Source organism: Geotrypetes seraphini, chromosome 1, assembly GCF_902459505.1.
Source record: "Geotrypetes seraphini chromosome 1, aGeoSer1.1, whole genome shotgun sequence".
Taxonomy (NCBI): Eukaryota; Metazoa; Chordata; class Amphibia; order Gymnophiona; family Dermophiidae; genus Geotrypetes; species Geotrypetes seraphini.
In genome coordinates, this window is record NC_047084.1 from 338,324,927 (window position 1) to 338,397,015 (window position 72,089).

At 41.7% G+C, this 72,089-nt stretch overlaps 2 protein-coding genes across 2 annotated transcripts; one reads left to right on the plus strand and one right to left on the minus strand.

The window, feature by feature from the left end:
• Positions 1 to 11,141: 11,141 nt before the first annotated feature.
• LOC117357776 (cytochrome c) lies at positions 11,142 to 11,631 on the minus strand. Its single transcript, XM_033938912.1, has one exon. It carries the CDS (start codon positions 11,613 to 11,615, stop codon positions 11,298 to 11,300), a length of 318 nt encoding a protein of 105 aa, XP_033794803.1. The 5' UTR covers positions 11,616 to 11,631; the 3' UTR covers positions 11,142 to 11,297.
• Positions 11,632 to 17,432: 5,801 nt separating this feature from the next.
• Positions 17,433 to 42,256, plus strand: AMBN (ameloblastin). Its single transcript, XM_033960290.1, has 7 exons — positions 17,433 to 17,483; positions 19,341 to 19,457; positions 22,729 to 22,956; positions 30,077 to 30,259; positions 30,374 to 30,418; positions 37,272 to 37,316; positions 41,693 to 42,256. The coding sequence occupies exons 1-7, from the start codon at positions 17,433 to 17,435 to the stop codon at positions 42,254 to 42,256; spliced, it is 1,233 nt and encodes a 410-aa protein (XP_033816181.1).
• The last annotated feature ends 29,833 nt before the right edge of the window (positions 42,257 to 72,089 follow it).

The following is a 72,089-nucleotide window of genomic DNA, read 5'->3' on the forward strand; positions in this document are numbered from 1 at the left end:
AAATTATTACAATACCTGATTGGGCTTGATTTGCTAAGCCTCTTTGTGCATAGATAGAAGGAGGGAAAACAAGTCATAGTGAACCAATGTCTAAATGTATAAATCATTCTGTCTGTAATATATTTATTATTACATTTTTATAACTTTGACAGTGGTTTGAATTTTCTACATCGTAGCTTTGCTACCACATTTACCCCAGGTTCAGAGCTAAAACTTTCTATTTCATTTTTTATTTTGCTGCAATTTTTTCTTACACAGACCTTTTTTTTTAATAGCCATATTGTCCTATGGTCCAGTATTCGAAAGGAATTATGAGTAGGCTGCCATGTTGCCAACACTGAACTCTCTTGGCAATATACTTTATATAGGCCCTGTTTTACTAAGCCGCACTAGAAGCTTCTACCGTGGCCCAGGGCACTAAATGATCCAACGTTGCTCCAATGCTCATAGTAAAAGGGGGAGATTGATGGTTTTGTGCTGTTTAAATTGTCAAATAAACCAATATTGTCTCTATAAATATGGATTAGATTGAGGCAGGTTGGAGGTGGCCTTAAGATATCCAGAGAGTGACGATCGTCAGCCACTAAGGGGATAATTCTGAGATTTGGGATTTGATATATTTCCTTTCTGTGGTTACAATCAAAGTTGTTTGCATATTATATACAGGCAATTATGACCTGATTCTGTAGTATAAATAGCGCCTGACTGCTAGGTGCTGTTGAGCGGAATTGTCAATCATCCACTTGGCACTGTTTATAGAATCGCGCTGGTAGGCATTGAATCCTTAGGTTCATTGCCATGTAGACCAGGGTTTTCTTGTCCTAAATGAGTATGCCTAAAATCGACCCCAAATCCACCCAGAATCAACCCCTAACCAAGCCTACTTGCTGGTAGGCACCTACTTTGAAGTGGTCGGCATCTACCCAGCTCTCTTCAATGGCAAGTACTTTGCAGGTGGATGTCCACATGGCTGGTTTGCATGGACACACATAAATTATAGAATACTATGATTTATGGATGCAGTTCACCAATCTAGCCAGTTGCTTGGCTGGCATAAGTGCTTGCATGTAATAACATATGCACATAATTAACCGGTTATGCTTACAATATAAAAATAAGAGAAGGCACCTACTTTTCTGAATAGTATAGGCCAGGGACGCTCGATGCCGGTCCTTGAAGACTGCACCACAGTCGGCTTTTCAGGATTTCCCCAAAGAATTGTATGCAAATAGATCTCGTGCATATTCATTGTGGATATCCTGAAAACCCGACTGGGTTGCAGACATTGAGGACCAACATTGAGTACCCCTGGTTTGGGCTCTAAATACGTAACTTTTTGGTGCCTCTTATAGAACTGTCCCAAACCAAGGTGCTATTTAGTCTTAAGCGGCAAGAAGGTACATAAATATTCCCGTCATTAAGGCATGTAAGTGGCCACTTACATGCCTGGGTACCTGGAAGCAGTGAGGGTGAGTGATGCCCGGGGCAATAGCACCCCTCCCCTTTTCTCTGCCCCCTCCCCGCTCCTTCACAACCCCCCTGCCGTTCATGCTCCCCCTTCCCTTACCTCTACCTCTTAAATTTTCCCAGCATGAGCAGCATCACAAATTTGCTCCCCGCGTCATGTCGGCTCTCCCTCTAATGTCACTTCCTAGACGTGGGACCCAGAAGTAATGTCAGAGAGAGACGACACCAATGACATTGACATCGACTTACTTGTCGAAGCTTATATGTAATTCACCACAGGCGGACAGTAAAATGTTGTATCTGCCATTTTATGCAGTAGGTCTTAGCAGTAGCTAGGCAGGGAAAGATCAGATAATGTTCAAGTATGATGTGTTGATATGTGTTTTATAATATGTATGTTTATTTTGGAAACCGCTTAGATTTAGGCGGTATATAAATTTTTTAAATAAATAAAAATAAAGAGGTACCGGGGAAGGGAAGGGGCATACGCACACAGCAGTGGGAGTTGGGAAGGAACGGAGAGGAGGACGGGAGCTGGCGCCCCCCACCAAGAGTGCGCTTGGGATGGACCGCCCCCACCCCTTACTACACTACTGCCTGAATTTGCAATAAACTGCTCACAAGTTTATGAGCCTAAACTTTTCAAAGACGTTTCATAAGTGCCATGGAATGGAAAGTAGAGAACGACACGGTGACAAAATTCATCACCGTTCCCGTCCCCGCGGATAACCGCGGGAAATAATCGCATGTCATTTTCTAGTGTCTATTTCAACCTCAGTCCTTCTACACCAGCATTCTTCAAAGCAAAGCTTGAGGGTCAGTGGTTGTGCCCGGTCATACTCTGATTCTTCCCTCTCTCCTTAAAGAATGACATGAAGATGGTTTCCCGCGGTTATCCGCGGGGACGGGAAGGGTGATGAATTTTGTCACCGTATCATTCTCTAATGGAAAGGAGTGGTATAGTGGGAATAGAGAAAGTTGGATTGCACTCCTCCCTCTGTATTCACGTTGATTAGGGGCGGAACATGACCGCAAATACGGAAAAACCGCGAATAACATTTTATGTGTTATTTACGGGGGTTTTGGAAAAGCCATCCTTTAATATATTAAAATTGCGAATAATAGCAGCGATTGTGAAAGCTGGGAAGCAGCGATTTTCAGGGTGAAAGCTGGTAAGCGCCAAACTTTTTATCGGTACAGTACTTTACTCATGACGTAATTTTTTGGGGGGAGGAGTCAGCATGCGAAAAATCACGAATAAGCGAAACCGTGAGTGCGGAAACCGCGAATACGGAGGGAGAATTGTATATTCTAAACATGGTAATACGGAAATACAGGAGTATAAACCTCAGGATATTTCTCAATAGGAATACCTGCAGAAAACAGTTTCATCAGTACATACTTGTACATCATTCATTTTGTGAGCAAATGCAAGCATGGTATAAGATAATCTAAATATGTCACCATGAAACTCTTGTGTCTTAATAAAACAAAAAGTGTCAGCTCACAAACTAATTGTTTGCTTTTTCTTTCTTTTTTTCCTTTTTGTTTGTTCTTTGCAGCTGTATTTCAGATCTGTCTCTGAAATACACTATGAAGTGCTGGACGCTGATTTTATGCCTTGTCGGTACAAGCTCTGCAGTACCAGTAAGTCTTTACAAGTTGTATAGCATGTCCTTTCAATTTTTAAAAATCCATAATGCCGTTATGAGCTTTGATAACTCTAACAGCCATTTTAAAGGGCCAGCCGGGTCAGTTACACTGCTTTCCAGAGGTTCCCCAGTTTTGTTTCTGGATTAGGCCTTTTGAGCTCAGCTGAACTGGGGGTACTACAGAGCGGAGTAGCTACGAGGAGGCCACTGAAAAGTTCTCATCCCAACCAAGAAGAGAATAATGTGGAGCCACGAAACTTACAAGTTAGTCCACACTTTTCTTGATACTTTTTGTTTCAAAGATATGAAAAGAAAAGTGTGTGGACTAACTTGCAAGTTTCGTGGCTCCAGATCATTCTTTTCTTGGTTGGCCCTCGTTCTTTTCAGCAGGCCCTCGCATACGCATAAATAGTTGATTTTCAAAAAAAAATTGCCCTATATTTATTTCTTTCACAAAATAAAGCCCTCTTTTAAAGAACTGTAGCGCTGGCTGTGGCTGGAACAGCTCCGACGTTTATAGAAATTCTGTGAGCATCGGAACTGTAACCACCGTGACCAGCACTAAAAACGCTAGCACGGTTTTGTAAAAGGGGAGAAGGGGAAGTTACATTCTTTTAGAGGGAAGACCCAGATTCGACATGGAGATGCCATAGTCTGGAGAACAGATCCCCTGGTCCTTCTAGATTCTTTACCACCCAAATCAATCCTTAGTACCCACCTTTTCAAACCTGTCCCTTTAATTTTCCAATACAGGTCTGATTATTTTATTCCTGTTGAAAAGGTAGCATAGTTTTAGCAAATGAAATTGAAGACATGGGGCAATTTTTAAAATGTATTGCTGCATCACACTATAAAAAAAAGCATTTATATTTGGAAATTGGTTTTACTCAAATCATTTATCCTGCATCCTCAGTACAATTTGTTCAGATATATAGGAAACAAACATTTGATTCTATAGGGTAATTCACACAAATTTTTTTTTTTGGGGGGTGGGGGGATTCTGATGAACCAATAGTGGCAACAATATTCAGCAAATGACCATTAAAAAAAAAAAAAATTAATCAAGGGGCTGCTGCACTACCCGGAAGGAGAAGAAATCTGCAGGCAGGCATCCTTGCGGCTGTCATAATCAGGAAGGGAGGTCCTCTCTCCTGACTTGAAAAAGACTAGTGAGCTGTGGTACGTGGCCTGCGGACTTGTGCCCGAGGCTGTGAGTCCAAAGGGGCATGGCCAAAGGGGTAGGACACGCCCCTTTTGAGCCTCTTCAGATCCAGTAGGAGCAACAGGATGATATAGGGGAGAAAAGATGGGAAAAAGGAAGGCAAGAGGCACCCCAATGGCCCCGGTTATGGGACCGATAGACTGCCTCCTAAATCCCACTTCAGCAACATCTCTTGAAGGCAAGATCGACTTCTAGTCCCATTCTGCCTTGCTCTCCTCTGGCGTGAGCAACCACCAACTTTCTGGCCGAGTCAGCTTTTGCGCTCTCTCCGATGTCATTTCCTAGGCGGGGAAGAGGGCGGGAGATGGGTGCTACCGCCCCAGGTGCTACTCGACCTCGCTACGCCACTGGGTCTGGTTTCCAGAGATACAGTATAGAAACCTTACTGGTCAAAACATAACATAACTGTATTCTTCGATACCGCCACAATCAAATAAATTCTAGGCGGTTTACACAAAAGAGAAACTGGGCAATCAGTGAAATAAAAAATATTAGTAGTAAAAGTTCAACATATTACCTAGGAAAGACAGCAAAATATTTATGTTATGAATAAAACTTCAAATTTGGAGATGAATTTATCAAATAGTACAGTCTTACTGGCTCCACTAATATGATTACCCAACCAGGACTGTTGTTAAAATGCAAGCATTCTATCTAGAAAAGACCTATATTTGCAGCCTATGATCTTCGGGTATGCAAATAAGTTACAATTCCTGGTTATTCTCGCGGGGTTATATAGCACAAAATGAGATAAAAGGTGGGTAGGGGCCAATCCCCAAATCAGCTTAAAACAAATACATGAAAATTTAAATATTACTCGTGCTTCCACTGGTAGCCAATGTAATAATCAATAATAAGGACTGATATGATCACTTTTCTTGAGCCCAAATATCAGACTAACAGCCGTATTCTGCACTATTCTCAATTTTCTCAAAATTTTCTTTGGTATCCCAAATAAACAATGTTGTATACATTATAAAGTTTGAAATGTCAATAAAGATTTAAAAAAAAAAAACAAAAAAAAACAATGTTGCAGTAATAGTGTTGGATGAAAGGTATAGAACAGTTTTTAACCCTGCACTTCAAACACACCTAGCCAGTCAGGTTTTCAGGATACCCACAATGGATATTCACGGGATAGACCAGGTATGTTTGTGTTTTAGAACTAAAAGTGGTTGCAATATCTTTATCTGATGTTTCAGATAAAGATATTGCAACCCCTGCAACATTAATAATATCGGTAGCTCTTCAACCTGACACAGCGTGGATTCTGAGACTATTTTTTAAGAATAGGCAGAAAGAATTTCTTGGTTATAAAATTCAAATGTTCCCTGATTTGTCACATGAGACACAGAAGCATAGGCGTGAATTTCTTCTTCTTAAGCCAGGAGTATTAGCTTTAGGGGCAACCTTTTACTTGCGACATCCCTCTAAGTGTATTGTGTATCACCAAGCAAATAAGTATGTATTCTTTGAACCTTTTCAATTAACTTTTCTGTCGCTTTCCCGTTTGGAGAAAGAAAAATCATGAGCTCGTAGATTGATTTATACATTTTGCTCTCAGCTTTAAGCCTTTATTCTTTATTGTACATTTACTTTGTTTTCTCGCTAAGTGTTAAATCTTGGATCTTAGTTGAGGACTTGAGTAAAGTTAAACCTATGCTATTGATATTCTTAGTATTAGTTGCTCTGTTAAAGTGAAAACTTTATTGAACTATATACATGGGTTTAATTTCTTTCTGTAGAAATTGTTGTGCTTGATATTTAATTTTAAATGATAAATAAATAATAATAATTTTTAATAAAAGAACTAAAAGTATATGAAACAGGAGAATCCATCCCACGATAATGCTCTCTTTTTCCTAGATCTTTCCTCATCAAAATGTCAGACATGGAATGGCCAGCTTGAGTCTCGAGGTATGCATTTTATTATAACTCAAAATCACCAGCGAAGATATAGCAAGTGCTCAAAAATCTACATGAAACAAATGAGCCGAGCACAGCCGATCATATGTGATATTCAACAAATGGGGAAAAAGGATTTTCAAACACCCAGACACTTGGTGGTCAGATTCTACCAAAGCCGCCGAAAGTTAGGTTAGCTGCCCTACCGCCACCTAACTTAATTGGTTTAATTGGGTGTAAGTGGTGCAATAATTGATTGCGCCATTAAAACCCAATTAAACTCTCATTACAAAAAAAATTAATAGCCGCCGCTATGTGACCTCCAGGAATGGCATCTAGGTCCTTGGTACTTAGTGATGCATAGTGATGCCAAAGCCCGGATATGGGCATGTGTAGGGGTGACGCCAGACTTCAGCGTCACTATGCACCACTGGCCGCAATTCAGGAAGGTCCCTGAGCGCTGGAAATGTAGGCCTGTGAAACCCTGGCCTACATTTCTGGTGCCTAGGATGCTTGGAAGCCACGATTCTGTAAGAGACGCCTGTCGGCAAATGACACATGGCAGGCGCCACGTACAGATTCAGGGCCTTGATCTTGCATCCGTGTCTTTATTGGGATCGTGATTTTTAATTATATAGTACTCCCCCCAAATTCACGGGGGTTCTGTTCCAGGAATGCAAATGCGGGTTTTTGCCTGTCAAAAGGCAGGGGAGGCAGGAGAGGGCAGCTGGAGCGCTGGTGGGTGAAGAAAATCGCTCGAGGTCTGCTCCGATTGCCTCTTCCTGTAGTAAAGTCTGGCTACACCAATCAGGAGCTGCTTTGACATGCAGCTCCTGATTGGTGTAGCCCAACTTTACAACAGGACGAGGTGGTCGGAGCAGACCGCAAATGAGCGAGTCCGCGATTCGCGAACCACGAATTCACGGGGGAACACTGTCCTTAAAACCCCCATTAGTAAATATGAAACTTTTTTTTTTCAATTTTTTCAAAAAGGCTGATATAAAATTTAAGGGCTCCTTTTATCAAGCAGCTGCAGAGCCCGCATCCCTGAACATTTTAATCCACTCCCTTGTTATTTCATGCATAGATTACTGCAACGCCCTCCTGAAAGGCATAACAAAAAAGGAAATAAGAAGACTCCAAAAAGTTAAAAAATACAGTAGTAAAAATTATATTTAATGCAAAACAAATATGACCATGTTACTCCTCTTTTACATAAAGGGGTCCTTTTATCAAGGCGCGGTAGGGGTATAACGCGCGGAATACCACACATTAAACCACCTGCCGCTCTAGTCGCTAATGCCTCCATTGACCAGGCATTAGTTTTTTTTGCTTGCCACGGGGGTTAGCGCATGATGAAATGTCCGATGCGCTAACTCTGCTAGCGCGGCTTGATAAAAGGACCCCAAAGTTTCATTGGTTACCAATAGAACAGTGATCTCAAACTCAAACCCTTAGTGGGGCCACATTTTTGATTTGTAGGTACTTGGAGGGCTGCAGAAAAAAATAGTTAATGTCTTATTAAAGAAATGACAATTTTGCATGAGGTAAAACTCTTTATAGTTTATAAATCTTTCCTTTAACAGTTAAAGGAAAGATTTATAAACTATAAAGAGTTTTACCTTATGCAAAATTGTCATTAACTATTTTTTCTGCAGCCCTCACATTTAAAGTTTAATATCTTTGCTTTCTCAAAACTGACACATTTCAATCACTATATTGAAAATAAAATGATTTTCCCTACCTTTGTTGGCTGGTGACTTTATTTTTCTGTGCTTTTAACTATGTTTCCTGGGCCTTCTTGTCCTTTGACTGTTTTTCTCTCCGTCTTCACTTTCTGCCTTGCATCCATCTTTGGCATTAACTTAATATTCAATTTTTCTGCTTTCTTTTCAAAATCTACGTTTCCATGTCTTCCCTTCCCTTCTATCTCTCTCTTCTTCCGTCCCTATTTCCATGGTCTGACATCTCTTTCTTTCCTTTCTCTCCCTCCCTCCTTCCTTTCCCCTGGTCTGACGTCTATCTCCTTCCCTCCCCCAACTTTTTATTTCTTTCACCCTGCCCCCTTCTTTCTTTCTCTCTCTCTCCATGCCCCCTTTCTTTCTATATGTCTGTCTTTCTCTCTCTCTCCGTCCTTTCTTTCTTTTTTTTTCTTTCTCCATGCCCGCCCTTTCTTTCTGTCTTTCTCTCTCCATGCCCCTTTCTGTCTGTGTCCCGTCTCCCTTCTTTCTTTCTGCCTCCCTGTCCACCCCCCCCCCTTTCTTTCTTTATTTCTCCCTGCCCTCCCCCAAGCTACCACCATTGGGGAACAGGCTGACACCGCCGCAATCAGGGAACAGGCCAGCGCCGAGGTCTTAGCTCTCCCTGCTTATCTTCCCCAGCGTGGGGCCGACCAATTCTCGCCACCCGACTTCAATTCTAACATCAGAGAGGAAGTTCCGGGTCAGCCAGGCAGTGATTGGCTGACCCGGAACTTCCTCCCCAACGTTAGAATTGACGTCGGGTGGCGAGAATTGATCGGCTCCAAGCTGGGGAAGATAAGCAGGGAGAGCTAAGACCTCGGCGCTGGCCTGTTCCCCGATTGCGGTGGCTTGAGGGAGGGCAGTGAGAATGGAAGGGAAGCAGATTGGGGACCCCTGCTTTAAGTGAGCCGCAGTCACGGTCTGTACGCGATTGTCCTCTCCACAATCGGAAAACTTGTGAAGTGGAGAGGACAGATCGCAGGCCACAAAATTGTCCCTGGGGGGCCGCATATTTGAGACCGCTGCAATAAAACATAGGATCACCTTTAAGATTCTTCTACTAACCTTTAAAACCAGAGTAAATAACCAGCCAAAATTAATCAATTACTTACATATCTCATATAACCAAACTAGGACTTTAAGATCTTCAGCCCACAACCTTCTTACCATCCCTTCATTGAAACATATCAGCAAAATGAAGACTACATTTTCTCCGTTAGTGCCCCCTCTCTTTGGAATAGTATCCCAAATTACTTACATGAAAAAACATCTCTTGCCAATTTTAAGGTGAAATTAAAGACTTTTCTTTCCTTGATGCTTTTGTATCTTAAACTGTCCTTTTAACCCTTTCAGGACCATAAGGATCGTAGGCCAATTTTTGTGGTTTTGACGACATTTTTATGGTAAAAAGGGCTTGCAGATGCCAAAAAATTGATTTTTTTTGTGAAATATCATTATTTTTTTTAAAAAAAAATCAAACTTCTGGCTTATGGACAGTGTGGCAAGTGAATCTTCTCGTCAATCTGGCAACGACGCTAATGAATGAATGTCGGAACCAGTTTGTTTACATAAAGGCAGTATCATATGGAATCCGTACATATCAAATTTAGAACTGTAGACTATCCCAATCAAAATGTATAGGATTTTAAAGTTATGGGACAAATATGTCTCTTGGTCCTGAAAGGGTTAAGAAGACTTAGGGCTCCTTTAACTAAGCCGCGCTAGCAGGGTCAATGCGCGCGACTTTTCATCACGCGCTAACCCCGGCTCTGGCCAAAAACTACCACCTCCTCGAGAGAAGGTGGTAGCGGCTAGCGCAGCCGGGGGTTTAGCATGCGCTATTACGCGCGTCAACCCGCTAGCGCAGCTTAGTAAAAGGAGCCCTTAGATTCAAGAACGGTTTTACCTTCTGTTCCCCCTCCCTTTGTCATTCTTTCCCTTGTTTGTTCTCTTTCTCTCTATCAATTGTAGTTCTAACCCTTCTTTCCTTTTGTTCCTGTTCGTCAATGTCTTTAAAAAATTATCATTTCCCCTGGTCTGTTTCTGTGTAAATTGTATTTTATTTGGCACATTGTATTGGCATTTTTTTACACCGCCTAGAAGGCTTGATTGAGCGGTAAAAGAAATTTTAAATATGTAATTTATTTCTTATATACCGCTACATCCGTTAGGTTCTAAGCGGTTTACAGAAAATATACATTACGATTAGAAATAAGAAAGGTACTTGGAAAATTCCCTTACTGTCCCGAAGGCTCACAATCTAACTAAAGTACCTGGAGGGTAATAGAGAAGTGAAAAGTAGAGTTAGAGGAAAAATAAAAATAAAATAAACATTTTAACAAGACAGCATTGATCTAAATACTTTGGAAGGTAGAAGAGAGGAGAGAAAGGAATAGAAGCAGAAGGGGGAGCCTTCTGGAGAAATTTAAATGATAGAAATAGAACAAAACAAAGACAAAAGGCAAAACAATAGATAAGATTAAAGATAAATCATAAGCTCGAAAGAAAAATAAAATAAAACTTTGTCTTCAATCCACGGTTTCAGCGTCAGTGATGAAGTGAATAAACTTGAAACTTGAACTTGAAGGGTGTAGTAAGGGTGCGGTACCTCTCCACTCCCTCGCTCCTCTCCTTGCCACGCGTGCCTGTCTCTTGCTTTCTCCTGTACCTTTTTTTTTACTTCCCTGGCACAAGGTTGCTGCCCACGTCAGCATCGGTGCTCTCTCCGACGTTACTTCCGGGACCCGCACCTAGGAACTGACATCAAAGGTCGCGCCGACACTGACGTGGGCATGCTGCTCGCACCGGAGAAGATTAAAAAGGGATGGGGGCGTCACAAGGCAGGGGGAGGTGGGCAAGAGGATGGAGGAGGGGCGTCACAGCCCCGGGTGCCGCTCACCCTTTTTACGCCACTGGTAGAGCCTTTTACCAAAGGCCGGTGAGGTATATGCTTCGACACGCATTCAATTTCTATGAGTGTCAGAGCATTTGACTCGACAGCCCGCGATAAAAGGCTCTACCGCTGCTTGATAAAAGGAGTCCTAAATGTCCAAAAATGCATCACAATTGTATGGTAATCATACACTGACGGCACAAACAGCATGCTGCAGCCATGTGCGTTGTTCCTGAAGAATGAATAATAATAATAATAACTTTTTTTTTTTTTTCTGAAAACTTAGTCTTTATTCTGCCAAGACACAAAAACTGGCTGTACATTAATAAGTGAATTCATGAAACAAGAATATTTGTTTTGAAATTCGTCTTCCTTATACAAAGAATGCATCATGACACAGTAAATTAAGAAGTATGTCATGAAGATGTTGCTTTTTTCAAATATGCAATCAGATCTGCTCGTTCCTCTTTCTTTTTAATACCCGCAAAAACCATTTTAGTTCCAGGAATATACTTCTTAGGATTCTCCAAGTACTCCATTAGTGTACGTTCTCCCCAGACAATACCTTTGTTTTTGTTTGCATCTGTGTAAGTGAATCCTGCAGCTTGTCCTGTTTTGCGTCCAAACAGACCCCAAAGGTTTGGGCCTGTCTTGTGTTTTCCACCTTTTTCAACTGTGTGACACTGAGAACATTTCTGCACAAATAATTTCTTTCCTCTTTCAACATCACTCATTTTGTCCGGCTTGGGGATTTACCGGGCTGATTCAGCACAACCTGAAGAGCTGCTGAAAATTCCGGTTTTGACTCCTGCCTGACTTTTGGTTTTGGTTTTAAATGCCAGCAAGCGACTTGAACCCATGCTCCAAGGCTCTAACGGTAACACGGTAACTTTATTTTTTTATACCACCATAATCTTGCGACTTCTAGGCGGTTCACAATGAAGAAAAGCTGTACAATCAGCGAATTACATAATATAAATAGATGAGAACATTGAGCGGTCAGTGAATTACAAGGTGCAAAATGTTTAGAAGAAAAGTATACATAGGTTATTGAAAAGAATTAACTTAATTTTCATATTACATTGAAAATGATCGGGCACCAGCGGAAGCTGGGTACAGTTGTGAGGAGGACGTAATAGCAGACAGAGAATATAGGGTTCCTATTATGAGGAATGAAGGAATTCGGGTGAGGTATGGTAGTTTTGATCGTGGAGGAAAAGTCTGGCTAGGACATGAATTTCTTAAATAAGGTGGATTTTAATTCTTTCCGGAAGACCCTGTAGGTCAATCTAGCGACCCTGTAGGTCAATAACGCATGGCAGACACCTGTCAATACTAATTATGCTTTACAAAAAGACAATCACAAGCAAGAAAGGATGTCCAAAAATATATGGATACTTAAATTACATTCAAATGCCTACCCAGTACTACAGATAATTATTCTTTAGAAAATGGATAAAAGACCTCAGTGTCTAGTAAGGGTGCCAAACAATTGCTATCCATATAGACAAACCACTCTGAAAATGTCAACTTTGAGACAAGCAGACACATCACTGGTCAAAAACTCCAACACTATCAGTGGAAAAAAACTCAAACACTATCATAAGCTGTTATACTTTATCCAAAAAAACATCACACTTATATTAATAAATGTAGAATTCTCAATGATCTTCGTAGTAGTACTGGGATGTAGAAGCAGGACCAAACCCGCACAGTGGAACATGAGCCAACCACACAGTGGCATTCTTTACCGCTGGTAATATACTCCACAGTTTCCAACAGGGTTCCCTGTTTCGCAACAGAGCTTCATCAGGGAATTGAGCATAAGTAAACCCGCTTCACCTCCTATTTTTTTCCACTTATCTTGAAGTTTTTGACCAGTGATGTGTCTGCTTGTCTCAAAGTTGATATTTTGAGAATGGGTAGCAATTGTTTGGCACCCTTACTAGACACTGAGGTCTTTTATCCATTTTCTAAAGAATAATTATCTGTAGTACTGGGTATGCATTTGAATGTAATTTAAGTGTGCAAATGCTAATTATGCACCATTATATTTTGACAACCCTATAGAAACACTACTCCTGAGGACTGCTGAATGAAACAGGGAGCTACCATTGGGTGAAAGTTAAGGCCCCCTTTTATCAAGCTGCATTAGGTTTTTTTTTATCGTGGGTCACTGTGGTAAAAGCTCTGACGCTCATAGGAATTCTATGAGCGCTGGAGCTCTTGCTGCAGCGACCTGCAATAAAAAAAACCTTAATGCAGCTTGATAAGAGGGGTCTAAGTGTTTTTTCCATTTAGACATTGTTTACTGTTGCTACATAATTGTGGTGCATTTTTGGATCTTTAAATTTTATATCAGTCTTTTTGAAAAAAAAAAAGATTCATGTTTACTAATGGGGGGGAGGGGTTAACGACCTATAATAAAAATCATTTCTACAGTAAAAACATGGATGTAAGATCAAGGGCTCCTTTTACTAAGCCGCGTTAGGGCTTTAATTTGCGGAATAGCGCGTGCTACATTGCCACGCACGCTAGACCTTAACGCCAGTATTGAGCTGGCATTAGTTCTAGAAGCGTAGCGCGCAGTGTAGCGCACGGTAATTTCCTGTGTGCAAAAGGAGCCCCAAGTGTCTCATTGTTTGAGGCCCTTTTTCCCCATTTATTGAATATCACATATTTTTACATTATTGCCCCCTTTCAATGCTAAAAAATGTAAAGTAATGCACCTAGGCAAAAAAAATCCCCACAGAACTTACACATTAAATGGTGAAACCTTGTCCAGGACCACAATAGAACGTGATTTAGGAGTGATCATTAGCGATGATATGAAGGCTGCCAATCAGGTGGAGAAGGCTTCGTCCAGGGCAAGACAAATGATGGGCTGCATCTGTAGGGGTTTTGTCATCAGAAAACCTGAAGTCATAATGCCACTGTACAGATCCATGGTGAGACCTCATCTCGAGTATTGTGTTCAATTCTGGAGACCACACTACCGGAAAGATGTGTTGAGAATTGAATCGGTTCAGCGAATGGCTACCAGGATGGTCTTTGGGCTCAGGGATCTCACATATGAAGAAAGACTAAAAAAACTGCTGATGTACTCACTGGAGGAGCGAAGAGAGAGGGGGGACATGATTGAGACCTTTAAGTATATCACGGGGCGTATAGAGATGAAAGATGATATCTTCAGTCTTACAGGGCCCTCAGTAACCAGAGGACACTCGCTGAAAATCAGGGGAGGGAAATTTCAGGGTGATGCTAGAAAGTACTTCTTCACCGAAAGGGTGGTCGATCATTGGAACGAGCTGCCTCAGCAGGTGATTGAGGCCAACAGCGTGTCAGATTTTAAGAGAAAATGGGATATTCACATGGGATCAATAGGGGAGTAAAAGTCAGGAGTGGGTCATTGGCATGGGCAGACTCGATGGGCTATAGCCCTTTTCTGCCGTCAATTTCTATGTTTCTATGTTTATCAAACCATGGTAAATCTTTTTACCATGGGCCGGCGAGAGAAATGCTGCAACACTCATAGAAAGTGAATGAACATCAGAGCATTTATTTCGCAAGCCCATGGTAAAAAGCTCTACCGCAGTTTGATAAAAGGAGCCCTATGATGGCAGTGTTCCCTTTGTTATATTTTATTGTAACATATTGACTTAATCACTAAGGAGCCTTTTTACTAAAGCTTAGCATGTGCTAAATGCTAAGAAGACTATAGGTATGAAATGAACTTCTTAGCATTTTTTTTTTTTTTTTTAATCTTTATTCATTTTCAAACTTACAATAAGTGTGTCAATATGTTAAAACAGATTAACAATAAATATATCACTTAATAATCATCAATAATACAAATGATATGCTCTTATCTCCCACCCTTCCCACCCTTTCCTATTATATAATCAAATACCTTGTACAATATGTAATAATAAAATTACCCTCCCCCCCCTCATAATTAAATAAAAACTACATTCTTCAAGAAATTCCTGAAACAGCCCTAACTTCAAACTTACCGTCCTTCCCCCCTCCCTCTTCCCGCCACACAGAAACTACATAACCTACTCTTTACCTCTCTAGAAAGGACAAATGTTCTTCCATTGTAACCCTCCGTTTTTTATCTCTTTTGTAATCCGCCTTGAACCATAAGGTAATGGCGGAATAGAAATCTCTAATGTAATGTAATGTAATAATTGAACCTGTAAATTTAAGGGAAAAAATGTCATCTAATCAGTACAATATTTTGTTAATGGCTCCCATACATCTTGAAATTTCCTAAATCATCCTCGCTGTATTGCAATAAGTTTTTCCATTTTATAAATATGACACAAGGAATTCCACCAGAAATTATAATATATTCTACTCCAGTTTTTTCCAATTATAGGTAATTTGTTGAATGGCAACCCCAGTCATTATAAGTAATAATTTGTTATTATATGAAGAAATCTGACTTTTTGCTCTCATTGCCATACCAAACAGCACAGTATCATGACAATGCCACTAGATTATCTAATAAACAATTAATTTGGTCCCAAATTGATTTCCAAAAATTAATAATAAATGGACAATAGAATAATAAATGATCCAAAGTTCCTGCTTCAAGATGACAGTGCCAACATCTATTAGACTTAAAGCTATCAAATTTTTGTAACCGAACAGGGGTCCATAATGCTCTATGTAACAGAAAAATCATGTTTGTCTCATAGATACCGACACTGTACATCTTATCCTCCAAGTCCAAATTTGTGTCCATTGAAACCCAGAAATTTGATGCTTAATCTCAATGCTCCAAATGTCTCTCAAACCATTGTTTGGTTTCTTTTTAATAAATCCAGTTAACAATTTATACCACTGGGCAGCCTGGTGACCCAGGAAGTCCGCCTGAAAGCATAAGAACTCCATACTATATTGATTATTAAGATTTTTCCACTCAGGGAACCCCGCCTGAATGGCCTGCTTCAATTGCAACCATCTAAAACTTTCTGATTTATTGAGGCCATATTTATTTTGCAACTGTGAAAACTCAAGCAGTTTACCATTAGAAATAACATCTTCTTAGCATTTAATGCACACTAAATCCATTCATGTGCACTAAGATTTAGTTAAATAGCCCCATTGGTTGTACATGGGCAAAATAATTTCTCTTTGATATCAGAATTTTCAGAAAATGTTGACATTTGGAACAGTTTTTGTGTTTTTTTAGTTCATATTACATATTTGGCTTAACAAAAGGTTTTTAGCATGCTAGACTTACTCTTTGAGTAAGAAGCATCAAAATGAGTGATTAGGACAGTCCTCAGGACACACCTAACCATTCGGGTTTTCAGGATTCCCACATTGAATATGCATGAGATAAATATGCAGATGCTACCACCATTATAGGCAAATTTTTCTCATGCATATTCATTGTGGGTATCCTGAAAACATGATTGGTTAGGTGTGTCTTGAGGACTGGGTGGAGAACCACTGTCCTAGTTCACTCTCCTCACTACCAATCTTCCACAAAACTTAAGGCATTTCAGCACGTAAATGGCCTTCTTCTATAAAACTGCACACAAATTTTCAGAACACCCCTAACCTGACTTTCCCCAACATCTGGTCATGCCCCCTTTGTGAGTCGTGCACTATGGAAATTAGGTGCACAGGGTTATAGATACCTGCACATATCTAAATTAGAGTCAATAAAGTATAATTATTGATTGTTAAGGCCTATTAATTTATACCTGATGCCTTCCTTTTCCACCTCCAGCCTCCCCTGCGTACCTTTTACAATCCCGGTGGTCCAGCAGTGAACTGGAACAGGAGCAGTCTGCCTGCCCCGTGGAGAGCTACTAGTAATTGGCTGCCATGAGTTCTCACAGGCCTCACAAGAACTCGCAGCAGCCAATCACTAGCAGCCCTCCACAGGGCAGGAGCTCAGAAATGCCGCTTCTGCTGTGGTTCACCACTGGATCACCGGGCATTGTAAAAGGTATGCAGGGAGGCGGGGGAGGTGGGAGGGAGGTAAAGGAAGGCACAGTCATCCAGGACAGGGATCCCTCCTGTCCTGGCCCACCGCAGGCCCACTGGGGATTTTAAAGGTACGCAGGGGAGGCAGGAGGGAGGTAAAAGTTTTTCAAGTCGGCCAGGACAGGAGGCAGGAGGGATTCCTCCTATCCCGGCCCACCAGGTCTTACACGCAGGCCCTGCGGAGGTTTGCAACAGGTCCAGGAGGGTGCAGGGAGGTGCTGGCCGAATATAAGCTGAGACCCCCATTTTTGGGCCATTTCTTTGGCCCAAAAATCTCAGTAGGTCTATTTTTGCTTACTTTCTTTCTTAGAAGTATAACTTATTCAGTTACCAGGGAGGATTTTTTTTCCATATGATTGCAACATAAAACAGATATCAAGATCTGAAGATCAAGAATCTTCTTCAATATGGATTTTCTATAACTTTCTGATTATTGGAAATATTTTTGGTAAGGGCTCTGAGTGTATTAACCAAGGAAATCATCTGACTAGCACCTTCATTTCAGCGTGAAATAATTTTCCATGTATTTTTTTCTCCCTCAGACCATGAGACAGTACAGTAACCCATATGGGATGGGTGTGAACAAATTGCCTTCGGTAATAATTACTTTTATGTTTTTAAATGTTTAAAAAGTGTATAAGTTATATACTAGTGTTTATTCCAAAGCAGTTGGTCAATATTGCCTTAAGTTCATTACATCAGGGACTGTCCAGCTAACTTTGGAAGTTAGCCAGACAAATCTTGAGTTTTCAGATAAAAACAGAGAAAAATGAAGGCAGATAATGATCATATGGCCTATCTAGTCTGCCTTTTGTGACCGGGTGAAGGCCTTGCAGATGCTTGAGCCTCAAACTCCTAGTACAGGTAAATTGACCAAGTGTTTAGTTTGGAGGCTGGTGGAGATTTTAGTAAGACCTGAGAAGTCCAACTCTCTGCTTTCCTAGCAATAATATATAATTTATTGCAACAAAACAAAATTTCAGACAAAACAGTTCTTTCAGCAGCAGTGACATGCTGCTGAGGGGGGGGGGGGGCGGTCCACTCCAGGTGCAGGCTTAGGTGGGGTGCACAGCCGGCCAGGTCCGGAAAATTCAGCGATGAATTTGAAACAGCTCCCTTTCTCCCTCCCTGCCCCTTACCTTCATGGCCACGAGTCTAAATTACCTTCTTACAGCAGCTGGAGTTGCGTGTGGCTGCCGTAAAGGTCATTTCTGACGCAACCGGAAGTTGCATCAGAGACGACCTTTACGGCAGCCATACAGCAGCCGGCTGCTGTACGAAGCAGTTTAGACATCGCCGGCCACAGGGCAGAGACGTTTGTCGGACCGAGCCTGTTGCCCAGGGGGAGGGGGAGAAAGAAAGCGCCACAAAGGTAAGGGGCAGGGGGGGAGAAAGGGAGGAAAGGAGGGGGTGGAGAGGAAAAGAAGCTGAAGGGAAATGGGTAAAACATAGGGGTGAAAGGACACAGAAAGCACATGGTGAAGACAGAGGAGGGGGAGAAGGACGCTGAAAGCACATGGGGAAGACAGAGGGTGGGGAGAAGGATGCTGAAAGCACATGGGGAAGACAGAGGGGGAGAAGGACACTGAAAGCACATGGGGAAGACAGAGTGGGGAGGACGTTGAAAGGACATGGGGAAGAGAGAGTGAGAAGAAGACACTGGCAGGGAAGAAGACAGAGATGCCAGACTATGGGGGGAGCAGAGGGAAGAAGATGGGTGCCAGACCAATTTGAAAGGGGGGAGAAAGGGAGAGGCACAGTAACAGAGCAAATGGAAGACGCAGAAAGAAGAGAGACAGTGGATGGAAGGAATTGAATGAGAAGATGAGGAAAGCAGAAACCAGAGAAGACAAAGGTAGAACAAAAATTTTCTATTTATTTATTGCTTTAGGAGACATGTGTCACTGTTTCTGTGGTGTTGCATTGTATGCAGAGTCCAGCTTCTTATTGGTTCAATTTAACCTTTGTCTATGTATTTCTATTTTATCCCCCCTTTTGCAAAACTGTGGAGCGTTTTTTAGCGCCAGTCATGGTGATAGCCTGTGCTATTAGCAAATGTCCTCCTGAATGAATCCTGCTATGTGCTCATCTTTCTCAACTTCGCTTCTAGTCATTTCCCAAAAAATATATATATTTTACCATAAGACATGAAAAACACTTGGGGCTCCTTTTACAAACCCGCGCTAGGGCCTTAAAGCGCGGAATAGTGCGTGCTAAATTTCCCCACTCGCTAGCCACTACCGCCTCCTTTTGAGCAGGTGGTAGATTTTCGACCAGCGCGCACTATAGCATGCGTAATCCAGTGCGTGCGCTACAACCGCTAGCGCGGCTTTGTAAAAGGAGCCCTTGGTTTATAGTCTGAAATTTTGTAAATATCATTCCACTTAAATGAATAATCACTGGATAGCACTGCAAAAAGTCAAGTGACTGTGTCTTTACTATGATGTCTTTAGTATTCTGGATACGGCTACAATGAGCCATTTACTACCCTGTGGATGCGCGGCTTCTTGTCACCACACCTCACAAACGCATGGAGGCCTCAGAGACCCCAGGAGCATGAGAACCAACAGGTACATTTCCTTCTTCAACAAGAAAAACTAAGGTATACAGCAGGGGTAGGGAACTCCGGTCCTCGAGAGCCGTATTCCAGTTGGGTTTTCAGGATTTCCCCAATGAATCTGCATGAGATCTATTTGCATGCACTGCTTTCAATGCATATTCATTGGGGAAATTCTGAAAACCCGACTGGAATACGGCTCTCGAGGACCGGAGTTCCCTACCCCTGGTATACAGGGTTGAAGCTGTTTGCCATTGCACATCCTGCCCTGTTATATTAGCTGGTTGATATTCAGCGTTTTATTAAACACTGGAGACTGCTGGTAGAATTCAATCCATATATGCAGTGCTGGATGCCTCTGGGTACTGGTAATAAATTTCTGGGTCTTTGGAGGCACTGCTGTGCAGTGCCCAGATTGCTAAGCAGTTATGGAAAGACATTTTTTGATATGACACCTAAATCTGAGCTTAGATGCTTTTAGAAATGCACCCAAAAATCAGGTAGAGGACATGGCCATTTTTGAAACAGCACAATGGCTATCTCTTCTGTCCTAACCCCCCCCCCCAAAAAAAAAAAAAAAAGACAATTTCTAGGTGTGTTTGCGCTTAGTGCATCTATCTTTTTTCACTACTTTTAAATAAAATAACCCAAATCCAAATGAAAAACGCATAGCGCAAGCCATTGGGATGTAGGAGGGGGCCAGCATTTTTAGTAGACAGGCCACAGACTTGTACGGTCTGTGTCTGTGTATGGCCGTTTGGAGGAGGATGGGCAGGGGAGGGCTTCAATGGCTGGGAGGGTGTAGATGGGCTGGAGTAAGTCTTAACAGAGATTTCGGCAGTTGGAACCCAAGCACAGTACCGGGTAAAGCTTTGGATTCTCGCCCAGAAATAGCTAAGAAGAAAAAAAAAAAAAAATTTTTAAATTGAATCAGGTTGGGCAGACTGGATGGACCATTCGGGTCTTTATCTGCCGTCATCTACTATGTTACTATGTTACTATGTCACACAGACATCCCAGCAAAGCAATGTACCCAAGTTATTCTGGCAGCACACTGGGGTAGTGGTTGGATGCCAACCAGACAGCGGTCTATATCAGCACTGTTTGGTTAAAGCATCCATAAACGTCAAGACAAACAATAGTCGTCCCAAAGTGAATGACTAAACTAAACTAAAACTAAACTAAACCTTAAGTTTGTATACCGCATCATCTCCACAGAAGTGGAGCTCGGCACGGTTTACAGGAATTGATATAGAAAGGAACTCCAAAGAAAAGTAGAAGAACTTGGTACAGAGAAGTTTAGAGAGACTTAGTATATCGAAGAGGGAGAGGTCGTTGCATTTTAGAGAAAAGCCATGACAGATATGAGAAGTGCACCCTCCCTGTTGGGTGTGCTAAGATTTAGCAAATATGCTGCTAAGAGTCCAGAATTTCATACAGAGACTTGAACTTTATTCCCACACTCGCTCTTGCTCACACTTCAGTCACCCCATACGCAAGCGTCCCTCTGTCCCACTTTCAGGGCTCTTCACCGTCTTCCTCAAAACCTGCGAATTGACACTGTATAGTTGTTTAAAAATATTCAATGTATGAATACCATCAGGTCATTTAAATCACTAAGGGGTCCTTTTATTAAGGTGCGCTAACTGATTTAGCACACGCTAAAGATTAGCACTCGCTAAATGGTAAGATGTCCATAGGATATAATGGATTCTTTATCATTTAGCGCATGCTAAATCGGTTAACGCACTTTAATAAAAGGACCCTTAAATACTCAGAGGTTGATACTGAAAGTGATTTAGCCAAGCAGGCAAGGTTTCTGCTTGACTGAATCAGCGGCACTTAACCACCAACTATCTGGCTATGCTGTAGGCAGTCCCAAGGTGGAGTCGAGGCAGAATCAGCACTTAACCGCATAAGGTCAAATTGGGCTGCATAAAACACAGTCCAGTCTTTTGTCGTTATCACGTGTCAGTTTAATGGCCTTAACTGGATAAGTACCAGCCGCCGCACTTACCCGGATATTCAGTGTCCGTGCCTAGACATGGCCTAGCATTGAATATCTGGGCATAAAGCCAGTGGCAGGTAAAAAAAAAGAAAAAAAAATGCTCATGTCCGCTGGCTGAATATTTATTCCCCACTCCCCCAATACTATCTGTATAATTATGGACCTTGAACTGTAGATTGACACTATCTCAGCCATTAACTACTCATCATCCCCTCCAGCTGAATAAGCCTAAACGAAATGGATAGTATGGAGTTGTCACCACAAATAGCCAGCACCACTATCTACAATAATTAATATAATTATTAGTTTAAAGATCCAGTGCCGGTGCATAAATTAACACCATGACCATACATACTGAATGCTGACCCAAATATTTGTTGAACTCAATATAAATCGAAAAATAAATAAATAAACTCAGGTGATCTTCTTTAACCACACATCCTTAATCACCTTATATTATAGCAAAAAAAACTCTAACCTAATGCTGTCAGTTAGTTCGGGTTTGGGAGCTCTGCTCTTGGTGTCCCCTCCTGAAGAAGCTCCAATTTGTGAAACTCGAGTTGGGGGGTGTCGAGGTAAATGAGAGACAGCATTTATTAGAATTTCATTATTTGGACTGGAGCAGTTGCAGAGGTGTCACAGCCCTATCACCACTAAAGATAAGCAATGGATAGATGGTTTAGAGCAGTGGTATTCAACCCAGTCCTCAGGGACCACCTGGCCAGTCTGGGTTTTCCGGATATCCTCATTCATATTCAGGTGGTCCCTGAGGGCTAGGTTGAATACCACTGGTTTAGAGCAGTGGTTCTCAACCCTGTCCTGGAGGACCACCAGGCCAGTCGGGTTTTTGGAATAGCCCTAATGAATATGCATGCCTGTCACCTCCATTATATGCAAATCTCTCTCATGCATATTCATTAGGACTATCCCCATAACCCGACTGGCCTGGTGGTCCTCCAGGACAGGGTTGGGAACCACTGGTTTAGAGTATAAGATCTGTCATGATGCGGTGGTACGAGATAGTGAACAGCTGTGATGGTCTCATTTACAACTGCCTCCATGTTCATCACTAGAGGTTGGTTGTTGGGTCTGAACTTTTCACATATGTATATTTAAATATTTATAACTGGTTTTTGATATAATATAAGGTGACTGAGGATGTGTGGCCAAATATTTGTTGGACATTGATTTTTCAGATAAGTTGTAGCTTTCTTTTTTATATATTCCCATCACTTCTGTTATTAATTCATCTGTTTTTAATACTATTATTTTCTAGTATGAGTATAATTTGCCGGTGCATCCACTACCTCTGCCTTCATTGCCAACCCCCTTCCAGCCCCAGCAACCTGGACTACAGGCACAGAATCTGCCTCAACAGCCAACTCTAATGCCAGTGCAGCAAGGTCAGCTACCTGCTATCCAGCAGGGGCAGCCAGCCCTCCAACAAGGGGAACCGACACTGATCCAGCAGCAGGTGGCGCCAGCAGAAGGACAAACCCAGCAGGTCGGTACAGTGGCTCTATGCTCTATTCAAGCAGGGAAAGATTAACCCTTTGATGCCTCCCCCATTGAAATATAAACATATTTTGAAACTCCCACAAAACGGAAAGGGAATGGGGATGGGATTTTAATATATCGCCTTTCTGAAGTTATTATCAAAGCAGTTTACATATTATATACAAGTACTGTACTTATTTTGTACCTGGGGCAATGGAGGGTTAAGGGACTTGCCTAGAGTCACAGGGAGCTGTAGTGTGAATTGATCCTGCTTCATAGGCTATACTAACTCTTAGGCTACTCCAGCCCTGCGTGGGCTTTGACTGAAATGAAAATTGGCAGCACTAGGTGAGAAGTCCTACTCACTAAATCCTTCGGCCAACCAGAGAAGAATGCACTGAAGGTGGGAAAACTAGGCCAACTTCTTCAGACACTAATGATTGTAGTCCACCCTGACTAAGGGTTACCAGACGTCCAGATTTCACCGGATATGTCCGAACATATCTGGGGGATCCGGACAGCTTTTCCAAAACCCAGCACTTTGTCCGGGTTTTGAAAAGCTTATGACGTCGGGATGGCATCCGCAGATGCAACGCAGTGATGTCATGCGCACATGTGCGGATGCCGTCCCAACGCATGAACAAGTTAAGGGGGTGGGAATGGGGTGCGAGATGGGGCATAATGCGGACTGAACTGGGCGAGCTTGGGGGCATTTTCATGGGTCCGGATTTTCCACTTTTATTTCAGCCAGCAACTTACCAGAACAAAACTCTGCTTTGGGAACCAATGAATTACTCATCTCTTTGGAACCTAGGCATGTGACTAGTTTGCCAATGCATTAATCCGCCCCTGGGTGCAAGGAGTTCATTTACTCATTTATATAGGGTTACCAGATTTTGTCTGTCAAAAACGAGGGCACGTGGCCCCACCCTGTTCTGCCCGAGCCTTACCCACTATGCCCAGTCCCGCCCCATTGCACCACCAGCCACACCCTGTTCGCCCCAACCTGCCCCCACACGAACTTTATCTCTTCTTTCCTGATCTCGGAACCACATCTTGAAGGCCTCTGAACATGCGTGGATGTGACATGATGACATCACACACGTGCACATTCATGTAACATCATCACATTATGTCTGCACATGCTCGAAGGCCCTCCAGGCGTGGCTTAGAGCTCGAGGTCTTCCAAAATCTGGACAAACTGCCAGGTTTCGGATATCCCCCCGGGCAACCGGAATGTCCTCTAAAAAGAGGACATGTCCGGGTTTTCAAGGACATCTGGAAACCCTACATTTATACAGATGTGTGAAAATCCTATCTAGAACCATGATGGCAGATAAATGCCAAATGGCCCATCCATTCTGCCCATCGACAGCATCTAAAGGGAAATATGCAAAAAAGTGGAGGTAAATGGCTGGAGAAAAACCTCACATTTTACATGAATTTTTCACTTCAATTTATAGAAACATTGAGGCCAAAATTCATAAAATCTATGATGTGATATTCAAAGGGCTTGCACTCCTAACTTTTCCCCTCCTTTACTAACATGTAGAATTCCTCATAGAATTCGTATGAGCATCGGGGCAGTTACCGCTGCTGCTGGCGTTAAAACCCATGCTACACATTAGTAAAGGAGGGGGTTTAAGAGCTAGTCTTCTAAATTGGTCTCTTTCCAGCTGAAATTCAGACTCCGATATTCACTATTTTATAACAGCCATCTTCCATGTATGAATCATGCTTTACACATGGAACATATTTCATAACATTACTCCTGTGGGGATTAATAATGTCATAATTTTCTGCTTGCAAAACCTGTTTATATGTGGAAAAAGCCACAAGGTATATATACTTATAATTACGTGTGAACAAAGCAGTATATACGTACAGGTTTGTTGTATGTAGGCATTCCCAGGACCTAGTTTAGGCAAAGCGGAGGAAGTTACAGTGCATGAATCTTTATACAACAACTAAGTACCCATATACCCCCTAATCCTATAACTTTAGCATCTAACTGTAAGCATAATTTGCATGCTAAGATTACAGACTACTAGCACTTATGCATATCACATTCATGTGTGGAAGTGGTATGTATTCACACACATGAAAGCAGAAAACAAACAACGAAGGTGACTAATCGATGTTCAATATCCTTTATTGTTTGAAATGACTCGACATGATCGTGTTTCGGCCCCAAAGGGCCTGCCTCGGGAGTCTGGATTCTGATGACGAATCAATAAACATCAATGTTCATATTCTTCTATTACAGATGCTTTAGTGGACTATTAAACATCCGATAATGAAATCAAGAGTATGTGCCGCTGTCTCTGTGAAAACGAAACTAAAAGCACTTATGCATATCGCATTCATGTGTGTAAGTGGTATGTATGCACACAGCAGCATTCTAGAATATGCGTGCACAAGTCGCATAACCCTAAATTCTATATATGGTGCTTACATTTGCATGCACCCGTGATACACACAAATTAATTAACGAGCCCTTAACCCTCAATAAGGGGATGCTAGCAACTAATTATCGATGTTAATTGTCACTCCATAAAATGTGCGCATGCATCTGGTTGAGCACTACTCAATAAAGCCTGGCGCCTAATTCTACTAGTGCACTACTCAAAAGGGGGTGTGACCATGGCCGTGTCAGGGGCATTCCAAAAAGTTGCATGTGTAGTTACAGAATATTGCCTCAACGCGTCTAACTTGGACATCAGTATTTATACCAGGTTTCAGCAGGCCTAAGTTTGGTGTCTAAAGTTAGGCATGGGACTTGGCACTGGGACTATTCTAAAGAGGGTTCGTGTCCTTTATAGAGTCATGCTTAGTGCGGGTTTTCTACAGTGCCAAATTTTGAGTACCATTTATAGAATTGTGCACAGTTACATCTTCTATTTGTTGGCCCCAAAGTTATAGAATGGTCTCCCCTGCCACGTTCATTCAGCATACAGCACGGACAGTGCCCACATTGTAAGATTGCACCTACTGTTACACAGTTTGGCCCTGATTCTATAAAAGACGCCTAAAATAAGGTGCCTAGCCAATCTAGTTGCCTAAATTAATTTTCTTAATTGGCTTAATCGGCACTGATAATTGAAAGTGCAATTTAAAAACAATTAAGTAGTAGGCGCCTAACTCAGTAGACGCCTACCACTTTTAGATAAGCATCTACACCGAGACACCTACCAGCAAGTAGGCATGGTCATGGGCAGATTTGGGGCAGATTTTGGGCGTGGTTTGACTTAGACACCAGTAGGTGCCTACCTTAGGCACACTCATTTAGACCAAGAAAACCCTGGCCTAAATGGGAGTGCGCCCAAGGTTTTAATGCCAACAAGTGCCTAAGACCACTTCGACATCACCAGGCATGATTCTGTGAATGGTGCCTAGCGAATGATTGACAATCGCACTGAATGGTGCCTAGGAGTTAAGCACCGTTATAGAATCAGGCTCTCTGTGCAATGGCGTAGTAAGTGGGGGAGAGGGGGCCGGTCTGTCCTGGGGACCATGTTGGGGGGGCCAGTACCCCTCCTCATCTCCGCCCTACCCCCATTCCTCCCCTCCATGCATGCACCCCCTTTCCCTCCCCCCATTCCTGGAGAAATGGGCATCGACATGGCAAATGAGGTTCAACATGGATAAGTGTAAAGTGATACATGTTGGTAACAAAAATCTCATGCACGAATACAGGATGTCCAGGGCAGTACTTGGAGAGATCTCCCAGGAAAGAAACTTGGGAGTTCTGATCGACAAGTCGATGAAGCTGTCCACGCAATGCGCGGCGGTGGCGAAAAGGGCAAACAGAATGCTAGGAATGATAAAGAAGGGGATCACGAACAGATCGGAAAAGGTTATCATGCCGCTGTACCAGGCCATGGTGCGCCCTCACCTGGAGTACTGCGTCCAGCACTGGTCGCCATACATGAAGAAGGGCACGGTACTACTCGAAAGGGTCTAGAGAAGAGCGACTAAGATGGTTAAGGGCCTCTTCTTCCTCGAACAGAGGAGATTGAGAGGTGACATGATTGAAACATTCAAGGTACTGAAGGGAATAGACTTAGTGGATAAGGACAGGTTGTTCACCCTCTCCAAGGTAGGGAGAATGAAAGGGCACTCTCTAAAGTTGAAAGGGGATAGATTCAGTACGAACGTGAGGAAGTTCTTCTTCACCCAGAGAGTGGTAGAAACTGGAATGCTCTTCCGGAGTCTGTCGTAAGGGAAAACACCCTCCAGGGATTCAAGACAAAGTTAGACAAGTTCCTGCTGAACAAGGACGTACGCTGATAGGGCTGGTCTCAGTTAGGGCACTGGTCTTTGACCATAGGGCCACCACGTGACCAGACTGGTGGGCACAATGGACCACTGGTCTGACCCAGCAGCGGCAATTCTTATGTTCTATTGTACTCTCCCTTCCCTTTTGTTTTATTTTTGATCTCAATGTATTTATTCACCTTTCCCACCCCTCCTTCCCTCTATTCCAGTATGTCCTTTTGTTACATATCCCCCTTTTTAAATTTTATTTACTATACCATTATTTGGTGTATTTTATTTCTTTTAATTTAGCTCTCCATTGTAAACCATTTAGGTCATATTTGATAAACAGCATATCAAATGACAAGGAAACTTGGATACCTCAAGTTGAAGTTGTTGTTTGCGGTGGTCAACAACATGATCTTCGCGAACCCGTTGGCTCTCCCGCCAACGTCGCTTCTGGGTGCCTCGCATAGGAAGTGACATCAGAGGGAGAGTCGACAAGGTCGCGAGGAGTACATTGTTGACCGCCACGAGCAACAAGTTCAACTAGAGGTACGGGGGAAGGGAAGGGTGCACATGGCAGGCAGGAGCGGGGAAGGAGACAAGGGCGAGGGAGGGGCACCACCGCCCTGGGTGCCTCTCATGCTCACTACGCCACTGTCCCTGTATCTAGTTTTTCTCAGGATCAGGGTGGAACTAGATCAGAATTGTGATCTAAATGGATTTTTTTTTATTTTTATAAAATACTCTGTGACTATATCTATAGTATCCTAAGTTAACTCATAAGCGGAAACAATTATTCAAAACTTCTTCCCCAAATAATCCTTATTTATAGATGAGAGACCATCAGAATCTGGCCAGTACCAAATGTATTCTGCCCCACTACCTGAAATATTAAGCTTCTTAGAGCTCTTTGAAAGGACCTCCAACCTGATGCAACAAAACACAAAATACGATCATGTTGGAGGGAGGTTGCTTAGGATTTTTGAAACTCAATTATGCTACATGTAAAAAGTTTATAACACTAAAATGGTAAAAATATAATGGAAAATATGGATGTGAGGAACTGGAAGGCCATTACATACCTGGAAGAATACTTTTGGTACTGGCCAGGTTCTGAGGATCCAACATCCATAAATAGGGATTATTGGGGGGAAGTAGTTTGAATTACGATTTTATAAGATATGCATGTGCATATGTGGAGGGTAATTTGATAACAGTGCACTTGGTTGAAGAGGGCAAGTAGATGCCTTATTAGGCGCTATTTTATGAAAATACTAAGGGCTCCTTTTACGAAGGTGCATTAAAATGCCGCGCGTTAAAAATTGTGCGAAAATGCTGCACGAGCTAGCCGCTACCACCTCCTCTTGAGCAGGTGGTAGTTTTTCGGCTAGCGTGTGCTAATCCGGTGCGTGTGTTAAAAACGCTAGCGTACCTTCGTAAAAGGAACCCTAAGGGAGGAAGTTATTTTACTGTTAATCCCATTTATTAGTAACTAGGTTCCCTTGCATAAAATGGGACATGTGCTAGAGTAGTACAAGTTAGTGGTAAGTAGCAACAGCAGACCATGTTGATAATTATGATCTGTAGGGGCTTATGAGTCTTTATAAAATGCTAGTGAAAGCAGCAGAACTTGTACAAATGTGCAAACCTGGATTGTACAGGTATACACAAAGATTAGCATATTTCTTAGTCTCTGCACATACTAGTGGGTGAACTCCACCCATACTCTTCCCTGTAACATAGCAACATAGTAGATGACGGCAGATAAAGACCCGAATGGTCCATCTAGACTGCCCAACCTGATTCAATCTAAAAATTTGTTGGGTTGGGTTTTTTTTTTTTCTTCTTCTTCTTCTTAGCTATTTCTGGGCAAGAATCCAAATCTCTGCCCTGTACCGTTCTTGGGTTCCAACTACTGAAGTCTCCATCAAAGCTCACTCCAGTCCATCTATAGGGGGAAGAGTGTGGTGAAGTGGTTAAAGCTACAGCTACAGCCTCAGCACCCTGAGGTTGTGGGTTCAAACCCACGCTGCTCCTTGTGACCCTGGGCAAGTCACTTAATCCCCCTATTGCCCCAGGTACATTAGATAGGTTGTGAGCCCACCGGGACAGAGAGGGAAAACTGCTTGAGTACCTGAATAAATGCATGTAAAACCGATCTGAGCTCCCCTGGGAGAATGGTATAGAAAATTGAATAAATAGATCTACACCCTTCCAGCCGTCGAAGTCCTCCCCAGCCCATCCTCTGCCAAACGGCCATATACAGACATATACTCTTAAGCCAGCTGGTAGCCCAATGGCTAGTACAGTGCCTGGGGAATTGGGTTCTGTTCCCATTGCAGCTCTTTATGAGTCTGGGCAAGTCACTTAACCCTCCATTGCCCCCAGGTACAAAATTAAGTACCTGCACAGAATATGTAAACCACTTTGATTGTAGCCAAAGAGAGGCGGTAATATCAAATACCATCCATTTCCTTTATAAGAGGCTATGTATATGTATATGAATCAACATGCAAGTGAAAATGATTTTATAAAATAGCCTCCAGGAGTACAAGCACCAATTTATACCTTCTTTGGAGCAGGTATAAATGTGTGCGTTGACATTTGTGTACTACTGGAGATGGATCCGGGAGCCTATTATAGGAAGGCACATACGTAGGTGTCTATGTTGCTTTTATATAATAGGCCCATTTCTGAACTTCGCATGTATAAAATTAGGAATAACCATACTGGGTCATTCCAGTGGTTCATGTAGCCCAGTCTCCTGTTTCCAACAGTGGCTAATCCAGGTGACAAGTACCTGGCAGAAACCCCCCAAATTGCCCCCCCTGTGTTCAGTTTCTTTTCTTGTGCTTGTTGTTTAGATGTATCCATTCATATATAAATTGATGCACCAAGAACCCATACAGCAAGTTCCAGAACAACAGATCCCCATGCAACAAGTACCAATGCAGCAGGTACCCATGCAGCAAGTACCAGGGTTTCAGATACCAATGCACCAAGTACCAAGGCAGCAGGTACCCATGCAACCACCCCAACAGCAACCTGTAAGCTTACTTTCCATTTCTATTTCCATTCATTTATGTAACATATATTTCTGGGGATTTTTTTTTTTAAACATTCCTCTGAATACATATCCTCCCTTTTATTTTTCCATTTAGATTTACCCTGGACTTTATTACATGCAGTACAAAGCAGGAAATAGAGTAAGTCTGTATTATTATTAACTCTTACAGAAATACTGAATAAATCGCAAGTTTGAGTCGGACTAAAGCATTTCTGCCATGGAGAAAGCATAACGTGAGAATAAGCTTCAAACAAAACTCCAATAAGATAGATATTTAGGTCTTATCTACTAAGGGCCTGATTCTATATATAGTGGCAAAGAAATTGGCACCGACTAGAATAATGCTTAGTGAATTCTATAAAAGGCACGTGCCATATATAGAATTGCGCTTAGCAGCTGTACGGATCACTCACATTTAGGTGCACCCAATTAGGCCAAGGAAAATCAGGCCAAAATACCTGCATTTAAGTTATGTGCAGATTGGGCATATTGTATATCAATGTGCATAACTTTTAGGAAAGGCCAGGATCCACCTATGCTCCTCCCTTGGCCATGCCCCCTTTGAGATATGCATACTAGAACTGATATGCATCACTGTATAGAATGCACTTCCAAGTGGTGCACATAATTTCCAATTAGTGCCGGTTGCCGTATTTTTCGCTCTATAAGACGCACTGGACCATAAGACGCACCCACCTGTAGAGGAGGAAAACTCAGAAAAAAAATATCCCACCACCCTGCCCTGTACCCCCTCTGGTCTTACAGAGCAAAAAATCCATAGGCAGCATAGGCACCTGCCCCTCTTGTAGGCAGCAGAGGACCCCCCTTGTAGGCAGCACTGGCACCCCCCGTAGGCAGCAGAAGCACCCCTCCATAGGCAGCACAGGCACAACCCCCCCCCCCCATAGGCAGCACAGGCACAACCCCCCCATAGGCAGCACAGGCACCCCCCCCCCAGTACCTTTTTTTAAAGTCCCCTTTCCGCACTCCTGCCTGTCTCCTTCACAGGACAGCTCTTCTTTGGTTCGGGCAGAGCGGCGTGACTCTCGAGAACTGACTGCAGCCAATCGGGGAGCAGCGCCAGATCAGGCAGGAATGCAAACAGCACACGCCTGCCTTCTGCGCTGCTCTGCCTAAACCGATGAAGAGCCATCCGGCAAGGGAGACAGGCAGGAGCGCGGAAAAGGAACTTTAAAAAAAAGGTACCAGGGGGGCTGCCTACAGGGTGGGGGGTATTTACTCCATAAGACACACTCTTATTTCCACCTCCTTTTTGGGGGTGGAAAAAGTGCGTCTTATGGAGCAAAAAATACGGTAGCATCAATTATGAGGTGTTAATTGCCCATTAGTGCCAATTACATTACATAAGCATTTATGAATCGCTAATATACCCCAATAGGAATTTAATGCGATTTCCGAATTAATAAGAGGCTGGTCATCTCCAGGAATTATAATCTTACAATAAAATCAAAATTACATTCTCACATTAAAATCAAAACATAAAAGCATAGTAGATCTGCTTATTTGTTAGAGAGAAAGAGAAAGATATCGTGCAGACAAATAGGTTTTAAAACCTTTACAAAATCATCTGCTAGTATGAATGAGATATCTTGCAAACAAATAGGTCTTCGGGACTTTACAGAAACTGTCATAGGAGGGGATGTATTGTATTGAAGAGAGTTCTACCACTTTGCCGCTAGATATGGAAAAGAGATAGAATGTATTGTTTTATATTTAATTCCTCTAGGATTCAGAAATCTTAACCTCAGATAATTGCCAAGCAAGTTATCGTTCTTAACAGATGGTAGTTACACTAAGGTGCACTAGCGTTTTTAGCGCACGCAGGAAATTACTGTGCGCTACGCTTCTAGAACTAACGCCAGCTTAATGCTGGCATTAAGGTCTAGCGCGCGCTATACCGCGCGTTAAAGCCCTAACGCGGCTTATTAAAAGGAGCCCTAAATTCAACAAGAGGGCCAAACAAGTGAAAGTAGAAAAAAGCGCAATGAAGAGTAGCGATGCAATCAATTCAGCAAAAGCTCTTTATTGGGAAAAAAAAAAAAATTCTCATATAGGACTCAACACAAGCTGACTTTCAGTTAGCAAACCTTCATCAGGAGTCCAAATCAGAATAATCTCATCAAATATAAAAGAATGCATAAAGAGCTCCTATAAAAGCAACCCAATGGCTTGTTCGTGGGTAGTCTATGGGCTCCTATTACTAAGCCGCATTAGGGCATTAACGCACGGAATAGCGCGTGCTAAATTGCCATGCACGCTAGACGGTAGCGCGAGCATTGAGCTGGTGTGAGTTCAAACTGAACAGCGAGGGTTTAGCACGTGCTAAAATGCTGTGTGTGCTAAAAACACTAACGCAGCCTAGTAAAAGGAGCCCTATATCTTTTTTGTTTGCTTTGGACTTCAGCTATACTAACGTCATCGTGTAGCCTGGGATTTCTCTATGGAAGATCAAAAAAACCAATAATTTTTTTTTTTTTTTAAATGCCTCTTGCTTCGAAAGGAAGCAAATGTAAGCTGAGATATAAAGGTGTCACCTTATCACGTCTTGTTGCTGAGAATATAAGCCTAATAATAATAGGTGAGAAACTGGGGGAGAGAGCAAATGACTCCAAAGACTTCAAACCTTTGAAGTTGACAAACGATCATCTCTTGGAAAGAAATGTGGTTACAACAGAGGTTTCACAGTGTATAGCATCGGGTCTCCTGAAGCAGAATATTCGAAACGGGGCCGCGTTGAGACCCCTAAGAGCCTTTACAACCACAAACCTTAAAAAAAGCTTGCACAGATAAGTGTATAGTTTCCATTGAGCAAGAATCTTTTTGTATAACAATTTTTGAACAAAGTTTTTGTCGATTTAATAAATTATTCAAACAGTTCAAAATTTTACCAGTGGCCAGAAAGTGAAGTTCTATAAAGTAAAATGCAATGACTGGACGGCAAACTCTTGTCCCAAGGGAAGGTATCCACCTCCCCTTCAGAGTTTCACTTCTCAGAGCGTTTTTAGGAGTCATTTGCTCTCTCCCCACTGGTATATAGTATCATTATAGTCAGTTTCTCACCTATTATTCTATCCAATTTACTGACTAGTATTTACATATGAGTCCCTGTATGTTTTTCTAACGGAGAATATAAGCCTAGCAGCAACATTCTGGATGGTCTGTAAATTTTTACATATATTTACTGTACAACCTGCATAGAGAACATTACAGTAATCTTGTTGAGATAATACAAGTGATTGAACTAATAACTGGAAGTGTTCTCCATCAAAGCAATGATGAATTCATCTTAATTTTCTCAGTGGCACGAACATCCTTGTAGTTAAAGCTCATGCCTGTGTTTCCCATTTTAGATGCCTATCAAAAATAATACCCAAAATTCTCAGTTCTGTCTCCAGTTTCAGTGGGGTATTATACAGTAACCATTGGGTAGCATCACTAGTGATCCCAGGTGGACTTAATTATAAGAATTTGGTTTTATCCTCATTCAGTTGGTCTCTTTAAACCAGGGGTGTCCAACCTGCGGCCCCGTGAAGTATTTTGTGCGGCCCCAGTCGAGGGCGATGAAGTGTTTCCCTCTGCTGCCCCTGGGTGTTTACCGTCTTGCGGCTCCCTCCTCTGTCTTGCCGCAGTGTTTGTGCGGCCCCAGAAACATTTTTTTTTTTTGGACAATGCGGCCCAGGGAAGCCAAAAGGTTGGACACCCCTGCTTTAAACAATTACATTGTGTGTGCAAATTGCCCAAACAACTTATGGCACTATATACAGAATTTGGGGGGGTAAGGATTTTAGTCCATTCTGTATCTATGAAAAAAAGCATAAGTCCCTTTAGATCAGGGGTGTTAAAGTCCCTCCTCGAGGGCCGCAATCCAGGCGGGTTTTCAGGATTTCCCCAATGAATATGCATGAGATCTATTAGCATACAATGAAAGCAGTGCATGCAAATAGATCTCATGCATATTCATTGAGGAAATCCTGAAAACCCGACTGGATTGCGGCCTTCGATGAGGGACTTTGATACCCCTGCTTTAGATGATTATTAGATAAACTAAATTGGTGGTTATTTAGGAAAGAACAAGACATGATGAAGAGTAGGGATGGGCAGCCAGAAAATATTTGTGGTGTTTCTTGTATCGTTTCTAGGAATGGTCATTTTATTCATTTTGTGTCACAGGAGCAGAGTCAATTGTGCGTTCTTTTGAAAGAGATGCACTATGAGCAAAGAGGACGCACTTTTTCTGAAAAAGTACCCACCATGGGCTAGATTCTCAAAAAAGTCACCATCAAGTGCTTAGGCCGTGCTTGCCAGCACATAACATGTTTTAATTGGTTTTAAATGGTGCAATAATTGGTTGCACTATTAAAAACTAATTTTTAAAAATTAGGCACCATTAGGTACCATCCGGGACTGGCGCCTAGTGAGATTGAAGCCCCAGCAGTAGGCATGTTTAGGGGAGGCACCGGACTTCAGTATCACTAGGTGCCACTGGCCACAATTCTGCAAGTACCCTAGGTGCTAGAAATGTAGGCCTGTAAAGCCCCGGCTTCCACTTCCAGCGCCTAAGGTCCTCACTAGGTACCAGTATCCAGATTCCAGAAGCGGCACCTGACCGCGATTGACACATGAATCAGGCTCCATGCGCACATGTGTAGTGGTTCGTGCATGTGCGACAGCTCGCACATGCTCAGTGGACACCTTCTTTGCAAATAATGCTCACTCTTGTCAAAAGAGTGCACAATATTGTCAGCAAATGATACCTGAATTTTTTCTATTCCTTTTCATTTGATAACAATACATAATGACATAGGATTTCCCATATTGTTGTAAACAAATGTCCATCCTACTGAGGAGCTCCAGTTGAATCAGTCTTGGGTAATTACACTTTGTACAAATTGTCATGCTGTGTATTACTCTTTTGGTACAGTTCCAGGAAACAAAATTGTGACAGGATCCTTCAATGTTCTGTTGATATGTTCACAGAGAAAGCAGAAAATGGCTCTCAAGCGGTTTCCTGGATATCTGGGTCCCACTGCATTTTTCTCGGGTAAAAATCATGACTGAACTATTTGGAATCCTGGCAAAAATTATGTTTCCTGAAACTAGAATAAATGTATTTATTTACTCTTGACATTCTATGCCACCTTTAACTGTCTGAACTGTGTGCCTATAAATGGTTTCAGTGATCTGTGAAAATGCTAACCCTGCCTACACCTGGAACATTGTTAGCAACAGATTTGCACCAGTTCATTATGGCTTAGGAAACTCTTGAAGCTAGTGTACTACGCTGCATCATTTCATGCCACTCTTGAGACATTTATATATAATTTTTTCATGTAAAAGAGTGCACTTAGAAAAATAGCATGTAGACTTTAATATAAAATTTCTCAAAACTAATATTTAGATCTCCTTGAGATGTAGTTATATTTTTGGTATTCTGAAAATTGAAATGTTGCATGTAGTTTATGCAAAAATAGTTAATGTATTTTGCATGCTTCTACATTACTGCCTCTAAGTAGCTATTTATTTGAATAATATCTCATATGCAGAATGCTACATTCAAAAGTATAATTAATATGAAGTTGAATAATTTCACAAATGATGCTATTTGTGCCGAAGTGCAAAATAAGTTTTATATATGGGGCCAAATTCTGTAAACAGAGCCTAAATCGGGCAGCGCCTACAAAAACGGCACTGGCCATGCGTCAATTATGCTTAGGCGCCATTTTTCAGAATCATGGCTACAGGCACCTAAGGAAAAAACTTAAGCACTGGAAATGTAGACTAGAGAATGACATGGTGGCTGTTACCTGCGGCTAGCTGCAAATAGCCACGGGTGTCCTGCCGAAACGGGGGGAGAGAAAAGTGGTAGTCGCCGTGGGTGCGGGGAGAAGGCCATTTACCGCCCAGTGGAGCAGTGAATGGCCTTGTCTCCACAGTGAAGGGAAGGAACGTGCGCTCCCTCCCTACTCCATATCGATCGCCGACGATGCCCAAGCATCTCCCTTCCTGCTCCTTACGTTCACGGCAGGCAATTTCTAAATATGTTTCCTACCAGCAGCCAGAGTGTTGAAATTGCATGCGGCTGCCATAAAGGTCATCTGACGCAACCGAAGTTGCAGAGACAACCTTTCCTGCAGCCACACGCTATTTCAATGCTCCGGCTTCTGGTAGGAAACATTTAGAAATTGCCTGCCGCAAAGGTATGGGGCAGGAAGGAAGAAAGGTGGGGTGGAAAAAAACAGAAGCTGAAGGGACCTGGGGAAGGTGGGGTGGAGGAAGTGGGGAGAAGATGCTGAAGGGAAATGGGGAACAGAGAGTAGGAAGAAGACGCTGAAGGGAAATGGGGAACAGAGAGTGGGGAGAAGACACTGGAAGGGAAGAAGACAGATGCCAGACTATGGGTGAGCGGAGGGAAGAACATGGGTGCCAGATCAATTGGGGGAGGTGAAGGGAGAGGCACAGTAACAGAGCAAATGGAAGGTGCAGAGAGAAGACACAATGGATGGAAGGAATTGAATGAGAAAGATGAGGAAAGCAGAAACCAGACAACAATTTTATTTATTTATTTTTTCTTTTTTTTGCTTTAGGATAAAGTAGAATATTAGTTGTGTTGATAAAAATTTATAAACAAAGCTCTGCCAGCTGAACATCTTTCTCTAGCTAAATTGCCATGCGTGCTAGACGCTAACATCAGCATTGAACTGGCATTAGTTCTAGCCACGTAGCATGGGTTTAGCACGTGCGTTAATTCTGCGTGCGCTAAAAATGCTTTCGCAGCTTAGTAAAAGGAGCCCTAAGATTATACTTGTAGAATGGGTATAGCAGAATTAGATATCAGACATATAGTTAATTGTATTCAAACCTTCATAGAGGCTGTTAAAAGATGTGAAAAGCAGTGTTTCTAAATCTTAATTAAATCAGCCTGCTGCAAGATACTTGCTTGATCCATGTTCTAATATGTTTGTTTTCCAAAGGGCGCCCCTGCTAGGCTGGGAATTGTAAGCTCAGAAGAAATTCAGGTAGGTAATCTAGGTGAATCACATAGGACTGGAACTTGATCATGAAATTTTTCATTGGTATAAGCAGTATAGAAAAGCATGAAATTGCATGCTGGTATACATTAAACAGCAGTACAATTCACTAAAAATTGAGATGAAATGTATTTTCTTTTCTTATGAACACACTGGTGAGATGGTTTGTTTATTTATAATCTGCCTTTTACAAGGCGAAGTACAACAACACACACACATCTTCCTAAGCTCCTGCACCGTGCAGATCACTCATAGCAAATGGCTACTGTGAGTTCCCAGGTGGGGGTCTGGGATGCCGGGAGGGAAGCGGGGAAGGTCCAGAATTAGCTTTTTTATATATAAATAAAAAATTGTGAATAACCGAATCAGTGGATAATGAAACCACTGATTCGGAGGGAGAAGTGTAATTTATAAATCTTTCCTTTAACAGTTAAAGGAAAGATTTAGAAAACTATGGGGAGTTTTACCTCATGCAAAATTGTCATTTATTTAGTGAGACATTAGCTTTTTTTTCTGTGGCCCTCCATTACGTATGCTAGCTAATACTTACGGGGAATTTAGGTAAACACCTAAAAACATATCTATTCCTGAACTACTTCGGCAACTAATTTGTACAATCTTTCCCACTTAACTGATCCCTAGAACCACGATTCGCTAGTACTAACTTGTCAGTTCCACTCAATTTGTACTATTTTTAATCATTGTAAACCGCAGAGAACTTCACAGTCCTGCAGTATATAAACTGTTATTATTATTATTATTATTATAGTATTTATTTATTTCAATTTCTATCCCATTGTCCCCAAAGAGCCCAGAACGGGTTTCAGGGTTACACTTCAAACATTTCAAACATCTTACCAAAAAAAAAAATACAAATATACATAACATTCAACATAAAATCAAAATAAAATACTTCCCTGACAATAATAGCAGCACCAATCACTTCTCCTACACCAAAAATCAATCTCAAGCAACCTAATACAAGAAAAGGCTTTTAGTATCACTCTTTACAAGCTATGAATAGCTTGTGTTTTTTTTTAATGCATATGGGCAGTTTTGGACCTCACACAAGGCAGTCACTTTTCAAAGGGAAATAATGGACTCTTAACATAGGGCCGGCTTCTATAATTAATTTTTTTAAAAATAAATAAATGGAGCTGGGATTGGCGGCCGCCAAAGAAACAGCCGCCAAGTTTATGGCAATCACGCACTAGCACCGTTTGAAGAATCGTGGCAGTTTTGTAAAACAGGCGCCTTAATGTAGGCCAGCATTTTAAAGGCCTACATTTCAGGTGCAGGTCTTGCACATATGGAGGCACATAGAGATCCCTACAGATGCCTAAGGCCACTTCCAGTGCAAACCACACCTCCGCTGGCTTTAGGCAGCTGTAGGCTTCCCTATGTGCCTCCATAGGCATGAGACCGGCACCTTAGAATGGCGCCTTCGATTTTTTTTAAAAAAAAGCATGCCCCATGATTGGTCAATTAGGTGGTAGTAGGGCAGATACCACAACCTAACTTCAGTGGACAATAGTAAATAACGACAACAATTTAAATGACCCATCAGTTTTACCCAGCAAGATGGTTAGAGTAGTCGCTACCAGTTCATAAAGGTTAACCCGGCTCCATGCCTTCAATCAGAGGGCTTTCTGCAGGTTGGCCCTCTTATACCTGTGGGTTGTAACTGTCACTTCATGTTGAAAAGGGACTACCAAATATTGCTCCAGGATATGTGCACGATGTGCATCTTTCAACACATATTGCTACAAAGGAGTCTAGGGAGTATCTCATCCTTCATTTCCCTAAATAACAAAATTGTGTATTAAACGGTTCATTCTTCAGGGAAACAAATGGTGAAATTCATGGCCTTTGGAAATTAGATGTTAGGAAAATTAAGGTTTCATACTAGGCTGAACACATTCCAATTTAAGAACTTGATCCGTAATGGGTGTTAATTTAATTTTGTGCGATGTAATTTTATGTGATATTGATTGTAAGCCACATTGAACCTTAATTGGGAAATGTAGGATACAAGTATCAATAAATGGAATGTAAAAGAACCAGAACAACCTCATGCACTGCCCAGAGAATGAACTATTCAAATTTTCTCCCATGGCAGCTGCAAAGAAAACACTCCAAAATTGGACTTCTATTTGTACAGGTGGCCAAGGGCAAAATAGTGAGTGTACAAGGATAATTCTCATGCTGATTAGGGGCAGTTCAGCATGTAACTGCTAATTACTTCAAATTAGCACTAACATTACAGCCAATAATTGGTTATTAGTGGCAATTAGCATCTTGTTAACTGCCGCTAGGGGACATGTCAGTCATTTTGAAAAAGATCAACAACAGGCAAGAAGAAGTGAGCATCGGTCCTGTCAGTTGGACCCCCTTAGAACAACAAAGAAAAATGGGGAGACCCGATGATCCACAGTGAAAACAATCCACCGATGCAAACAAAAACAAAAACTGTTGATACAGATGGTCTGGAGATAATTTATTAAACACTGACATATAAAACCATGAAAATTCAATTAAGTACAATGCTAAAAAAAATATGGTGATAAAAATCCACCCGGATCCTACACGGTCCGTGTTTCGGCGAACACGCCTTCCTCAGGGGTCCAATGGTTTGCAAACTCACATATAAAGAATTGGACTATTGTCTTTAAACACCGCAGACAAGCTGAAGTAGCAAAAAAATGCTAAGGCCCCCTTAGAACACCAGGAATAGAAAAGGTACGCCTGGAGGGCCTAAAGGGGGTGGAGGCGTAAGAGAGCCTAGTCAGAGGCTGTGTTTGGAGGCTGGAGAAAGAGGGAAGACTAGAAATCCTTTAGGCTGCTACTCAGGATTTAACTGGGCACCCGCCAATATTCCAACCAGTGCCCGGTTAGCTCTGCAGATAAATCAGGACAGCTTTTTTGCTGTTCTGACTTTATGTGCTTACATAATCCGTTATCTGAATATCATCACTAGCAAGTTAAGTACAGGCTCCACTTAAGCTCTGCTCACAGACTGCTCTGACACTAAAAAGACAGAGCGGGAAGGGGGGGGAGGTTAGAACGGATATTCACTGGCACTGTCTGAATAGGTAGGATAGGCAGTCTTAGGTGCTTTATCTGGTTAAATCACTTTGAATATTGAGCTGAGAGAGAATTTCAGTGATTGTCTAGTCAAAATTGTACTCCACAAGACAGTTTTAAAATCATCCACCAACTGAATGTTTATCCTTTTCAAACAGTGCTAACATTAGGAGACACTTCATGAACTATTTAGTAGCACATTTAAAAACAAATCAGAGGCAACGTCGTTCATTCAGCACACAAACAATGGAATTTGTTGTCAGAAGTTATAAACAAGACAATGAGTTTGAAAAGGGTTTAGAATCTTAATAAACCATAAACTATAAATCAGTGATTTCCAAACTGAGCTCTTTGAACTCGGTAGCATGGAATATTGCTATTCCTTGGATTTTGGCCAGGTACTAGTGACCTGGATTGCCCACCGTGAGAATGGGCTACTGGGCTTAATGGACCATTGGTCTGACCCAATAAGGTTTTTCTTATGTTCTTATGTCAGGGGTTCCTCAAGAAATTAGATTATAGAATCTGTTTGCATGAACATAAAGATGTTTACATAAATTGAGGAACTTGAAAAAAATATTTTCAGGTTCTGCCATAATAAAAAGTTTGGAAATCACTGACTTGGAAAAGTCAACACTTATCTCTGGCAGGAGGAATGAATCTACTCTTCGGGATCCTAGACTGACTACTGATGAAATAGATACTGGGCGCGATAGACCCAGTGGCGTGTGGTAAGGGCTTTCAGGGGATTCAATGAAAATCCAGCTCTATAGCCCTGCTTTTTTGTTTGTTTTGTTTACTTTTTGCTTGATGTAGTTTGAATTGTTCAGTAGGCAGCCTGCTCAACCAGTCAAACAGCATATTTAAAAAAAAAAAAAAAGTAGGGCGCCTAGGCTGAAGGCCCTGACAGTGCTGATCTGAATTTGATTGGCTGAGCAGCATCTGCCTATTGCCTGTTCAACCTATAAAATTCAGAGCAGTGTCCTCAGGGCCTTTAGGGGGATGGATCGAATCCGCTGAAGGCCCTGGCCGTACACCACCAGATAGACCTTTGGTATGAGCCAGTATAGGCCTCTTTGTTTCAAGTTGTAATTTTCCAGTATGCCTGGAAAAAGAGAAAAATCAATATAAAAGATATTACACTAAAGATAAAGTTGCATTATAAATACACATTTGCTAAAATCAAAATGTGTTTTAAATCATATTTAATGAATAGAAATAAGAAGCCTATAGTTTAATAATTCCTTTCTGAATTAAACACTGTATTTTCTGGCTTATAGGATGGCATGGCTGGTGTGGGTCCCCCTGCCTATAGTGCTATCTATCCAGGATTTGTAGGCATGGGGCCTGGCTTTGGAGACATGCCACAAAATCGAGGATTCCAGGGAGACTTCACCATGGAAGACGATCTGCCAGCAAAGGGAGGCCAAGCAATTGGACAAGGGGGCATAGTACAGTTTCCAAATATAAATATTCCCGCTGCTGGGGCTAATCCAGGGCCTGGACAAACAGCCATCATCCCTGAAGGCAACCCAGCAGTCCTAGGGCCTATGCTACCAAACCCGAATGTAAACTATCCCAGCCTGGGGCTTGATCCCGTTGGCCAGAGCAAACTGCCCATAGGAATAACTCCTGCTAGCGTCCCAATAGTGACTGATGATGCATTTGCCAATTATCTGCCTGTAGGCACCGAAGCAACAACACCTCTTGGTATTCACCAAGAAATACCAATGACTTTTGCAGAGGCTACTGTATCACCTAATATACAAGGAATATCGTTTGTTGAAAATGAGTTCCGGCAGCCACTAATTAGGCAAGACCAAGGATATTTCCAAGAACCTTGACAGCATTAATACGATGTAAATGCCGCTCAAGCCAGATACTGTTGTCTCCCAGATGCACAATCGCTATATTCATACTTTGAAAAATATATACATAAAAATATGTATACTAACCCATAGCTACAACCTAAATGTTTGGGGTCACCCTCTATTATTTGCTCCTTTCGCTTAGCATTAAATGTGTGGTGTTTTCTAAACTTGATGATTGTTACATGGCTCTGCAATGGATTCCCAATATACCATGCTATTCATTAGTATATTAGAATGCTTATGCATGGTACCAGTAATTCTCCATTATTCAAGTACAGTGTACCAGTAATTCTCCATTATTCAAGTACAGTGCTTTGCAGAATACCAATTGGAGGGGGTTAACATGTAATATTAATATTAACAAATCACGCTGCAGTATTTTCAGGACTGATGACCATTGCAATAAATGTCCCTTGTTAATATAACCTTCATTTTACAAGCATATTTATATCCATTCATATGTTGTGCATATTATATTATTTTGTATAGCTATGTGTTCTATAAAAATGTATTGCATATTTTAAAAAAAATTTTAAAAAAAGTTTGAGAAATTATTGCACAAATAAGACTCTGTATTTATGTAAATGAAATGAATGTTTATGTATAGTCAGGATTTGATTGCCAAATCATGATAAAACCAAATCTTAGCAATTTATAAAATTATATAAAGAAATAAGAAAGGAATGCCAAACACAGAGTACGATAGAACGCAGTTATTCAAGAGGATAGGACAAGTACTCTATTATATACTAACATCAATATTAACTTACTTCCCCTTTTATGAAGCCACGTCAGCATTTTGTTATCGCCGGCCATGGCGGTAAAAGTTCCTATGCTCATAGAATTCCTACGAGTGTTGGAATTTTTACCACCGCGGCAATAAAAAATGGCAACGCAGCTTCATAAAAGGGGGGATAATGTCGAGGGGCATTTTCAATATGACATCCACATCCGAGTTTGGATGTTTTGCAAAACATGACCATTTTCGAAACAGAAAAACGTCTTTATTTTTTTTTTATTCAAAAATGCTCATTTCTCAGATGTGCTTATTTTCAATGCATCTATCTTTTTCAACTATTTTTGGAAAAAAAATTGCACAAAACAAGCCAATTGAGATGTAGAAGGGGGGTCAGCATTTTTAGTAAATTGACCACACAGACATCCTAGCATAGCAGTGAGGCACCTTATGGGACACTGCAGTGAACTTCACATAAAAATGGCCCAGGTACACATCTCACCATAATCCCCTTATAGTGTATGGTGAGCCCTCCAAAACCCAAACAAACCCAACACCAATAGCCCTTATGCCTCCCTTATGTCACCTATGTGTGGGTATAGTGGGATTAGGGTGGATTATAGAAGCTCACCATAAGTGTAGTAGTGTGGGATATGGGCCCGAGTCCCCATCTCTAAGATTTACTACACCACCCACTAGATTTCTCCAGGAACCTACTTTCTGTTCAGTAGGACTGGCCATAACATCTGAAGCTATCATACTGGCAAGTATGTATTAGAAACATGACGGCAGATAAAGGCCAAATGGCCCATCTAGTCTGCCCATCTACAGTAACCATTATCTCTTTCTCTGAGAGATCCCACATTCCTATTCCAGGCCCTCTTGAATTCAGACTCAGTCTCTGTTTCCACCACCTCTTCCGGGAGACTGTTCCACACATCTACCACCCTTTCTGTAAAAAAGTATTTCCTCAGATTATTCCGGAGCCTATCACCTCTTAACTTCATCCTATGCCCTCTCATTGAAGAGTTTCCTTTCAAATAAGAGACTTGACTCATGCATATTTATATTATGAAAGTATTTAAACGTCTATCATATCTCCCCTCTCTCGCCTTTCCTCCAAAGTATACAAATTGAGATCTTTAAGTCTGTCCCCATACGCCTTATCACAAAGGCCACACACCATTTTAGTAGCCTGCCTCTGGACCAACTCCATCTTTTTTATATCTTTTTGAAGGTGCGGCCTCCAGAATTGTACACAATATTCTAAATGAGGTCTCACCAGAGTCTTATACAGAGGCATCAATGCCTCCTTTTTCCTATTGGCTATACATCTCCCTATGCAACCTAGCATCCTTCTAGCTTTCGCCATCACCTATTCAACCTGTTTGGCCACCTTAAGATCATCACATACAATCACATCCAAGTCCTTCTCTTCCGTTGTGCACATAAGTTCTTCACCCCCTAAACTGTACCGTTCCCTCTGGTTTTTGCAGCCCAAATGCATGCCCTTGTATTTCTTAGCATTAAACTTTAGCTGCCAAATTTCAGACCTTCCTTCAAGCTTCGCCAGGTCTTTCTTCATGATATTCACACCATCTGGCATATCTACTTTATTGCAGAATTTAGTATCATCCGCAAAGAGGCAAACCCAAACAAACCCAAAACCAATAGCCCTTATGCCTGCAGGTATTCCCTCTGGTTTTTGCAGCTCAAATGCATGACCTTGCATTTCTTAGCATTAAATTTTATCTGCCAAATTTCAGACCATTCTTCAATCTTCGCCATATCTTTCTTCATGTTATTCACACCATCCGGCATGTCTACTCTATTGCAGATTTTGGTATCATCCGCAAAGAGGCAAATCTTACCCGACAACCCTTCAGCAATATCATTTATAAAAATGTTTAAAAAACAGGCCCAAGAACAGAACATTGAGGCACACCACTGGTAACATCCCTTTCCTCAGAGCGATCTCCATTGATCACTACCCTCTGTCGCCTTCCACTCAACCAGTTCCTGACCCAGCCCAGCACTTTGGGACCCATCCCAAGGGCACTCAGTTTATTTATCAGACATCTGTGTGGAACACTGTCAAAGGCTTTGCTAAAATCTAAATACACCACATCTAGCACACATCTATCCAATTCTCTGGTCACCCAGTCAAAGAAATTGATCAGATTTGTCTGACAAGACCTACCTCTAGTGAATCCATGTTGCCTTCAGTTCTGTAATCTACATGATTCCAGAAACTTGACCATTCTGTTTTAAAAGTGTTTCCATTAATTTGCTTACCACAAAAGTTACTAACCAGCCTGTAATTCCCTACTTCTTCCTTACTTCCACTTTTGTGGAGGGACCACATCTACAATTCTCCAGTCCTCCTCTGCCCTTCTCCAGTATTGTTTCATTCACATCTTTGGGGGAGGGAGGGGGGTAAGTGACCACTGGGGAAGTGTAAGGGGGGGGTCATGCTTTTATCTCTCTAGTGGTCTTCTGCTCAGTTTGGGCACTTTTGGGCAACTTATTCATCATTAAAAACAGGTCTAACCCCTTATGTCCAAATTGTGCCCTGGATATTTTCTAAAATGTTCACTTATTGTAGGAAAATGTCCAAATGACAAGCCTGCCGTAGTACCGCCCAAACCACACCTCTAACACCAACCCCTTGAGATTTAAATGCACTGTGGACAACCACCATAGAAATCCATCGAGAAAATGGGTTTTGAAAATAGCAAATTGGAAGGATTTGGCAAGAAAAATGTCCATCTGCCCCTTTATGCCACATTATGGATGTTTTTCTTTATTGAAAATGAACCCAGTAGTTAATACTTTGCAAGTATGGTTACAATTACAGTATATGTACAAACATGACTACATAAAATTACTCTAAACATTTACAATATAATAGATGTTTTCTGGTTTCTCATGTATAGAGAATGCTTTCTCCTGCATTTGCTTCAACACTTGTCCTTCTGCCTACTTCCAGACTATGCCTAGGTCTACTCTGGCTTTTTTTTTTTCTTTACCACAAGGGGTCTCCACACCCACAGTGTCTTCTGGAGTATAGACTCTATTGCAGAAGCCTCTAACCCAGAGATCTCTTATGCACCCCTTTGAAACTGGAAATCTAGCAAAGAAAGCACACCATCTACTATGGTCTCACAAGGATCGCCTTTGTTTGTCCCTCCATCATCTAAAGCCCACCATGAAATTACTCACAACCCTGAATTTGCCTCTTCGCCTTATTACTTTGGAACTTCCTTTCAAAGTTTGTTTATCCTGAAGACTCTGTTCCTAAGTTTCAAGTCTGATCTAAAGGCTTACAAGGCAATTCTATAACTTGCTGCTGTTATCACTAGGGGGGAACCCTAGATGAGCATATGGCCCTTCTTTTCTCCTGCTCCTGAGAAAGGCCAAGGAATAACAGCTGGATGCAAACTAGAAGCAAATCATAAAGGTCTTTATGGGAGAGCACCTAGTGAAGCCACTTAAAGCAGCAGAATTCGTCCAATTGTGTGTCCTCAAACTGTGGGCTCAGACCATTTTATTGATTCAGTGATATCATTCCATCAACATTACTCAGTACATAACCAATCACAAGTGTCCTATTCTAGCTCTTGACAATCCATATTTGGACACCTAATCAAAATAGAGAACGACACGGGGACAAATATTTTCCCGTCCCCACAGACAGAAAAAGAACTCACCAGGACGGGAAAATGAGTTTCCGTGGAGTCTGAGAAAAATTTGTCCCCTTGTCATTCTCTAAATCAAATGTCCTCCTTTTAATACTATTACGGCAGCTGTACACTTTCTTAGTTGTTAGTATTAAGTTCCATTTACGTTAGCACAATTAGATTTGCCTTGTCAGCTTCTATCATCGACTATTTTATTCTTCTAAATTCCTCATTAAAGCACTTTTATGTCTTATTCTGCAACATTTACCATAGTCCCTATGTCTTTCACGTCTGCATTCTTCTGTCTATGCCTCTTGTTCCAATACTAAATCCTTTGTTCTGTAAGCATATCACTTCCCCTGTACTAGCAGAGGGACCTTCCATTGCCTCATGTAACAGGATCTAGCAGATGAGATAAGCTTATCATGTTTCTTGATTATCAAACAACAACTTACCAGCAAATAATGTGATTTACCTTTAGTTCTGAATATCCCAAAAATGAATTCTACCTCAAAAGCAAGGAACAAAACTTCCCTTCTGTATTCCTGCGATTAGGGAGGTGAAAGCCTTGGGGTCGGGCCATGAGAAGAGAAATTCCTGGGCCATGACTCCAAGGCCGGGAGCACCCCTCTCATGGCTTGCACCTGGGGTGGACCGCCCCCCCCCCCTTGGTATGCCACTGCCTGGGAAACCATCCTATACTTTTCTCTGGGAACTCCACAATGATGCAGTATGAAGAATAACTCTTACCTTTCTACACACCAACTACATTACTGAAAACAATGTAACTGAGCTCAGAACATGCTTCTGGAAAAAGGGTATATTGGTTCAGGCGTAGTCTATGAGTTGTATCACTTCCCAGGGCCTCACATAAGATTGGTATATCCCTCTCTTTGCTCAACACATGTACACTTTTCTCCAAAGGAGCAGATTCTCTTGAGGGCAGAGGGAAATCATAGAAACAGGAAGGCAAATAAAGGCCAAATTGCCCATCCAGTCTGCCCATCTGCAGTGTCCATTATCTGCTCCTCTCCCTAAGAGATCCTATCTGCTTGTCCCATGCTTTCTTAAATTCAGTGTCTTTATTTCCACCCCCTCTACCAGGGAACTATTCCACATATCTACCACCCTTTCTGTAAAAAAAAAAAAAAAAGGGTTTCCTTAGATTACTCCTGAGCCTATCACATCATCCTATGCCTTCGCATTCTGGAGCTTCCTTTCAAATGAGAGTTCCCTTATGTGCATTTATGCCATGTAGGTATTTAAACAGCTCTAATATCTCCCCTCTCCTGCATTTCCTCCAAAATATACATATTGAGACCTTTAAGTTTGTCTCCTCTTTAAGGCCAGTAGATATATCTCTTCATCACAAATATGAAACACACAAATGAGGTGTTCCAGTTGAATTTACTGCAAACTTGAGCAAAACATGTACTGCTTTGAGATAGAATTCAATCTTGAGGTTGGATAAACACTGTAGAACGCACACCATAAATCCTTTATCTGGATCCTGTGACCCATTCTAATACTGGAATGTATGGGTTCCTAGTTGCAGGGCAAACCTTTTCTATATAAAAAGAGTATCTTCAGAAGGTAGTTTCCTAGTTGCTGAGCAAACCTTTTCCATTTTGTACACATTTTTACTTTACAGTCTCTTCATTGTGGAATTATATTCATAAGAATATAAGAATAGCCCTACTGGGTCAATGGTCCATCTAGTCCAATATCTTGTTTCCAGGAGAAGCCAATCCAGATCACAAGTACCTGGTAGAAACCCAAAATGTAGCAACATTTCATGCTACCAATTCCCAGGCAAGCAGTAGCCTCCCCCATGTCTGTCTCAATAGCAGATCATGCACTTTTCCTCCAGCACCTTGTCCAAATAATTATAAGCCCAGGCATGCTAACCACTGTTACCACATCCTTTGCAAGTTCTAGAGCTTAACTATTCTTTGAGTGAAAAAATATTTACTCCTATTTGTTTTAAGTGTTTCCTTGTAATTTCATTGAGTGTCCCCTGGTCTTGAACTTTTAAAGAATGAACAATCTATTCACTTTCACCCATTCTACATCACTCAAGATTTTGTAGACCTCAATCATATCCCCCCCTCAACCATCTCTTTTCCAAGCTGAAAAGGCCTGATCTTTTTAGCCTTTCCTCATTCAAGAGGAGTTCCATCCCCTTTATCATTTTGTTCGCTCTTCTTTGAACATTTTCTAATTCCACTATATATTTTTTGAGATATATTCACCAAATCTGAATGCAATACTCAAGGTGAGGTTTCACCATGGAGGGATACAGAGGCTTTATAAAGTTCTTCTTCTTATTTACCTTTCCTAATAATTCCTAGCATCATGTTTGCATTTTTGACAGCCACTTCACATCGAGTAGAAGGTTTCAACTTATTCTCTTTGATGACACCTAGATCCTTTTCTTGGGTGATGACCCATAAGGTAGACCCTTGCAACAGGTGACTATGCCTTTTAGATGCCCAATCTTTCAATTTCCTGCAATTTTTCATAGTCTTCAAATGTTTTGACAACTTTGAATAGTTCTGTCATTTGCAAATTTAATTACCTCACTTGTTCCTCTAGTTTCCAGATCATTTATAAATGTTAAATAGCACTGGTCCCAGTACAGATGCCTGCATCACTCTACTATTTCTCTCCCCCCATTGAGAAAAATGGACATTCAACCCAACCTTCTGGTTTCTGTCCAATAACCAATTCCTAATCCATTATCGAACATTGCCTCCTACTCTATGACTTTAATTTTCTCAGAAATCATTCTTTAGGAACTTTGTAAAAAGCTTTCTGTATATCTATGAGGGTTCTTCAAAAAGTATCTACACTTTCATATTTGCGCGCTCAACCAAAAACATTATTTTCCGATGGCATTAAGAAGGGTGATTATGTGCAAAAGTGATGTAATTTGCTTTTGAGAAATTTAATAGTGTTTAAAAAAAAAAGTATGAAAACTTTGACAAACCCTCATAGAAACACTACATAAATTCTTATCTTTAGCTACATGTTTATTCACACCGTCAAAGAAATGAAGGAAATTGGTGAAGCTAGACTTCCCTTGGCTGAACCCAGACTGATTTTGTTCAATTAAACCATTTATGTTTATATGCTCCATAATTTTATTTTTTATAATAGTTTCCACTGTTTTGCCCAGCAATGAAGTCAGGCTTACCAGTCTGTAATTTCTCAGATCACCTATGGAACCCTTTTTAAAAATTGGCATTACAGTGGCCACCCTCCAATCTTCAGGCAGCAGGTTGCAGATCACTAACAGCAGACAGCAAATTCAATTTCATGCTTGAGTTCTTTCAGTACCCTGGCATGTATACCTTCCTCTTCAGGTGATTTATCACTCTAACTTGTCAATTTGGCTTGGTACATCTTCCAAGTTTCATTCACATCCTCCATATCATCACCTTTGAAAACCATATCTGGTAAAGGTAGATCTTACATCTTCTCCTGTGAAGAGAAAAGCAAAAATTTCATTCAGTCTCTCTGGTATGGCCTTGTCCTCTCTGGGTGTCCCTTGTGCTCCTTGATGATCTAACAATCCCACAGACAACCTCATAGGCTCTCAGCTTCTAATGTACATGAAAAAGATGTTACTATGAGTATTTGCCTCTGTGGCAAGTTTCTCTTCATATTCTTTTAGCCTTCTTCAATGTGTTGCATGTAACTTGCCAACACTTGTGTAGTAAGGGGAGGTGGGAAGCAGTTCACCCTGGGTGCCATCTTGGTGAGGGCAAAGGCACATGTCCTCCTCTCTACCCCTTCTCTGCCCCTTCCCACTGCTGCATATGCAGGCCGCTTCCCTTCCTCTATACCTCTGTAACACTCCTGGCACGAGCAGCAACCCCAAGCTGCTGTCATGCCAGCGTAGGTTCTTCTTTTGATGTCACTTCCTGGACCCGCACCTAGGAAGTGATGTCAGAAGAGCCGATGCTGGTGTGACAGCAGCTTAGGGGTACGGGGGAAGGGAAGCAGCATGCGTATGGCAGGAGGGGTGGGGGGGAAGGGCACCACTGCCCCAGGAATCTCACCCTTGTTATGCCACTGCTTGCCAATGCTTATATTGCTTCTTATTTTCTTCATTCTGATCCTTTGTCCGAAGGATGTTCTTTTGGCTTTAATAGCCTCTTTTACTTTACCTTTTAACCATGCTGGCTCTTGTTTTCTCTTCTTTTCACCTTTGTTTATATGTCCATACCTGATTTAAAGCCCTAATCTTTGTAGCCAATCTTTTTAACCATTTTCCTCATTTTATTGCAGATGCCTTTAAAAAAAAAAAAATGCTGCTAAGCTATATTTCCTTCATGACTTCACTCCAGATATCAGCTCAAATTTGATCATGTGATGATTACTGTTTCCCAGCAGCAGGGCTGCCATCAGGGCAGTACTACCAGTCCTGCATTCAGGGGCCCGGAGGTGACAGGGGGCCCGGGCTCCCCCAGGGTCCTAGGCAGTGTTCTCTCTAAGGCAGCGGTCTCAAACACGCGGCTCGCGTGTGTCTCTCCAGGTTTTATTTGTGGCCCGTGGTCTGGAGGCGATCATTCTCTTCCTTCTGGAGCAGCAGCCGGCTCGTTCGTTCAAAGCCGCGGGTTGGCGGCTCCTTTCGCTATCCACTCCTGCATCGGAAGCCTCTCTGACGTCACACCATCAGAGAGGCTTCAGACGCAGGCGCAGATCTCGCAAAGAGTCGCCACCCGCGGCTTTGAATGAACGAGCCAGCCAGACACGCTGCTGCTCCAGTGGCGTACCAAGGGGGGGGCGGTCAACTGTTCTCCTTAGCGTGCGGCTCGCGGCTCGTCTAAAGCAGTGGTGCCCAACCTGCTTCCCTTCCCTTCTCTTCTCACTGCTGCCATCGGGGATCAGGCCGGCACCGTATCTTTGATCTCCCTGCTTCTCTTCCCTACTGGGCCGACCAACTCTTGCGGCGGCCTGACGTCAATTCTGATGTCGAGAGGACGTTCTGGCTAGCCAATCGCTGCCTGGCTGCCCGGAACGTCCTTTCCAACGTTAGAATTGACGTCGGGCAGCGAGAGTTGATTGGCCCAGTGCAGAAGAGAAGCAGGGAGATTTCATCCTGTTCCCGATTGCGGCAGCGGCAGCAGCCTATTCCGCGGTGGTGGTGGCATGGGGGAGGCAGGAAGGAAGAAAGAAAGAAGGGGGGGGACAGGGAGCCAGAAAAAAAAAGCAAAAAATGGGGCACGGAGGAAGGAAGGTAGAAAGAAAGAAGGGGGGGACAGGGAACCAGAAACAAAGCAAAAAAATGGGGCACAGAATCAGAGAAAGACAGACATAGAGAAAGAAAGAAAAAGTTGGGGGAGGGAATGAGGTCTGGAGGAGAGGAAGCATACAGGAGGCTGAAAGAAGGGAAGAAATATTGGATGCACAGTCAGAAGAATAAAGTGCAACCAGATGAAATTACCAAACAAAGGTAGGAAAAAGATTTTATTTTCAATTTAGTGTTCAAAATGTGTCTGAATTTATATATGCTGTCTATATTTTGCACTATGGCCCCCTTTTACTAAATCGCAATAGTGTTTTTTAGTGCAGGGAGCCTATGAGCGTCGAGAGCAGCGCTGGGCATTTAGCGCAGTTCCCTGCGCTAAAAACTGCTATTGTGGTTTAATAAAAAGGATGGGGGGTATATTTGTCTATTTTTGTATGGTTGTTACTGAGGTGACAATGCATAGAGTCATCTGCCTTGACCTCTTTGAAAAAACCTAGAATAGGAATGATAATTAACATTTTCTCAGCGTATAGTGTGCTTTGTGTTTTTTTATTTTATTTTTGGTAGATCATTTTGACTTGGTCATTTTAAAGTAGCTCGCAAGCCCAAAAAGTTTGGGCATCTCTGAGCTAGAGCGTTGAAACTGTGTATTTCTATTTTATCCCCCCTTTTACAAAACTATGGAGCATTTTTTAGCACCAGCCATGGTGGTAGCAGCTCTGATGCTCAGAATTCTATGAGCGTCAGGGCTGTTACCACCGTGGCTAAAATCCACACTACAGTTTTGTAAAAGGGGGAGGGGTTTGTTTGTGATGACATATTCCATACTAGGCGAAGGTGTTTTCTGTGTTCTTTGTGTTTGAAAGACATGGTTTTCTGTTAGGATTGACGATGTAGGATTGATCTGTGCTGGTCTGGCTTGTTTAGTTTTACAATGGGTGTATTGATGTACTGCTCACTGCAATATGTAAGATGCTGCCTTTTCCTAGGTACTCATGTGTGACGTGTGGTTTGTTACTAAAAATCATGTTTTTCTTACAGATGGGGGGGGTGCCAAAAAATTATGGGCCCCGGGTGTTACATATGCTAGGTACGCCACTGTATGTAAAGATACCAGAAAGCTGGCGTAGCAAAAACTTTAAGTAAATTGTTATTCTTCTAAGTTTTGAATATTTAACCCTCCCACAATTTCACGGGCACTCGTTTCAAGTTTCAAGTTTATTGAGATTTTGATTTAAACGCGTATAACAAAAATAAATTTGGGGAAATAAATAAAACCATTTGAACAATAAACATACAAACATATCCATAGATGATTAAAAATACATAAGGAGTACAAGGATAAACTACATTTGTTTAAAAATGCGTCCTCCGTGCCTGCTCATAAATTTGTGGAGTATGTAACTTGTCGCTCATGCATATTTTTTTTTGCACACACCTCATCAATCCTTAGAGGAAACATTGGTCCTAGGTCACCATAGCACAAATTCCTGTATTATGTTTCTGCTGTGCACAACAATAAACAATAAACACTGCTGTCATACTTTTTTTTGTCCCCTGACGATTTCCTGATAGCACCCCCCCCCCCCCGGACAAAAGGGGGGGGGAAGGGGTGCGTGGGGGGGCCCAATAGGATTGCTCAGTAAGGGGCCCAGAAATTTCTGATGGCGGCCCTGCCCAGCAGACCCAATGCTGTTACCTCACCTACTATACCCTGCAATCCACTAAAAAACTAAGAGCTCCTTTTACAAAAGTGTGCTAGTGGTTTTAGCCCGCGCTAGCCGCTACCGTCTCCTTTTAAGCAGGTGGTAATTTTTTGGCTAGCGCACGCTAATCTTGTGGTGCGCTAAAAACGCTAACGCACCTAATGCAACATTAATCCAGTCAATATTGGGGTAATTGAAATTGTCATCTTACCACATTCTAATGAGAAGCACAATAGCAAAAAACAAATAAGATAACTGTGCTCACTGTTGGGGAAAACACATTACTGCCCTTTAACCAAAATCTACAAACATTTAAAAAAAAAAAGTCAAGTAGAAAGTCCTCAGTTGTGCTTCATGGGTCTAAAATAAAACGCCACTCAGTCTTCTCTTCAGATATAATTAATTAAGTCTCTTCAACGACATACTATCCACTTGCTCATTCCAGTTCCTTTCATAAAAATATTTGATATTTCTGTTTGGGCTGTAGCTCCCTCACTTTAAACAAAGTTCAAAATATAGCAGTGCCTGAAAATATGAAAGCTGAAATAACAGAAACTTAAGGCTCCTTTAACTAAGGTGTACTAGTGTTTCTAGCGCATGCTGCCCCCTGTGCTACGCATAAAAACTAACGCCAGCTCAATGGTGGTGTTAGCGTCCAGCGCAGCTTAGTTAAAGGAGCCCTCAATCTGTGCTGCCAGACCATCAGGGCTCCAATGCTGCCTTCTCACACACACAAGCCACTCGCATTGACTTCTCTTCCTCCCCAGTTTCTTCACAGCTAAAGGACAGTAGTTTTTTTTCTCTCCCAACAGTTTGAGCACAATTATCATAATTTATGGTAATTGAAGTTACCTATTAATTTTACTGTTACCCAATTTGTCAGCTAAGCTCATCTCTCCAAGCATTTCTTCATCTAACTGCATTTTCTGTCCTGGTGGATGATAGTATAGCCCTACCGGTATGCTCCTAAATATTTCCTGGTCAATATTCACAATGATTTAACTGGCTAGAAATAGCCAGTGACTGGCTAAATCACTTGTTCAGGACTATCCCCTAATTTTTAGGACTCTTAACCAGGTATCACCACAGAAAATTAGGTTTATTTTAAAATTTTTCTATACTGTTTAAACCTAAATGGTTTACATAATTTTATAAAACAAATAACCCTCAGAAAATCGAGATGAGAGATGAAAGCAAATAGAGGTAATATTGCAGTGCTGCCGATAGCTTCTTTCACCTAATGGTTTAGGCAGTCCTGTACAAGAGGGTGAAAATGTCAGCAATGAGCACAGAAAGAGTGCATGCGAGATTTAGATTAATAAGAAACTACTCATCTATATTTTTTAATTTGCATTTATATTTTAGCAGAAGCAGCACACTTGAACTAAAAGTACATTACTGCACAACGGTAAAGTCCATCAAAATACATTGTCACCGTGCATCACCAGGCTGGACCACACCCCAAAATGAAGGTAGCCAAAAGAGCTCAGAACACATGGCACTGACCAAGCGGTTAATCAGTTCCCTCTGAAGTGGTGGATCAAGTGATGAAAACACCTGAATAGTTCAAAAACTTAAACTTTATTTCTTCAGGGACTCTATTTCAACAGTTCAAAATGAGTATTGCTGGAATTCCTCGTCAGGCAAACAAGATACAATACTTTTGCCCAAAAGTTCACTTTGCAAACAGGCTTTTATAGCTTCCCAGTGTTCAGTTCACACTTCCCAAGTTTCACAAGAAAACACAGCTTCCAAAACACTTTCCAAAATGGCCTCCCTTAGGCCTATGCCTACCTGGAGGCAGGTCTTCTATGTAGTGCTGCTCCCTTAGACAAAATAAATGCCTCTTATACCAGGGAACTCTTGCAGCTTAGAACCACCATTTGCTGGCTCAAAACATTTCAAACATTTTCAAAATCAAAATTCTCACTGGCAGTACCAGGCTGGATTTGCCTCTGAGCTCTTCCAACAGCAGAGCTCAGGGCAGAAAGAGACCTCCTTCCATAGCAAACGTTGGTTGTGGTCCCTTCCCAATAGGCCCACAATCCAGCAAAAGGAAAAACAATATTCAAAAGCTTACTGCCAGGGTTGTGCAGCACTCCTACCACATCCAGGAAAACAGTGTCTTAAGGTGTTGCAAAAGCTTTACATTAAGTCTTCAAACTTTTCAGTAAACTTTTACTTTACAGTTCACTTAGGCAGTCGGCCCCTAGCTCAGCAGCACCTTAATCAACAATTCTAGCCTCTGGGCTTGCTTCACAAACAAGGAAAAAAACCTCTCAGCAAAACTTCCATATAATTTCCCATAGGCCTTTGCTGACATTAGTTATGCCAACTGAAAATGCTGATTGCTAGCAATAGCTATGCTGACACATGATATAAAGGTCATTCCCAGAATCTACCTCATAACAGTCTAATCTAATCATCTATTTCTGCATCACTCATACCTAGGCAGGCTCAAGGCAACTTATAGAGAGGGGCATGGATGGAGAAGGGGGAGGAGGGGAAGGGAAAAGAGAAGAGGTAGGAAGGAGGGAGGTGTGTGGAGGGGGGAGGAGAGGATATAGATAACTGTCAAATAGATGACTTTTCAGTGATTAGGTGCTGTTCTGGTCTATAAGGTCATTCCAAGTTTTTACTCCTAGAAAGGTGAACATGGAGTGGAAAACACATCCATGGCTTCTTCTGAATCTAAACTCTCTCTATACTCAGAAGTTTCATAAAGCTCATCATTTAGCATGTCAAAGTCATTAGGAATAGATCTGACCTGTATGTTTAGCTGAGGTAAGCTGCTTCTGGTCCTAGGACATGGTCTGGCTTCTTCATAACATTCCCTCTCCAGCTTGGGCTGATTCAGTGACTACCTGCCTTGTGAGCACTGCTGCTGGCCCTTATAAGCCTCCTTATAATAAGCTGCAGATGTGGCTTGTTTCTGGCTAAACTGGTGCCTAGAATGTTCCTGGTGTTGCTCTAAACTGGGTCCCCCATGAATGTTATAAGTTACCCCATAAACATTTCCCCCTAGGAACAATATTCCCAGCACTATTGGTTCCACATGTCTCCTGTTCCCCATTCCATAACCTAGGTGAAAACAAATAGGTATTATGCTGCTCCTTACTATACCTTCCCTGACTGGTTCTGGTTCTGGGATAAGATGGCGGTAGTGTATTTTCATTTTGGGTCTGCATTTTCCTTTGCCTAGCACTTGGCACAGGCATTTTCCTACTACCCTTCTCAGTCATAGGGTCCACCCTATGACAATATACAATCAGTCCACACAAAGCGGAGAAAACCCAATGGAAAAAATGCTTGAGACAACAGGGTAGTATATATTAAAGGCAATAAAAAAAAGAAGGAAATCAGTTTTTTTAAGGAAGGATGTAAAATTTATCACATGCTCTATATGTGACAGGGATGAACATTAGAAAGCTGAATATTATCAAGAGAGAAATAGAAAGAACGAGTGTGGACCTAGAGGGAGTCAGTGAACTACACTGGACTAGACCTGGGGACTTCAGCTCAGACGACTACACCATTTATTACTCAGACAATGAGACAGAAAGGAGAAAGGGAATTGCCACTGTGACCAACAAAAGGATCACAAGATATTTACAGAGCCCCCAGTACATCAATGACCAATGCAAATGGACCTTCCCCCAGGTCTTTCTCAATAACAGACGATGGACTTTTCCTCCAGAAACTTGTCCAAACCTTTCTTAAAACCAGCTACCTTTCTTAAAACCAGCTACCACATCCTCTGGCAACACGTTCCAGAGCTTAACTATTCTCTGAGTGAAAAAAAATTTCCTCCTATTGGTTTTAAAAGTATTTACCTGTAACTTCATTGAGTATCCCCTAGTCTTTGTAATTTTTGACGGAGTGAAAAATCAATCCACCTGTACCTGTTCTACTCCACTCAGGATTTTGTAGACTTCAATCATATCTCCCCTCAGCCGTCTCTTTTCCAAGTTGAAGAGCCCTAACCGTTTTAGTCTTTCCTCATACGAGAGGAGTTCCATCCCCTTTACCATCTTGGTCGCTCTTCTTTGAACCTTTTCTAGTGCCACTATATCTTTCTTCAGATAAGGAGACCAGAATTGAACGCAATACTCCAGATGAGGTCACACCATGGAGCGATAAAGGGGCATTATAGCATTCTTAGTCTTGTTAACCATCCCTTTTTTAATAATTCCTAGCATCCTATTTGCTTTTTTGGCTGCCGCCACACATTGGGCAGAAGATTTCATCGTATTGTCTACAATGTCATCCAGATCCTTTTCTTGGACGCTAACCCCCAAGATGAACCCTAGCATCTGGTAACTGTGATTCATGTTATTCTTCCCAATGTGCATCACTTTGCATTTGTCCACATTAAATTTCATCTGCCATTTGGGCGCCCAGTCTTCCAATTTCCTAAGGTCTGCCTGCAATTTTTCACAATCCGCATGCGTTTTATCAACTTTGAACAGTTTAGTGTCATCTGCAAATTTAATCACCTCACTTGTCATTCCAATTTCCAGATCATTTATAAATAAGTTAAATAGCACCGGTCCTAGTACAGACCCCTGTGGCACTCTACTGTTTACTCTCCTCAATTGAGAAAAATTACCATTTAACCCTATCCTCTGTTTTCTATCCGATAACCAATTCCTAATGCACAACTGAACTTTGCCACCTATCCCATGACACTTTAATTTTCTCAGGAGCTTCTCGTGAGTAACCTTATCAAAAGCTTTCTGAAAATCTAGATACACTATATCAACCGGCTCACCCTTATCCACATGTTTATTCACACCTTCAAAGAAGGTTAATGGAGATCGCTTTGAGGAAAGGGCTGGTGTGCCTCAATGTTCTGCCATTGGTAGGTGCCAGTATATTGTTGTTGTTAGGTGCCATCAATTCATGCTCGAGTCCTAGTGATTTGATGAATTGCGGATCTACATAGAAATCGGTTTTGTGCTAGTACGGAAAAGTCCTCCAGCGCCATCCCCATGGTTGTTTTCAACGGGTCTAGCCATCTGATTGCAGGTCGCCCTCTTCGCCTGATCCCTTCGATCTTCCCAAACATGATGTCCTTCTCCAGGGATCTCTCTTTTCTGACGGTGTGACCAAAATAAGACAGTTGTAACTTCATCATTTAGGCTTCAAGTGACATAGCTGGTTTGATCCCTTCCAGAATTGATTTGTTAGTTCTTCTGGTAGTTCATGGAATGCCTAAAATCCTTCTCCAGCACCAAAGCTTAAATGAGTTTCCCTGGCCTAATTTTCCAGCACCTAGCTATAATGCCTAGAGACACCTAAGTCAACCACGTGTATTCTCCATCACTAACCACACCTACTTTTCAGCATTGGATGGTGCCTCAAATTAAGTGTCACTAGGTGCCATGCTGATATCCAACCTAAATTGGTCATTAAAATAATGTTTTTAATTGGTTTTTAATGGCGTGTTCAAGTTCCATGCCAATTACGGCAATCAAAAACAATTAGGTTGCATGCAGATTAGAACTAAGATTGGTGTCGCTAGGCATCTGTGATTATAGGCGTCTAACCTAGGTGACATTTATAGAAACATGTCCATTATGCAATGGTGTACCAAAGGGGGGGGTGACGGTCTACCCTGGGTGCACACTCTAAGGGGGTGCACAGTCGGCACACCAGGCCCAGAACTTCCCATTCTACTTTGCCACTGCTGCTTTCCTGAACCAGTAACAGCAGCAGTAAACTTTAAATTCAGTAATCACAGGACCTTTCTGCACCTCCTTGTTCCAGAGCAGAGCCGGCAGCCGCAGGGAGGTGCAGCATGGTCCTGCGATGACTGCGTTTAAGTTTAAAATCGCTGTTGCTGGTTTGAGAAGCATATAGCAGCGGTGGAGAGGTGAGGAGGCAAGATACTGGATGGCATTGGGGTGGAGGGCAATGTTCCCTCTAAGCTGTGCAGGTGCATGGCCACACACTTCTCTTCAGAGCCCAACGCAGCAGCTCTTGGCTTCCGTGAACCAGGAGCAGCACTTCCTGCCACCAGGATGTATCTTGGAGCAGGCCAAGTAGCTGCTCCCTGCAGTCCGGGGTTCCATCCACCCCCTTCCCCACATAAACACTCCATGGGATCCAACTCTGCAGCTCTTTCATCCTTTGGGCAGCCCAGCATGAGTAAACACAAGCTGCCTTCAGTGGCCCGGAAGCTTTGCCTCTGGTACTGCTTCCTGTGTCACCGGTCCCTTCATAGGTGGGAAGCAATAGCAGAGGGAAAGCTTACAGGCTGCTGAAGGCAGCATGTTCACTCACACTGCTGGCTGCCTGAAGGATGAAAGAGCGGCTGCCTTACCAGTTCCCTTGGAGGGGAGGAATGCAGGGGGGTTGGGTCACTGGGGGATTGCGGGGAGGGGGACATTAGAGAAATGCTAGACTGAGGGGATTGAGAGGGAAAAAAGAAAGATGCCAGAACTCTAGGACAGGGAAGGGGAGGACAGAAATGTCAGACTATGGTAGGGAATAGGAAGAGGAGGGAAGAGAAGGAGAGAAGAGGAGATACCAGACCACAAAAAGGGAGAAAAGGAAGGAGAGAGATGGACTACCGGAGGGAGAGGGAAGGAGAGAGAGAGAGTTGCCAGACCAGGGAAGGGAAGGAGGAGAGAGAGAGAGATTGCAGACTAGGGTAGGGAGGAAGAAGGAAGGGAAGGAGAAAAATACCAGATCACAAGAAGGGGGAAAGGGAAGGAGAGAGATGGACTACTGGAGGGGGAGAGAAGGAGAGAAAGAGATGCCAGACCAGGGAAGGGAAGAAGGAGAGAGAGGCAGGGGGGAGGGAGAAGAGAAGGACAAAGATATGCCAGACCACAAAGGGGGAGGAGGGAAGGGAAGGAGGGAGAGTGACTGATGTCATACTGGGGGAAAGATGTCAGACCACTAGAGGGAAGAGAGAGAGGGAAGAGATGCTGCACAGGGATGGAGAGTAAGGAGAAAGAGAGAGGAAATGGTGCACTGGAATGAGAGGGGTGAGGAAGGGGGAAGAGATGGGAAAAAATGCTGCTTATAAAAAGATGGGAATGGGGGATAAGAAAGAGAAAAAATATGGTACACATGGATGGAGGGGATGGGAAGGGCAGAGAGAGGGAGGAGATGGTGCACATTTATGGATGGGAAAGGAAGATAGGGAATAGTAGATAGAATTGAGAAGAAAGAAGAAAAATTAAAGAAAGTTGAATATTGAAAGTTAATGCCAAAGATGGATATAGTCAAACATATGCAGGGAGAAGGTATATATATATATATATATATATATATATATATATATATATATATATATATATATACACCAATTATACTACAAAAAGGTAGCGAAACACATAGTCACAAAAGATGGATATAGGGCAGAAAATGAAGGAGAGATAAACAGCAAATCGATAAAGACGGTCCTGGAAATAGAGTTAAGGGCACAGATAGAAGGAAGTACAACCAGAGACTGGGAAAACATGTGTAGAAAAATAAAATCACCAGACAACAAAGGTAGGAAAATTATTTTATTTCATTTAAAAAATTTTCATACCGCATAAAACCTACGCATTTAACATAAAAAGGTGTTTTCTGTGTTCTGTGTGTACGAAAGACATGGTTCTCTGTTAGCATTGACTGTGCAGGATCAATCTGTACTAGTCTGGCTTGTTTAGGTCTATAACGGGTTTATTGATGTTCTACTGTTCACTGCAGTATATAAGATGCCTTTTCATAGGTACACTTTTGTTGTGCGATGTGTGGACTGTTAACTAAAAATCATGTTTTCCATATAGATGGGGGGGGTCAAAAAATGATGGGCCCTGAGTGTCACATATGCTAGATCCGCCACTGCCAATGTGTATGGTTTGCTTAGTTAAGAATCTTATATGAAAACAGAGCAGTCGATATTCAGCTGTTGGTGGTAAGAGGTGTTTTTTTGTTGTTTTTTTAATGCACACCACTGCCGGCTAAATAAGATCGGGACATTCAGTGCTGGTCATGTTCTAACACTGGCACTGAACATCTGGGACTGCAGCAATAACCGGTTATGCAGGAACAGCCAATATTCAGACTCATACCCATACAGCTAAACTGCTATTTAGGTGATCTTACTTGCCCAGTTAGCTATAATTCTGGGACCACCACAACTCCACCCCCAGGCCATCCCAGCACTCTCAGAAAGTACAATAGTGGCATGAGGAGATATTTTGTGGCCCTGCCTGGTTAAGTGCTGTAGAATATCCCCTCCCAGCCTGCTCAGTGTGGTTTAAAACCCTTTGGAACATGGGGGGGTTCTCTTAAACGCCGCCGATATTTTTTTGTTTCTCTGGGACTCTTCTTTGCGCTCTTTGTCTCCTAGGGGTCTTATACTCAACACTCCTCACCTCCCCACCGCCGCTATATGCTTCTCAAACCAGCAACAGCGACTTTAAACTTAAACGCGGTCATCGCAGGACCATGCTGCAGTCTTATACTCAACACTAAACTAAAACTTGGCTTTATATACCGGGTCATCAACCAGAGGAAGCTCGACTCGGTTAACAATAATTTTAAAAAGATAATCTAAAAGAAAACAAGAATTAAAAGAGGATTAATTTCCGAAATGTTTAGCGAATAAAAAAGTTTTTAAAGATTTACGGAAGAATAAGGAAGGGCTAGGGCTTCTCAAAGCTAAAGGGAGTTCGTTCCATAATTGAGAAAATTTAAAAACCAAAGAAGGGCTAAAGTTCTTGATTCTTTTAATTGCTTTTTTAGATGGAAGAGAAAGTTTGAATTGTTGAGCACCTCTAGCATAGGAAAATCTATAAATGTTCCATAGCAGAGGGGCAAGAGGAGTGAAAATACCATGTAAAATTTTAAAGGTAATGCATGCACATTTGAATTAAATCCTAAGATAAACCGGCAATGAAGGCTCAACAGCAATGGAGTCACATTTTCAAATTTGTTTTTTCCAAAAATCAGCTTCGCAGCGGTACGCTGAATCAACTGTAATCTTCAGAGACAGGTCTTTGTAACACCAAGATAAATAGAATTACAATATTCTAGCTGAGATAATATTATAGATTGAACCAAGACAGAGAAATGGCGTTGATGGAAAAAAGATCTAACTTTGGTTTGTTCTGGATCTTTGTATCTCTCTGCTCATGGGGGGGGGGGGGGAAATGGGGGGATTGTTTTTTGGCAGGGGTGCCCAGACCTGGTGTGTGCCCTAGGGTCATCATTGTCCAGACCTTGGGGGAAAAATGTTTCTTCTTCTTTTCCTTTTGTCCTAGGACTGTCTTGTCTGGTCCTGTCTTGGGATCTCCCTGCTCAGGGGGTCCCCGGACTCCCGTGCATTACAGTGACAGCCTTGCTAACCCACCTCCGTGCTTGGCAGGGGAACAGGGGGTGAGGGCCTGGGGGAACTGGGGGGCTTTCTGGGATTTCTGGAATACATGGGTGGTTATAACTCATATGTGACTTTGAATTGTTTTGCCTTGTTCTAGCAGTTTTCCTGTCACTGTTTGTTGTCTTTTTTTATTTTATATATACATCTTTATTAATTTTTCATTCCAAAACAATGCATTAAAATATACATATACGTATAATTAATTTCAAAATTGCATTTACATCAGTCATATAATACTGTGTGTTAAACTGCCTGCCGCGCTAGCCGCTAATGCCTGCATTGAACAGGCGCTAGTTTTTTTAGCCGGCCGCGGGGGTTAGCGCGTGATGAAATGTCCGAAGCGCTAACCCCGCTACCGTGAAATTCATATTGAACTTATTGATCAATGATAACATCAAAATATAATACCCCTCCCTGGATGTGTAAATCAAATAAGAAATCAGGAGAATAATCCAGCTAATCATCGTTAACAAAATTTGTCAATGCACTCCATGTTAATTTACATAACTTATTATTACACAACATTACTGAATTCATTTTCTCATATTTGTAGCATAAACATAGGGCTCCTTTTATCAAGCCACGCTAATGGTTTAACGCGCGTAATAGTGCACGCTAAACCGCCGGCTGCGCTAGCTGCTACCGCCGCCTCTTGAGCAGGTGGTAGTTTTTAGGCCAGCGCAGGGGTTAGCGCGTGATGAAAAGTCATGCGCGTTAACCCCAGCTTGCGCGGCTTAATAAAAGGAGCCCATAAAATGTCCCACCAAAAGGAGAAATTAAGTCGACCCAATTTTTCCATTTGCATGGCTATCCCAGTCATGATGGAATATAATCTACTTTTATATTTGTCCAAAGGAGGTTTAGGTGACAACAATGTTTGTTGTCTTTCATAGTCTGCTGTTTTCTTATGATACCACCTTTTTCAGTCAATAAAAATTGTTTCTAATCTAAAACCCTTTGGAACATTAGACCAAGACTAATTACTTTAAGGCACATTACATTCATGTGCAATAGGTATTTCCCTATTTCTGGATAGCTTACAAGTCGAGACAATAGAGGGTTAAGTGACTTGCCTGTGGTCACAAAGAGCAGTGGTGGGATTTGAACCCAGACTTTGCTGACTTTCAGCACAGTACTCCAACCAGTAGAGATGTGCATTCATCTGAAGTGATATTTCCCATGTTGCTTTGTGTCATTTCTTGCCCTGTGTCCTACACAGCGCAAACTATATACAAACCACCCAATATTCAGCATTACTCAACAGGCTGGGAACAGTTCCTGCTGAATATTCTGTTTAGCAGATTGGCTGGTGACTGGCTGTGCAACATAGCATAGCCAGTCACCATCAATATTCACCAGCTAGCCAGCTAACATGTGCGGCCAGACAAACTCACATAAAAAGGAGGCAAACTTTACCCTGGAAATTCAATGCCGGTGACCAGATTTAGTCCTGGCAGTAAATGTCTGGGATCACTGCCAATTGCCTCCCGCAGCTTTAATGTCGGGGCCACAAACTGTGCACCACTAGTAATATTGGTTCCAAAATGAATATAATTGTGTAAAACCCAAATAAAATGAAAATCCCCATAAACAACTTGAAAAATTAAATAAAAGCAGCACACCTGTACTAACCAACATAGGAGCCAGCTCTGTAAGTGTGAGTGCTGGAGCACCCCCCAATATTGACCGAACTCTTTGCCTGAATCTAGGGAGAGGTCATTTCTGTTGGATTTAGCACCCCCCCCCCCCCCCAATCATTTTGGAAAAGTTAGCTCTTATGCTAACCAATAAGCTACTTTGCTCCGGAATCAAGCCAATACAGTACCTGAGTGACACTTTTCATTGGCCTTCATGTGACACCATGTTAAAAGTACCAGGAACTGATTTCACTTCTAAGTACTTATTCTGAGTGGCTGAATGCATCAAAGTAAGGCAGGAAACTGCATTTTAGTCTTATCCTCATACGCACGTCTCAACGTCCTTTCAGAAGAATTGCATTATAACTGAACAAGGTCTGCTTCTTCTTACCCACGAACCCTAGCAAAGTCTCGCACAGCCAAGCAGCCAGACGTGTAAATTAGGATTGGAAACTCATAAATGGAGCAGGCATAATTAGACAACAGGCTGGCAGGGGAGGCTGCCCGGTCTTTTGCTGATGTGTTTGACCTGCTGCTTTCATCTTTCAGAGCAGTTCAGCACATTTCTGATTCTCTCTGCTTCAGACGGCTAATTAAAACTCCAGATTTAATGAGATGAAAACAGGATCAGGGTCTTTCTCTAACAAAATCAACTCTTATTTTATGAGGTCTGTTTGGGGTCTGGAAGTTTCTGGTTGATGCACACAGAAAGCAGACCTGCCCTGAATTTCCATTGTGTGTTTGTGGAATTTGAAAAACTGCATGTTAAGAGTTAGGTGTCTGGAACATATTGTAGTAACTCCAACAAGTTCCTTCTTCTCCCCCAGATATACTGCCTTAAAATATGCTGTATTTATAATGAACAAAGTTATGTCATTTGTACATTTTTCCTATCACGTTGAATACAAGACAATTTCTTGTAAAATGCAGGGTCTGAGACAATTACAGGCCCGATATCTAATCCTGTCCATTTAAAATTGCCTGTTTGGGGTAACTGGGCATATCCAGCAGCACTTGACTAGATAGTGCCACTGAAAATGTCCGGTTAGTACTAAAGCCCAGTTGAAACCAACTATTTGGGGGGGGGGGGGGCGGTATTCTGAGGCTGGTTAAATGTCGATATTCAGTACTTGGCCGGCCAAGGTAACTACATAAATAGGATCACATAAAAGTCAGTCCTGTCTTTATGTGGTTCACCATAGCCGGATAAGGACTGAATATCAAATTTAACTGGCCGTGTTTTCGCTGGCTCTATATTTCCAGAATTTCAACACCGGAGCACTGAATTTCCAGGGTAACGCTGGTGGTGGTCAATGAAATGCTGGCCGCCACTGGCTGAATATCAAGCTCTTTATTTCATATATAATTCTTCTAGGCCACCTTCCCAGCCATCACAGGTCTTAGACCGTTAATAAGCTGTAGATGCCTCACTTGGTGTATCCTGAGTGCAGCTGGCCAGTCCAGAGATTTGTTACAGCTGATCATTGATTTTATAATACCCATGTCCTACCTCTGGCCAGTCCCCAGAAAATACTCTCTTTACTTACCGCATTACAGTATTGTAAATCCTGCAAATCATATCTCTAAATCTGATTTAAAATGTATCTGCTGCTATATTTGTAAATATTCTACTAATCCTCTCTCAAAATGCTTTTGAGCAGGTGGAAGGAAAGTTTATAGCACGGTGCCTACAAAAGAAATTCAAAAATGTGTCTGCGTTGAGTCTATTTTATAAAAACAACATAGGTGCCTATGTGTGAGGGTTGAATGAAAAGTAATGCCTCCACCACCCAGAATTCATCAGCATATGGCAGCATTGATGAGCTACATGTATTTATGTATTCTTCTGAAATCTCTTCCTTCATCTCAGTTGGTGAGAAATGTCTGTGTGAGGAGGCTGTTTTGCTATTGATTATGAAATGGAAGCATGCAGTGAGCACTCATTGGTGCAAATTAAGCAACGCGCCATGATAGAGTTTCTGACTGTTGAAGGAGTTCCTCCAGTTGAAATTCACCGTTGTATGCAGGTTGTTTATGGTGATACTGTGCGCATTGCTGAATAAAAAAATGTAAAGATTGTGAACCCGGCAGGGCTGAAGCTTTTTTTTTTATAAATCTTTATTGATTTTTAAACTTTGACAGTGCAATACAATTACTTGATCATAAACATTTCATAAAACGCACTATTAAATACAAAATTTGTACATAAAACAATCATTTTCTCCTCCTCTCCCCTGAATTATTAATATAAGAAGACATATTATGTGATTACAATATTATAATTAAGAAATTTTAATAATCAAAATACATTTCCCTCCCCCCACTCCCTCCTTGATTGTGTAAGGAAATCCAACAAAAAAAAAAATACGTGACAATTATTGCGATGCAACAAATGCAGTCAATGGGCTCCACACTCTATTAAATGAACTACTAAACCCCAAACACTCCGCATTCATTCTCTCATATTTATAAGTGGTACAAACATTTGTCCACCAAAATGTGTAATTCAGTCTGTCGTAGCTCTTCCAATTATGTGTAACCATTTGAATAGCTATTCCCGTCATGATAAAAAAAGACGACTTTTATATTTATCCAAAGAAGGCTTAACGTGTAAAAGCGTACCACAAATTATGGCTTCATAGGTTAAGGGATTTGCTGAATCAAGAATAAGATTAATTTGTCCCCAAATTGACTTCCAGAAACTAAGTATCGAAGGACAATAATATAACAGATGATCCAAAGTCCCTATATCATTATGACAATGCCAGCATCTATTAGACCTGGAACTGTCTAATTTTTTGTAAACGAACTGGGGTCCAAAAAATCCTATGTAATAAAAATAACCAAGTTTGTCTCATAGATGCTGACAGTGTACATTTCAACCTCCAAGACTAAATTCGTGGCCAACGAGATACAGAAATATACTGTTTTATCTCGATGCTCCAAATGCTGATTTGTGTGATCGAAAACAAAGTGGATGACCGTTGACAGCAATGGGCGAGTCTCAAACTAGAAAGATTGGCAAACTTGTAAAAGACAATCCACGTTTCCAAGTTTATTTTGTACTTGATATACTAAATCAGAGGATCACTCAAAGTGAAATTGCTGACACACTTGGCACAGGAATGTGTGGGCTATTTTGTCGCTATTCTTAGATTTCAAAAGTTTTGTGCAAGACAGGCTCCTCACATGCTGACTGCAGAAATGAAAGCTTTGAGACTTGAAATCTGTCAACAGTTGTCCCAATACAAGAACGAAGGTGAGGAACTTCTTCACATAATAGTGAGAGCCAATGATGAGCCAGAAACAAAGCTCCAGTCCATGAAGTATCATCACAAAGGGTCATCTGTGAAGAAATATTCAAAACGCAGCCTTCTGCAGGAAAGTCATGATTAGAGTCTTTTGGAGGGATGTAAGAGAGGTAATAATTCAGGTGTAGAACAAAAAGCAGACCAAACGAGTATATGGAACAAAAAGAAATTTAATGTCACATGTGCCTGGCATGGCCATGTTTCGCCCAAGGGCTGCATCAGAGGCAAAACTAGAGAGGAAAAACAGATGCAGGAAGTATTTGAAGGAGGATTACAGCAAGACAACTGCTGCTTATTTTTGCACCAGTGAGAAGCGTATTTTTTATGTTTGCATTCTCTGGATTGTTTGGTAAGCTGTTTTACCAGAGAGAAGCTTGCTGTCTGGTTTTCTTTTCTAGTTTTGCTTCTGACACAGCCCTCGGGTGACACACAGCCAAGTCAGGCACACGTGACATTAAATTTCTTTTTGCTCCATCTACTTGTTGGGTCTGCTCTTTGTTCTACATTAGAGTCTTTTGGGACATGGATGTTGTTCACATGGATTTCACAGAAGTGGTTACAACTTTAATTCAGAGCATTACACTGCAACCAACCCTGAAAACTTTGAAAGAATGATTGAGAAGAGTTCAACCTTGGAAAACATGCATATTTGCATATTCCATGTGCATACCAATATATTTTGTAAAGTACATGCATTTGCAAGAACTCTGTATCCATTCTAACCAAGCTATGCTCCTAGGGACCCTTCTGTACATTTTGTGGTCACGTGACTTTATAAAAAGCTCTTTAGCTCATATGAAACGGATTGTACACGCTGAAGAAGCTTTACAAAATTCTATCCCCCAGAAATTAACAAGCAACATTCTCCTGAGAGCTCTACACATAAAGAGGACTGTTTGCTAAAATCAGGTAAGTTTTGGCACTTGTGACAATGAAACTTCAAAACGTAAGGTGTGCTATCTGTAGGCTTGCCATATTTAGAGCTGTAAAATTCTGGACACAAGGCCCCATCTTGTTCCACCTCCACCTCCAAACCCATCCCAATCCACTCCAGCCCTGCCCCATAAAGCTTCGTCTCTTCTTTCCTGATCTCCAGGCCGTGTTGGGAGGACCTCCAAGCATACGCAGATGCATGTGATATCATCCGCACGTGTTCATAGCTGATGATGTACATATAGTCCATTAGACTAGTTGCATTCTCTAAATCCATGGTTTTCTGCCCAGCTGATATTGAACTTTTTATGAATAACCCTGAATGCAATGACATCATTTGTAACAACATATACTGTAACTGCTGATTTTTGCGGGTGTGATTTATAAAATGCGGTGAATGCTGCAGCCAAGCACCATCCAACAGAAAGGCAGGGATCTTCAATAGGGAAAACGGTGTGTGACAAGTTTCAACTTGTTTGGTGCGATCAGTCAGTTGTGAGCTACGGTTGAGAGAAGGTGTGTTTTAAAGTGTGCTGTAAATTATGAATCACGAACAACATGAAATTTTGTTCCAAACTGCAAAAAGTGCTAAAGAAACACAAAATGTTTAAATGAGTTTGTGGTGATGCTGCAGTGACCATGAAGACGGTTTACAAGTAGTTTGAGCAATTTCATAATGGTTATGAATCGGCTGAAGACGAGGCAAGATTGGGACATCCTTGAACATCAAAAACCCAAGAGAATGTGTAAGTGAAATGAATATGTAAGTGAAAGAGAATGTGTAAGTGAAAGAGTAAGTGAAATGATTCGATCAAACAGGCGATTAACTATTAGGGAAATTTCCTTACTTGTATGCTATCCTTTCTCAAAAGTATTTCTTTCCCTCTTCCCTTTTTGTTTCGGTAAGTCATGTAATAGTTGTCTTTGAATAGTTACGCCTTGTGAATTTCTTTGTTTTTCTCTTTTTTAAAGTACTGTCTTGGCCTATTTTAGTTTAATTTATTTTGCCTCCCCTGTATTTTTTAATTTGTATTTCACTTAGAAAGTAGATAAGCAATTTTATCAAATTTTAATAAAAACTTGAAAAACTCTTATGGTTCTATTCAAAACATTTTAACAATAGATTTGAACATGAGGCGAGTGAGTATGACCTAAGAAATGGACAAACGGTCTCATCCTCCATCATGACAACGCTCTGTGTCACACATCGCTTCTGATACAGCAATTTCTGTCATCCACTTTATTCACTGGATCTGGCACCGTGTGACTTCTGGCTCTTCCCCCAAGCCAAATGACCATGAAAGGTAAACATTTTGAATCAATTCAGGACATTGAGGCAGCCACGACAGCGCAACTAAAGACACTTACGAAAGAGGACTTCCACAACAGCTTCAAAAAGTGGCAAAAATGATGGGATAAGTGTGTTCAAAAAGAGGGGGAGTATTTTGAGGGGGGATTAATGGCAATGTGTCTTTTACTGTAATAATTTTTTTTTAAACATTCACTGCATTTTTTTTTATCTCAACTCATATATTTTAAAGCTTTCGCTAATCAAAAAAGTTAACTGCTTGTCCCAGATCCAGAGATTCCTATGAGCATCAGAGACACAGTAGAAACATCTACAGTGGCTTAGTATAAGCGGCCCTTAATGGGTATGTAGCAAATTTTATAAAACTAATGAAAAAAAAGAAAACATTTCTGACGTTATGGTAAATGCAGAGTCATATACATATTAACCCCTTCTTTTACGAATGCATAGCGCAGGTTTTAGCACCGGCAGTGACGGTAACTGCTCTGACACTCATAGGAATTCTATTTGTGTCAGAGCAGTTACCGCCGCTAAAACCCACATTATGCGTTCGTAAAAGAGGGGGTAAGTGAGAGCGCACAACTTTGGATATATCTCTCCCTTATGGAATTATCCATTAAAAAATGGAGAAAATTTCACCCCAAGATACAGATTGTCAAGGCACAGCTTAACTCCTAATAGGAGGAAAAGAGCTCAGCATTCTTGGCTCACAATATAATGCTCACAGTAAGGTTCTTGTGACTAACTTTAGTTGCAATAGAGAGAACTGACTCGAGCTAATTAAACCTCCAAGAGAAGTACTCATAAAACTGTAACTCTGCTCAGAGGCTTGTAACTCTAAAGAGAGGGAGGTAACCCTCTCTTGAAACAAGAGTTATTATTTCAAATCATGGCATAGTGTTTTAGTAAAAATGAGTACAACTCTTGAGGGTAACAAGGCTTGAAAAATGTTCAATACTTAAATGGAGTGTTTTGCAGAATTTTTAAAAGTCCAAAAATAATGATGATTGCATTCAGGAAGATTGTACTTAACTTAAATGCAGAACATGCAACTTCCAGGGTCCCGACGTGGCCCCGTTTCGGCGACTGCTTCAGGAGACCCCGCCAACCGAAAGTAGATAGTCTTTGCAAATATCACACTGAGTATAAGTGCTTCAACTGTAAGCTGAAATGCAACAACAAAAAGAAGAGAAAAATGTAACATGCACAAGAAACAGGCACCGGGACTCAAAAGGTTACTGTAGCTGTGCAAAATACTAAAATGTTAGAAGCTGGCAATCTGACAGGAGACACAATGTAACTTCATACCGGTTCAAAAACTGAAAAGTTCCCTGCAACGGGGAACGCCGACACCCGCTCTGACTTATAAAACAGAGGGGGGAGGGGAACACCCGTGCGTGAACGTGATGACGTCATCCATTCATAATGCAGAAAACGGAACATTAATTGAAGGCAAATACTGCAGAAAACCAAAAATAGAACCAAAAATAGAAAACTACTAAAACAGAATCCGAGAAAAGCTGCCCACTCAATTTCATTGTTAAGGCCATCAGGGTGAAGGGAATGCAAATTAAAAATCCATTTTTGTTCTCTCCTCCATAACAGTCGGGCAATGTCACCACCTCTGGGGCTGAATATGCAGTCCAGCACTGTGAATGTTAGATCATTCAAAGAATGGTTAGCTTGCTGCCAATGCTGGACCAGAGGGGCTTCCTGAACCCCAGTCCGAATGCGGCTCATGTGCTCCCCAATACGAAGTTTCAACTTGCGGGTAGTACATCCTACATAGATGAGATGACATGGGCATGAAATGGCATATACTACACATACAGAGTTACAGTTCGTGTCATGTTGC

What these genes read in the sequence shown, in the direction of transcription:
- AMBN (XM_033960290.1), top strand. Translation starts at nt 17,433, where the DNA reads ATGAGACAGTACAGTAACCCATATGGGATGGGTGTGAACAAATTGCCT. An exon ending in AGGAGCATGAGAACCAACAG is followed by an intron (nt 19,458 to 22,728) that starts GTACATTTCCTT and finishes ATTATTTTCTAG; the next exon opens with TATGAGTATAATTTGCCGGT. An exon ending in AGTACAAAGCAGGAAATAGA is followed by an intron (nt 30,419 to 37,271) that starts GTAAGTCTGTAT and finishes TGTTTTCCAAAG; the next exon opens with GGCGCCCCTGCTAGGCTGGG.
- LOC117357776 (XM_033938912.1), bottom strand. Translation starts at nt 11,615, where the DNA reads ATGAGTGATGTTGAAAGAGGAAAGAAATTATTTGTGCAGAAATGTTCT.